The sequence below is a fragment of the Haemaphysalis longicornis genome, unplaced genomic scaffold (genome assembly GCF_048455015.1).
Source record: "Haemaphysalis longicornis isolate Haplotype H1 unplaced genomic scaffold, Haemaphysalis longicornis Haplotype H1 scaffold_12, whole genome shotgun sequence".
Lineage (NCBI taxonomy): Eukaryota > Metazoa > Arthropoda > Arachnida > Ixodida > Ixodidae > Haemaphysalis > Haemaphysalis longicornis.
In genome coordinates this window covers 50,651,902-50,723,424 of record NW_027526225.1, presented here as the reverse complement: position 1 = coordinate 50,723,424, position 71,523 = coordinate 50,651,902, and the positions used below count along the sequence as shown (strand labels likewise).

Genomic DNA, 71,523 nt, shown 5'->3' with positions numbered 1-71,523 from the left:
TGTGTGTGTGTGTGTGTGTGTGAATTGGCCTGAACGTTTCCCGTGGTTTTCTTTGTAAGAAATATATTAGCCCGCAATAAATGATAATTTCAGTATATATATAACACGAAAGGCGGGTATCTATTGCGCCCATAGCAATGGGAAATTAAGCTCAAGCTGGCACAATTAAAGGCTTGGAGATCAGCCTTTTTCTCAACACTAAAGCGGTGTTACCTCATTTTCCCCCAAAACGCAAGCCCGCAGTGATCTATACAAAAAAATAGCAGTGGCTTAGCTCGGCTATGCCAGGATATACGTAGCGTGAGCTAAGGTTCAGCTGGTTATTCTTAGCTTTCCAGGTTGTGTAGGATTAGCTTGATTATCATGCTTACTGTTACACACGGTATACGCATTATGTGGCACATTATCAAGCGGCTCCGGCGCAGCGTCACCAATCGCCACAGAGCTAAGCTGGTTCCACAGGCGCACGCTGGTGTTGCTACGACTCACGAGCCATGGGTTCAACACCCGCCCACCCCTCGCATGATCATCAAATGGACCGGGCCGCCACGTGCGGAATGGAGGTCGGCGAAGACGCTGGATGCGTGGGGTGTGGTTCCACAGGCGCACGCCGATGTTGCTGCGACGCACGAGCCATCGGCCCCACACCCGGCCACCCCTCGCATGATCATCCAGTGGACCGGGCCGCCACGTGCCGCGCTTGCGCAGCACGGCTCTCCAGGAGCCATGCGAGACTGTTCAACCTCGGGCTGTGTAGCTCACGCTACAAAAGTATTATTCGTGACAAAGACAAGTTTAGCCAGCTCGTCGGCAATGCTGACTGGTCGCGTCCCACGCTAATGGTCGACGCAGACGCCGCGTATAGAATTCATTTCTATTATACAGGACTCTAAAGACCTTTCTACAACGCAAGTAAATGACATAAGCAATTCGCAGGCCTACACAATCCCTGGCGTACATGTCTTACTGACATGTCTTACTGACATACACATACGTCTTACTGGCATGTAGGCGTAAAACAGACAACTTGTATAAAAAAGAACAGCGTCCTTTCAACATTCCTCTTAAAAATATATACGAAACCTACAGTCACAAGCTAACAAGCTATTTGTAACATCTTGATGGCAGCGCTCTTACACCCGGACACTAAGAAAAGATACGACAAACCACACCGCTGTGGTTTGTCATCTGTTTTCTTAGTGTGCGTGTGTAAGTGCGCTACTATCAAGATGTTCCAAATCCAATACCAACTAGCCCAGTTGTCCCTTCTTCTTAACAAGCTACTAAAGGATTTTAGGCACCGGTATTATGAGTCTAAGAATAACTGATTTAGTGGCTGGGTAGTAGTCCGGAGTCCAAAGGCCATATTTCGACCACTCTTGCTGCGTTTACGCGACTATATTAAGTAGAAAAAACAATATGCTGTCCTCCTCTTTGCATCCTTTTTATCAATTTCCTATGACGTTTCGTATGATGTCAGAACGAGATGGCTTGGCTTGACTGCGCTACTGCACAGCTCGCCGACCCCCCGACAGAATCAGTCGGTCCAGCGTTTAGTCGGCCGCGGCCGCCGGTGGGTCGCCGCAATCGTTCGCTCAGTTGAAACTAAGGCACGACACGTTTGAACCTGGAAAAATGTGGCTTTAGTTTGTTGGCTTGTAGTCTTTATCGAGCTCTAAGTCGAAGTCGCCCCACACAAGCGCACGTGCGACGCTTCGATGACTGGTACGCTAGTAGAAAAAATTACACCATCTTCCCGTGGGGAACCCTGATGAGGATGCGAAGCATCGTGGCGGTTCCGTGTGGTTCCATTGTGTTGCCGTTATGTTGAGTGATCTGGTTTTTACTAGCGGCAGAGGGAATTCCGCGTCCGGGTCCACACCGGTGGCAAAGGCACGCAAGTGCTGTTGTGTTACGGTGAGTAGGCGGTGGTTCCCGAGGCGCCGAAACTCGTCCATCATGTTCTTGTCGATGTTGTCTCTGTGGTAGAATCGGTAGTCTCCGTCAGCTTTGGTGAGGTAAAGGTTGTTGACATTGGTGCACCGGCTGAGAGCAATGTACACGCCCTCCTCTTCGCAGCTTTGTCTTCTCGTTCTTCTTCTTCTTCGGCGGTTCCCCTACGGGAAGATGACGACGGTGGTTGAACGCGAACCTATCTCGTGATGGATTCTTTGGTTGGCCAATCCCTTGGGGCATACTGCCACAATCAACATCAGAGGCGCTGCGGACGGGGCTGGTTGAGCTGCAAGGCGCGTGGCGCGTCCCGCCACAGTTTTCCCGCGGGAAATTCAGCATCCCCCTCTAAAGTTTTCAGTTCGTCGTTTCCGTTTGACGTTCAGCTTCGCGTGCCTTCGTTGTATCAGTACCTTCTTGACGTAGTTTGAATGAGTCAAGGACATAAAGCGCGTTCGTAGCACTTGCTCCTGTCCCGGATTTGTAGCGTAGTGGGAAGAGCACCGCGTACCTCCCGTTGCGGCCAGAGAGTCGTGGGATCGAAACCGGGCGCCGCCAACTATTTCTTTTTTTTTATAGTGTAGTATCGCGGAGCTGTGGGTGTAAGGAGGAGAGTTGCGCATGCGCAGTGAGCGTGTGGACGGCGCCGCCATCAACGACGCAGGACCAAGCGAGCCTAAGAAATGCTCCGCATTTAAAAATCGAAGGCCAACTGAAGGCTGGAAAAGTTAATTGTACTGAACTCCGCGCTGCCATAGAGTGGGTATATACGGCGAGTGTTTTGAGCGTGACACGAGTCGTTTCCGTAGTTTCTCGCATTCAATCTGCTTGTAAGTTACGGCACCGACGACAAACAAACTACCCGAGAAAAGCAGACGATGTCAACTTTCCTATCCAAGCTTTCTAAAGGTACTACATGATTCTTTTTTTACAAGATGAAACCATTCGCCTAAGGGGCTACGACACGCATATAGCCGAGAGCATGACCCAAACGGCCATTCTTATCCTGGAGAAGTTGGCCACACAGTCGCACCTTATCCAAAACAGGATCGAGCACACCCTTGTGGAAGTCATACCCGACAGGAAAATGTTGCAGAACCTGCTCATACTGAATATGTACAGTCCACCCACCGAAAACTTGGGAAACCTCGACAGACTTTTTCGGATGGTCTTGAAATTGACTGTGTGTCACGAGATGGTGGTGGTACGGTACTTTATTGCACACCACGTGGCATGGGGGTACAAAAGGTCGTTAAAAAAGGATAAAATGTCCACAACGTGGCTTAACAACACCGCCTTTCGCTGTGAAATGATCTCCAATACCCCACCCGAATGGGCAACAGCTGACCTCACTTTAATGAAGGACATTACCCACGCTGAATGGCAGAGACTGGACGAGAATCTCGGTAGTGACCACTACATTTTTCAACTAGAAATTGACCGTCCACGCACACCCGTAAAAAACAGGAAAGTCGAGAATTACAGACCTTAAAGCCTTCAGAGAAGAAAATGGCCAACAACCATTGGACATAGACATGGATCTCGAAGAACGGAAGACGAAACTGGTTGAAAAGGAGAACAAACTTTCAAAAGAGATCCAATCAACATCTCGAAATCCATAAGTGGGTCCTCACCTCCTACACATTTGGGAGCCTCGGCGAAGCCTTACACGGAGGTGGGCAAAACAAAAGTTCATACAGAAGCACACACTGCCCTCTTAACAAGGCAAGCAGAGGAGTACGCTAGCCAGCTGGGAAGGCAGAACTGGAACGAGTTATGTGACCGTTTACAAGATAACATAACTCAGTACCCAGGGTCACAGGCACAGTACCCAATGAACGTGGAATATCCTGAAGTGACTCATCCCCAACACTGGATCCAAAAATACGACTGGGCGAAAAATAGAGCGCCTCATCCACAATTTGCCGGGTACTGAAGTCTTGAAGAGCATGTCCTTAAAGGGGCCATGAAGAGAAAATACAACTCCGTTTAATTTGAAAGAACTAGGATTCAGTATCTCACTCAGCTCCATTACAGCCACAAAAGATGTTTTTTTAACGAAAAGCAAGTATTATTTAAAAACTTTCAAATTTTGCGCCTCAGTGACGTGTATGAGCAAGAATGACGTCATACGGACCAACAATAAAACATAATTTTTAGTGCGTTAACTGCACGTTAGCATTCAACTTGATGCGGTCAAATGAGACTAGAGGCCCCATTACAGACGTCCAGTCATGTGTCGTCGCGACAGGTGAGTTAGCGGCCGCCAATCGCACAAACAAGGTCCCGTGACGTCATAGAAAAGTTGCGGGAAATTGGCTAGCGGGGTCGCGACTGTTTCACACGTTTTCTTTACTATCTCTGTTATTTGTTCGAAGATTGCGATGATATTGGTATCATTGTTATCGGGACTAAGCAGTCTTTCTAATAAACACAACTTGTATTTAGTCTTCATGGCTCCTTTAAGGCGGCAGAAAAGAAATTCATTGGTTAGCAAGACCAAATTATACCCGTTTCCCAGGCTCATTACAGAGGTGTACCAAAGCTCGACACTGACACCCATTTACCAGGGCCGAGCTGGATGCGGTGCTCGCCAAGCTGACAAGGAACACTGCACCAGGAGCGGATTAGATAACCAACGGAGTACTCCGCAACATCACAGAAAAAAAAAAAACAGAGAGGATCTTCTTGAGAAAATGAACAAGGTATGAGAAAGTGGAAATATACCGGCGCCCTGGAAGCATGCCAACGTGAACATGATTCCAAAGCCCAACAAGCCTATCGGAATGTCTAACGGAAGGCCCATTTCATTGACCTCGTGCGGAGGGAAACTAATTGAACATATGGTTCTGTATCGGCTAACCCTTCACATGGAGGACAACAACAAAATAAGGATCCCCGGCTCCAGGTACAGTTACCGGCAATACTTGCGAGGTAAGTTTCTGAATGCTTGTTCTCGCTTTGTTAAATTCTGCGCAAGCTTGAGCGGTCACTTACGAAGAAATGCGTATTCCCTCCGCGACCGTCGCCCACCCTTTGTTTTGAGTAGGCATTCCGCAAGATATGCTGCTGCAAGATATACTGCTGCAGATCAAAGAAGAGGTCATTGAGAACCTCAGCACGCCACAAAAAAGTACAAAAAAGCGTCATCCTGGAGTTGAAAGTTAAAGGTGCGTTTGATATTCCACCACACGAGGCCATACTAAAGAACTTACAAGACTCTCAATGTGGGGTGAGGGCCTATAACTACGTTCGGGACCTCCTTTGGTCTCGGACGGCGACAGTGGGCCTCGGAAAGCTTCGGAGTGACAAATTCCAGGTCCCCGAAAAAGGCACCCCACAGGGCTCAGTGATCTCGATCTCGCCCTTACTTTTCAGTATCACGATGATCAAACTATTCGACAAGCTAAATACAATCCCTGGCCTTAGACATGCCAAAGCTAAATACAATCCCTGGCCTTAGACATGCCATCTATGTTCTGGACAACCAGAAGGTCAACGAACAGGATTCCCTGCAGGAAGTGGCAGATCCCACCGAGGCGTACCTGAAGCAGTGTGGACTTTCCGTCGCATCAGAAAAGTCGCAACGACTGGTACTCAGAAAGAGGACGAGAGGCAGACCCCCGCCGAAAGCACCAGACCCGGAGGTGAAGCTTCATGGCATCGCTATCCCAAAAGTCAACACACTGCAAGTATTAGGCCTCATTCGCTAAAAGTACGGAGCAGGAGCTGCGTTACTCCACAAACTCCAAAGCACCATCACCCAGGTAACCCACCGGGTCAAGAGGGTTGAGCGCAAAAAGCACGGACTCAAGGAAGAAGATGCAATCCTATTTATACAAGAGTTAACTATGGTACCCCATATTTAGGGATAAAGAGCGCTGTAAAAGAAAAACTCAACATTATCGTCAGTCAAACATACAAATTCGCACTAGGTATATCGAAGACTTCGACGGAGAAGCTATCTGCAACTCGGGACACACGGGAGAGGAACTTGTGAAGGCACACAGGTTAGCCAAATTGAACGCCTGAAACTCACAGAAACAGGTCGCGCCACTTTACGCCATCTCAAATATGAGGCGAACCTGGATTCCCAAATCCAAAAAAGGCGCGCGCGTCTCACTTTTACTGAGGGAGTACATCACTGTTGCCAATACACCGCACAACATGCACCTTCTTTATCTCAAAGGACGGAGAAATGGCAGGGTAAAGGCACTGAAAAAAGCCTATGATAGCGTAACCAAATACGTCGACGCCGCAAAATATTGTCATGGAGCCAAGGACGACGCAGTTGTCTTGAAGGAGAAACAAGTTTATTGGAGCGAACTTGTGCTCTCCTAACAACTGAAAAGAATAGAGAGGCGGTGAAGCAGCGGTCAACAAAGTGACGTGCGTAATCGAGTGTCGTCGAAGCGAATGCCGCAGCGTCTGCTCTGCAGGCTTTTATCTTTCGGCGCGAGTGTTTCTGGAACCATAAATTCACATCCAGAACATTGTAGATCCCAGAAGATTATTCTGGGCTAGTGACGTTAGGGCGAAACAGTGTGCTTATCTGAATGTGATAGCCCGTGCGGCATAAAAATAAAGAATGGAAGACGCGCTTTGCTTGGAACGCAGATAACACAGCCGGGCGTGGCCCGGCAGTAAAAACAAACAATAAATAAACAAACCCACACATGGTTCGCGGCAATATGCAAGAGCAAATCATGCAGCACACGCCATAACCATGACCAACAGCGAAGGAAAAGACCTAAGCTCGGCAACTATCACGACCGAAAACATTGACACCGCAGAAGAGGCAGCGATTGCTCTCGCTACTACAACTATCACGAAAAGTCCAGCTCGCATGATTATAATCACGGACTCCGAAGCAGCCTGCACAATTTTCAGAAGGGTCGCGTATCTCCACAGTGGCCCTTAAAGGCCAACTGCACTCAAATTTCACCTCAGCCATATTCACTTTGAACGTACAGTACGTGCCACCGAGCCAACTGGGACATGACTGGTAGCCCTGTGAAAAGCCTGGTTAATTAATTCGAAGCTTTTAAAATAGCTCCGTAGCAGACGACGCTGCACCTGCCAGCGGATCGCGCAAACGGGCATGAAGCGGAAGTGACACTGCGGCCAGCCCTACGCTTTTTCCTACGGCCAGCCAGGAGAACCGGTCGAGCTCCGCTGGGCGCGCTTCTTCTAGGTATGCGGCGAGGGCGAAGCACTGCGTGCAGGTTTGCTCCGGTCGGCCAGCAGCGTGCGACCGCTCGCTCGCCGGCTGTGTCGGCCATGGAGCGTCACTTCAGTCTGGACGTAATGCCGCGCTCTTCTCAATTTTCAGTTTCAAAATCTCCGATTTTTGATGGTCGTTTGCGCCGCGGACACCCGTATTTCAGCTGTAATATTTTGTATCTTGCAGTATTCTTAGGCAGACTACACGAAAATAACGTTTTCAAGAGGTTGAAATTTTGAGTGCAGTTTGCCCTTAATATACTCCTGAAGATAAAAGAACAAAATAGAAGATGCTGTACCGGACGTGTACATCGTGCGGACACCGGGGCACGTTGTAGGTACTGACTGCAGCGTGCACTGTTTTCAGTGTGAACCGCGTTGTCTACAGCGTGAACTGTACATTTAAGTGTGAGCTGTGCATTCCCAGTCTAAAATCACAACAGGAATACCGCAAAAACCTAACAAGAATTCCTGTCGTACGACAAAAACGTTTGTTGTGACAACAGAAGTCCTGTTGTTACGACAAACCCATCTGTTGTTACGACACACATTTCTGTCGTAACGACAAAGTCAATTTTCTCAACAACAAATATTCCTGTAGTTACAACAGAACTGCCATTTACGCTACTCTTCACAATGGGGAAATAACAATCAAAACACGTGCAACTACTGATGAAACATCAGGATCACGACAAGACACGAATTCAGCACGACGGATCATCAACATCTGGACAGATTTACGAAGCACGACATAACACCAGAATTCCGACACCACAATGCTACGACAAGACGACAGTACGACACGCGAAAATACGACAAAACTACAGAATTTTTTTCTGTCGTCTTTTTCGACTGGGTTTTAGTGCCACTGACTGACTTTTATGTGTTCATTTTGTGATTAGGACGCCAAGACTGCAACTGTGTTCATTGTGCGAGTTGTTACCTTCCCCTTTTCCCCTCATCCTTGCTCCCCCCACGGCCCCATGGCCTCTTGTCTAATAAAGTTTTTCACTCACTCACCGGGGCACGAGTTTCTGGAGGGTAATATGGCGGCTGATGCTGCCGCCCGAGGTTCTTCCCACCGGGCAACCACCACTACCCTCACCGCCGTCACAGAAGCTCAAGCCCCGTCACTGTTCCCACCTATCCCACGACGCACCTGCAGGGACAAATTGGAACATTACCGGTAGGACAGATGGAAAAATCCACCTCCTCACCACAGTTCACCAAAGAAGAAGACTCCAAACTAACTCTTTCCTGCACGCCTCACAGTTGCACATGATTCATCCCAGTCTGTACAGTTACGACTGCAAATTCTGAGGTCCCGGGGAACTCCCGGGGGTCCTGGCGCCCTGCTGTCCAGCGAGGTCCTAGATCACCAGCGCGGTCTGGTGATTCGGGCCAGACAAACAGCCGAGGGCCATGGCGTCCTGGACTAGGGACGCCACCCACCCTGGATGATCACCGCTACTACTACGAAGATCATCATCCAGCGCTCAATTTTCCTTTTACAGGAATCAATAAACGTTTATTCCGACTCCTCCTCCAGACCCCCGCAAAAAATTCCCGGGTGCGCTAATGATTCGATCTAAGAGTAAATACTAAGCGAAAAAGACCCGCCGCGGTGGCTCAGTGGCTAAGGCGTTGCGCTGCTGAGCACGAGGTCGCGGATTCGATTCCCGGCCGCGGCGGTCGCTTTTATGATGGAGGCGAAAAGCAAAAACGCCCGTGTGTGCGAGATTTCGGTGCACGATAAAGATACCCAGGGGGTCAAAATTAATCCGGAGCCCTCCACTACGGCGCGCCTCATCGCCTGCGTTGCGTCGGCGCCTACAATCAATCAACTAAACGAAAAAGCGAAAAAAAAAAATATTCACCTTCCCGGCTGTTCAGAAAGTAATTCAGGATTTTGCATGAACGTAAACAAGCGAAAGAAGTGTCGACTAATTTATTTTACAGCTGTCGACACTTGCAGAACGGCGAGCGCTGAAGCGGTGGTGTTTCCGTAGTACTACGTGGCCGCAGCCAGCCGCAGCTAACTTTTGTTTGGCCTAAAGAAGTTCTGAGAGTTTCCCCAGCTATCTTAATAAACAAATTAAAGTTGTTGCTGACCATTCGAACGATTTATCGCATTGATATTACCAAAAATTACTATTTGCGACACGTTCATGTGCCTACGAAATTCAATTTTAGCGGTCTTGTTGTGGTGGTTTGATTGCAGCCAACCAATTGGCTGTTTGTTGTGGACGTAACGATGACGTTTTCTAATTTAAATATTATTGAGACATTTAAAACTGACACGTTTTTGAATGTATTATAAGCCTTTTACTACTTATAAAAATCAACAAAACGGTTTCCCGTGGCACAAATAGAATGTTATTTTTAGCGAATTGTTTACACTGTAGATGCACATCCTTTTTCCGGTGCGCCATCTTCATCGAGGAGGAAGTGCAACAAGTCGGAGCCAAGCGCTACAGCGCCTTGGAATTACCCAGTATTAAAGGTAGGATTCCCGTTTTTTTTGGTATTGCAGTTAAGGCGTCCTACAACCGGTCGCTTGCACGTAATGTGGTCGTTTATTTCGCAGAATTCTGGCATAGTCCAAGCGCTAGAGCAGTCTCACATCCGCGCACTGGTGACGCGCCCAAACCCTCGGTGTATCATAGCTGAAGTGACGAGCGGGCTGGCCTAGACGTGCTACGGGATGGGCACATGCTATTTATTGTTTTGGCGTCGCATCCAGCACTTATCAGCGATCACAGCAAAACCACTTGTTGGAAGCGTTTCGTGTCTGCATGGGGTAACCACACCCACGCCGCCGCGAGCTAATCGCGCCCCAGAATCGGCAGTGGTGTTAGTTCGCCGTGGAAGCTGTTTAAGCGCTTTTTTCCTCCATTAGTGAGCCTCCGGGCGAGTTAACCGCAAGATCCGGAAATGCCAGTTGTGGCAGCCGCCGGCAGCCATGCTACCCCATCGCATGCGTTGTGAAAAGTTTCCGCAGCTGTCATTGTTCTGTCCGTGGTTGTCATAGTGGCGGCGAAAGTACGGAGTCATGTACAAAGCATCCTGTAACCCGGAGTACTCGGTTCCCGAGCCTTGCTTCACCGTCCTCTATAAAAATGGCGAAAATTACGTTTGTGCTTCATGTATAAACTTTTCAGAAGTGTTGCTTGACGCAGCGAAAGCATAAACTAATCCTTTTTCGCCCCTGTGGGCCGATCGCTTGAATGCGTGAAAATACACGAGGCTTGTTCGAATTCCCAGGCCTGATGTTCGTGAAAATGTCCGTTTGTCGTCGTAGGAGACGAACTGAAGTTGTCAGTTTTACGCGGAACGATTCTGGGATCCCACGCGCGACAGACCAGCCTGACGTCAGATTTTCGGCCGCGCCTCTCGGGGTTTGCGCGTATGACGCACTGTGGGACGAGCTAATCGTGCGAGATCCCAAAGGGACGCGTTCCGGCGGCCAAGAGAATTTTCCCTCTGGTGTACACTCGCCAATCCAGAGTGACAGTTGATGACATTCGCAATGGAGAACGAAGTACGCGGCTAACAGCGCCAGTCTGAATGCGACTTCTTAATACTAAGCTTGAAGTGTCTACAACTTTGGACCTCGTTTTGTGATACTAGCAGAAAGCCACGGAGATTTTGAAGCCTTGTCCACGAGATGTATACTGCAAGGTTTATGCCTATACCTTGTTGACATGCGAACATTATGTAGGTGTCAGAACCCCTTACCACAACAGTTTGTGTGAATCTGACGTATTCGAGTTGATGGGCACCACTACCAGTTACGGCAAAACATCAAGCACACTGCCTCGCGTCGTAGCCTTCAAATTGGTGCACGGGCCTCCTCTGTTCTCACAGCCTGTGTGGTTTAAGTTCGAAGCTCAATACTGACATTCACTTTTAAAGTGTAGCAACACTGTTACGTGTTTGGCAGGCACGAAGATGTTGTGGTGCCAAGAAATGCTTCGTGCCAGAGCCAACTCCACAGCAAAGCCGGTGGAATTGGGGCTCCGTATCTACCCCCTTGCTTCTCAAATAGCATTAACCAGGGCATGTGAGGGGAGTGCAGGTGGGCAAGGAGGCTGCACGATCCTCCCAGGACTCGCTAGCCCAGCAGCCAGGAAGGTTGTGGAATGGCGTGCATTCACATTCGTGTAGCAAAATGGTTCGGTTCACGAACGCCTATTTATTGCTGTAGCTGCCCTGTGCAATTTCGCAATTTCAATTTTTTTTTCTGCTTAACATGTACCTGCACACTTGTGCCAAATTTTGGAGGGGCCTGTGCCGAAAGCATCTCGCCCAACCTTATCGAAGTGTATGTAATACATGCTTTGCTACACTTGCCAGAGCATCCCGTTTGTAGTGTCAGCTGTCAAACTTTTTGGTTCGCCTTGTGACCTGTTTCATGCCACACCCATTGAAAAGGTGTGGTGAATTCATTGCCTTGAGGCCCCTTTCATTTTCTCTGTCTACAATAAGTTGTCGCCAGGAGCATGATAGGACTGCTTGGATTGGCTTGGCTCCACTTGTGTCAGCAGATTGCCTGCATAAAACTTGTTTACTTGTTGTGCCAGGACAAAACAGGCTTGCCATTCCAATTCTGGAATTACTGTAGGTCATCAAAAATTAGCCACCTTAAAATAATACGTCCGTACTTATATATGTTTGGGCTTAGTATTGAACTCTGTATTTTGGGCAGGGAGATGGATTTATTATAATCAATGGAAATTTTTGAATAAGCTCCCTGGGTGCAGCATTTATTGCACAGGCTGTCCATTGATGTTTGCTGCTTGTCTCTGGTTGGGTCTCGTTGAAATGCCTTCGTGGAGGTCACTGGAGGGTGTTGGGTTCTTACCATATATAATGCTCTAAAAACGTTTCAGGAATATTTTTTTCCCCATCACAATTGAACAATGGGAATTGTTTGCCCGCTCCGATTGTTAATGTTTGAGTGTTTGTGAAAAATGCCGCACTGAGTCACACTTTGTAACCCCTCCTGCACATGTATTGGTACTACCAGGGGTATTTTTAAATGGATGCCCTGTTTACCTGCATGGTATTAAATGTGTTTTTTCAAGGTCAGGAGTTTTAAAAGTGCGTGTTTGGGGGGGGGTGTTGGTCTGTAGTTGAGTGATTTTTCCGACCTTTGAATACCTTTACGTTGCAACACAGAGAATTTCTCAAACTGAATGATTCTCTCAACTTCAGCGTAAAACTAATGCACATGAAAGAGAAAGGAAACAAATGGAAGTAGAGTAGAAAAAGCTTTATTTTGCCTCAATTTTACTGAGTACCAAACTTTCTGCATCTTCATTTTTTTTTTTTTTTTTCCATTGAGGAGGCAGCCTATAACTGCATCATTTTTACGCACTAAGGTGTTGCGCTGCTGAGCCCAAGGACACAGATGACATCTCAGCCGCGCTGGCCGCTTTTCAGAAGGGGGTGAGAAGCGAGAACACCAGTGTTGATATTTCTGCGCTTGTTAAAGGTTACCAGGTGTTCTGAAGTAATCCAGAGCCCTCCACTATGGCGCACCTCGTAGACCAGGTGTTTCCAACAATCGTGAATCATGGGGGTGAGGGGGAGTGGTCGACCTATGATATTTGGGCCAGCTTATATGGAGCTCCGTTTGGGAGATGAGCTCTTGATGTTCTCCCTAAAATGGCAGGATATCTGGGCCGTGCTTAGCAGGCAGGGGCGCGAGCTCAGGGCACATGTGTGCGTTGTGACGCGCGATGTCCTTGTCTCGCAGATGTCGAACTTGCAGCAGCAGCGGAAGATAGTGGAACAGTTGCGTCGAGAGGCTGGCCTCAAGCGCATGGAAGTGTCCGCCGCTGTTGAGGACCTCAAGGTGAGAGGAATACCCATGGAGTGGCCACTGCTGCCGCTGCCGTCTTTTTTGGTAGTGGTCTTCCGAGAAGCCAAGGTGTAATGAATGTAATGCGGGCAAAGCTGTGCTGTTGAAGAAGAAGAGGAGGAGGAAAAAAAGAATGAGTTTTTTATGAACTTGAAGTTGAACTGTCATAAAATAATGTAATGTCGTAAATTATGGTAACATTATATATTGTGAACATTGTGAATAACAGAGCTGAATATCATATGTGTGAGAATACTGTTGTAAATGATATAGATACAAATCATGCTAATTGACATAAAGTAGTGATGTATTTGATTGCGTGTTGAGGTATGGCGCTCACAGTGGATATTTTTGCTCATGGTTGCATCTAAGCATGTCTTGATGCTTTTGCGAAACTTTGTACAGAGACGGCGTTTGGGTCAGTACCTTCTCACGATGGGACAGTACCTTCTCGTGTGCTCAACGCGTTGTTCTTTTTGTTTCCCACGAGACCCAGCAACGCGGAGCAGATAAGATGGCGCAAACTTCGCCAGTAAACCGCGTTGCGGCGATAATTTTAGTGCGGTTTTGATACAACGACTTGCTTCGGTGGCGAGCGAGTGACCCAAAACGGCGGCGCCAGCGTACACGTGTGTTTACCATGTACGGTGGACGCGTTAATCAAGGCACTTTAGGCTGCAGAGTGGTCGGTTCCTGTAATGTCATTGCAGACCATGAAAACACACGATTTAGTGGGAAAATCAAAATTTTAAGTTAAATTTATTAATTTTTCAGTGAATAAAACATCATTTGTATCCGGACAAGTGCTGGGGGCACTATAAAACAAGAAATTTTTCGAATAAAACAAACTTGTATTTTGTCTTCATGGCTCCTTTAAATACCTCCATTTGTTTGAAGTTAGCATAAAAACTGGTGCCATTGCTATCGAGACAGAACAGTCTTTCAAGACATATTTTGTCTTCATGTCCCCTTTAATGCATTTTCGTATGTCTATGCCCTTCTGCATAAACAAAACGCGATGAGTAAACAAAACGCGCATCATCTATTCATCTGTTGATGTTGTCACTTATTTGTCCTCTCCACGATTGACCCGAAAGCTGGCCCTTCTGGGATTTATTCTTGGTATCTCTGCAGTTTTCGTTGGCGGTGCGGCGGCCACTTTTTTGTACTTTTTCGCTCCTGACCCAAAAGTTCCCCCTGGACCCGTATTTTTCACTTGATATCACTGTACTTTGGGTGGGCGTTCTTTCGGAACTTTACTCTTTGGTACTCTCAATTGCTTCTAGGGTATTTAGTATTAAACATAAAACAAAAGTTCCTGAAAAATGCATTGCTTGGCTTGGTTTCCCTCGGTGGGAATTTTGTATATATTATACTGATTCAAATGCAGTGTAAGTAGAGACTGTGTGTGTTGGACTATGAAGCAGCTTTTTATTTTTTTTATGGCAGTAAGACCCGTCATTCCTACTGCACTCACTGTGGTTTGCATTTCATTTTTCTTGTGCACACCCCGCCCTTTTGGCTCTGGGTGGTTCACAGTTTGATGCTTTCAATAATGTCCGTCATGCGCCACATGTGCCAGCAGTGAATGCTGGGAGAGGTGGAAACTGTTGGCCAGTGTTTTTTTTTTTTTTTTTTTTTAGATTAGGCTGCATTTTTCTTTAGAAAAGCGTCACGGAATTCTTGATTTTGGCTTCACGTCTCGGTTTTTGAGACGCAAGAGATGTCCCAGGTTGGAGGGTTTTTTTGTTTCTTTCTTCCCCCCCCCCCCCCCCCCCCCCCTTCCCCCCGTTTTTTAGCACACTGTTCAAAAACAGTTAAGCTTATGTGGCTGATTGACACTCTTCTAGCCATGGTAAAAAAAAGACCCGGTGCTGTTGTACTGTATTTACACGATTGTGGGTTGACCTAGCGACGCTAGGTTGACCCATGTCTTCAAATTTGAAAATATGAAGTTGAAGGTTCACTTAATCGAAACTGAAACTTGTATCACCAGCAATTGCTAGTCAAACGAAAAATCGATGGCACAATGGCATACAGTTAAACCTCGATGTAACGAAGTCGGTAAAATTCGTAATTTACTTCGTTACATTGAAATTTCGCTACATTGAAATTCGCGGTTATAATGAAGTGTTCATCCCGTGAAGCGTTTCCTGAAAAAGAAAACGTGGCGCGCATACACGGCCGGCGCACTGTTTCTGTTTCTATCGGTGCTTAATCGTCTACGCGGGCATCAGCGTGATCCGCATGGAACGTTTTCTTCCCGCAAAAACGCGCCCCGCAAGCCACAGGCGCGCTGACGCAGCCGCGGAGACCACCCGCGCGATGCGGGTAGCTCCAGCGACCGATTCTAACCGCTCGCTGAAACGCAACTCGAGGGGCAAACTAGAGGGGTATGCGAGAAAAAAAAGCGGATAACGTGGGCGAAATTTTCACTGTAAAACGTCATACACGCCGCTTACGAGAGCGCCCATCAAATATCCTTCGCGGCGGCCTTATCGTCTAGCCAGCCAGCATCCCCGAGCGCTTCGAAGCTCCCGCCGTAGGGTGCGCGCCTCCCCATTGGCGAAACCATCGCGAAACTGCTCAGGCTCCTCCCACCGCTGCGCGCAGCGCGAGTCACTTCCCGCCGCCGGCACGCAATCGCGGACGCCGGTGTGAAAAAAAAAAAAAAACGCGCGTGCAAGGCTCATAAAGATTCACAAATGCTTGCTGGGACGACGAAACCCAACAAGCATGAGCGAACTCGAACGAAGTGCAAAGCGGCGGCTTGCGGCGGCGGCGGCAACGCCAGCGGCGAGTAGGCTTACCACCGCGGAGGATATTTGATGGGCGCTTTCGTAAGCGGCGCGTGTCACGTTTTACAATGAAAATTTCGCCCACGTTATCCGCTTTTTTTCTCGCACGCCCCTCTCATATGCCCCTCGAGTTGCGTTTCAGCGAGAGGTTAGAAGCGGTCGCTGGAGCTACCCGCATCGCGCGGGTGGTCTCCGCGGCTGCGTCAGCGCGCCTGTGGCTTGCGGGGCGCGTTTTGCGTTTTTGCAGGGAGAAAACGCTGCGTGCGGTTCACGCTGATGCCGATTAAGCAGTAGACGATTAAGCTCCGACAGAAACAGTGCGCCAGCCGTGTATGAACGCCACGCAGTTTGTAGGCAAGGGACTTAATCAAAGACTCCGTGGCTGGCTGCATCCGCGGCATTGGGCGACCCGTGTCGCCGTTCGCGTTTTATTGGGACCCCATTTCGGCGCTTGGGTCGCCCAAAATCTACTTCTACAACTTAAATATCGTGCCTCATTCTCCATGAAACTTCGTTACATTGAAATTCCGGCAAACGGGACTTCGTTACACAGAGGGTGAAAATACATGGTGTGCAACACTTGAAGTTACAAAAAATTCCGTGGTTCGTTACATCGAGGGTTTCGTTACATTGAAGTTCGTTACATCGAGGTTTAACTGTAGTTGCAACTGTGCGCTTGCTTTCCAACTCTACCGATTGCGAATGGGGGTTATTCCGGACACTCGTCTGCAATACTTTTTTAAGTGCAGAGCACTTTAGGGGCCCGCCTTCTCATCGTAGCTCGTCCGCTGGCACAGTATCACGCGGCATTACGCACCCAAGCAGAGGCTTCGAAAAGATACCCGCTTATCCCTTGATTCAGCCCTACGGCCAAGAGTTAACAACATACTTCAACAAGTGGTTTATATAGTCATAGCTATTCGAAACTCCTGAACCGCTGGCATTTGTCACACATGTCCCCATTATTTAGCGCAAAGAAAACTGGGTACATTTGAGACAAAATCTGTGCATACAACCGGCAGCCCCTGCATCCGTTTACGTGGGAATGCTCGTTTATTTGGTTCTTAGTGGCCGCAGAAGGCAAAAAAACGTCGCGTTCAAAACTGAGCAGTAAGGCTCCGGCACGTGTGAGATGAAAGCAAGCACAAAAAGTACAGAACTCCTGGGCCCGCTTGCACCAACACACGTTCTTATTGGCAGTCTTATTCACAGTCTAGTCTTATTCACGGACTTCAATAAGACCGCGAATAAGATTCGGACCTGTGCGCTTGCTCGAAAGCACTCGGGCCAGGCTACAGAGCGGCCTTATTGAAGACTATAGGGACCGGGCAGCTGAACGGGTGGCGCCACCACTCGGCGCTCCCCTCGTCAGTGGAATGAGCCGGTGCATTGGACTACACAGCCTCCCGTTGTTTTTGTCGTGTTTGCTTCGGTGCTTTGAATGTTTTGGTGGTGTTGTGAGTGTATATGTGCGGTGAAACAAAGTCTAGACAGATATGTTGGGTTCTTAGATGCAGTAATGACTACGTAAATTTTTCGGACGCTTCTACAGTTGGGTATCGGCTGCAATGGCATGAGCGCTTTTTGCAGCGATCTGCGCTTGGCTACACCCGTTCTGAGTACGAATAAAACTACTATTAGTAGTATTATTTTCTTCTTAAATGCACCAACAGCTACGCAAACTTATTGGATGCTTGTAAGGTCGAGAATGGGCTACATTGACACGAGCGCTTTTTGCAGCGCTCTGCGTCTGACTCCGCGCGATCTGAGTAGGAATAAAACTATTAGCAATATTATTATTCATTTCTACCACTTTAAATTATCCTCACTGGTTTCAATTACTACGCTTTCCACGCCATCGTTAGCGCTGGGATACCTGGATACGTGTGCTTTAAATAGAAAGGCACCTGCATACGAGATGGATTACCGTGTAACCGTAGAAATGTTGCGGTAGTTTACACTTTCTGTAACCGTGAGCTTTGTGCCTTCGGTTTTGGTGAGCGACACTGTGACAGCATGGGAGCCTGAAAGCCGAAGTGGAAATCCCACATTTGTGGTGGTCATTTTATCAAGAGCCAAAGTTATTCACCAACTCAACAGCTCAAGCTACAAACCATCCACCATCCCTCCTCCCCGTCCTGTTTTACCACCTGCGTAGAATAAAGGCTGGCACCGATAGTTAAAAAATGTGGCAGCGTTAACGTCAGCTGGTGTTTTTAATGCTTAAGTATTCTTTACAGAGTACCTAAAAAATCGTGTAATGCCTGGTGAAGACACCAAAAAAGCACGATTAGTTGCCTCAAATATGGGTGCATCAGCCCGAGTTCTCCAGCACAGACACATTTCCGACACGCTGGACAAATTTTAGATTTGGAGAGGGGGGCATGGAAGTTCAAAATTAAACAGCAAAATCATCTAGCCCTCCGTCTAATGATTATGATGGTTGAACGCAAAGCTTTCTTCCTGCGAAATCGAATGGGAAATGGTCAAAGTCAAAGACGCTGCGATCAAAAGACCAAACTGCATGCTGGTCAAATTCGACGCTCAACTAGTCAAAGTTTAAATGCAGAAGGCAACCAAGGAAACCCATACGATCGAGCTTTGCGATAAACCCTCATGGTCGTTAGGCGAAGGTGTGCATGATTTTTCAAGCGTAGGTGGCAGCTTGTAAACCGACCGCAGCATTCAGTTGTGGAACTGAGTACAGGTTTCGGGCACCCTCCTGTCTCACGTCCTTTAGCCACGCAGGAATTAGTTTTTGAAAAAAAACGAAAAAACCATTTACCAACTAGCCATGCAACCATTGCAATTCTTGTAAAGCAATGCTTCTCCACGACAAGCAAGCAATAACGTTCTACTATCATGCGGTATTTATTCTATCAACGATTCCGATGACTGTAGTAAGAGCATTTCTGTGTAATTAAACACGTTTCAGCCGTAGGTAATGAAGTTACGAAAGCGTCGTCCATCACAATTTCTGTTTTGAGGTAAATCTTAGAAGACACCCCCAACTGCGTCTTTCGCTTGTGCACGACGTTGACGCCGTTTCGTCATCAACTTCCCAAGGCCAGTGCCGCAGCATTCCTAGATCGGTTGCACACACCGGCTTTGTGGGAGCATTTAGCTGCAGTATACTCCTCGATACGCGAAACTGCATGCAGGCATGAAAAAATTGCATGAAGCAACGAACTTTCACTTCCAGCTTGACTTCCAGCTTGGCGCATTGAGCGTCGTCTGCTATTTGTAAATACTGAGTATGGGCGTAAATCACACACATGGCATGCCTCGTAAACGTCACATCCACGCTCAAGATTTACCGATCTGGAAAATGCACGTGGGGTTACGTACGCTTTGCAAGCCGCACCGCAGAAAAACGACAGAAAGCCATGCACAGTTACGCTGCGCTGACCGCCACCGGCATTCCAGTGACGAGCGGTTCGCCACGGGCGGCGCTGTTCGCTGAAGCGACGGTGGTGCCATACAACGGCCGCCCGGTCCCTATAGGGACAGCAAGTACGTAGATGAGCACGAGAGAGGCCCCTAGGGAAAAGCGGGGAATACGCTGCGAAACTGCTTGTTGCCGTTGCCGGCGTTGGGCAAGCGTTTATTTTGAACCATGATTGGATTTATTCAATAAATGCTGACCATCAGACGGTGTATTTGAGCCTTGTCACAAATACGTTACAATGATCTGCCATCCTTGGTAGACCAACTCACGCGGCTGGGCCTCGGTCGCCCGGCCGCGTAAACGAAGTCATAAACAAAGATCGTCTGCCCAAAGCGTGGGCCCGAGAAACCCACTGGGCTGACGCAAAAAGCAGCGACGTTGTCTCACGTTGTCGCAACACGAGTCATGCTTTTGATCTCACCGTGAATTAGAAAGTTGCGAATTGGCTCCGGGTTCATCATCATAGACTCTGATGAAATGAGCACTGCAGCGGCTCATTCCGCCTGAAACGGCGACACGATCGCAACAACCCGCTGCCTAGCCGGCAGCACGCTTAGCGAGGGCTGCAGGTGTAAGCAATCGCGCTGTAGAATATAGCCGAATGTTGATATTATGCATGCTGCTTTTACGTGCCGCCTCCAGATCCCAATTGCTCAAGCAGAATGCGCAATCAAAGTACAAACCCAAACAATCAAGCTTCGTAACTGCCACTTTCAAAGAGAAGGATAGAAACACGCGAAGTCAGCTTCTCATTGAAAATGCGATTTTATTTGACGCTCGCGGGCACAAGTACTACGGGCTGCTAGCGTTTTGCTGTGAGTGTAATTTTGTTGTCACATTGCGTTCTATTGTGAACGCCTATTTGTTGTTCCTGAGTTAATGGGCATGATTTTATAAAACAATACATTTGTTCCGTCCTTTCCGTGCCGCCTTTTCGTAGCTATTGTAGTGACAGCTGGCATAGCAGGCGATCACACATTCACACCGCGCGCTTGGCCACCCGATGTCTGCTCGGGACTAATATCGGGCTGCAGACTATCATTCCTGTCCATTTTTGTTTGACGTGAGGGAGGAAAAAAAGCCGCGCTATCCAGGAAAAACAAGCACACGTCTGTAGCGTACAGCGAAAGTTGAAAACGGTGGTTCGCTGCAGCCATCGGTGCCACATCAAAGTAGGTATGCCTTGCGGCTTCCGGCGCCGGCGTTGTCTCTCCCTTTCCACCCTCTCTCCTGGCGTCGATCTCCTCGGAACAGGCATTTATTTGTTCCAAGCAGACGGTCGAACGGCCGCCGCCCGTTATCGTTCGCCACTTCTATGGTTACTGCACTCGTTTTTCACGGTATGGAGGTCGATCTTTATGATGAAATGACCGACCACGTTAGCATAAGACTGTGAATAAGACTGCTTGGAGCAGGCTTATTCACAGTCTTATTGCGTTCTTATTTAGAGTCTTATTCACTGTCTTATAAGTTTCCAGAAAGCGTCTTATAGCCTAGGGAACATAAGACCCCGAATAAGACTGCCAATAAGATTAGACTGCGAATAAGACTGTCTCATTTGGCTTCGAGCAAGCAGGCCCTGGTCGTGCTGGCCCAGGCAGAAGGCGCGCTAGCATTGGGAAGACTGGAAATTTGAATTGCATTAGACAAGCCCTCTGTTCAGTTCATTAAGAGAGGAGTAAGACAGGGATGCGAAGAGCGTGAGGGATGGTAGCAATAAGGGGACAACGGCACCACAGCCTCCCTGGCGAATCACTGCTCTGCACTTCCGACAGCTTTCACGTTGAATGGAATGGATTCAATTTTTAAGTGCAGAACACTTTAGGCGCTCGCCTTGTTGCCGTAGCTCGCTCGCTGGACCTAAGTATAGCAACAGGGCGTTTCATCGCGGCGTACCCCAGAGGCTTTGAAAGCCAAGCGGTTTATGTAGTCATAAGCGTTCAAAACTCGTGAACTGCTGACACTTGTTGTTTAGTGTTGTTTAGCGCAAAGGAAACTAGAGGTACATTTGAGGCAAAATTTGCGTAATTTTCTGGCAGCGCCCGCGTTCGTTCTGTTAGGAACGCACGTTGGGTCGGTTCTTACAATAGTAAGTGAAAAAAGCGGCTGCACAAGAAAAAAAATAACGGGTTTCAAAATGAGGGAGAGAGGCTCCAGCCACGTAAGAAACAAATTACACGTTTGAAATGATGCAAAACAGCTGCTCTAGCATACAAAATTACAGCGAGCACAAAAAGAACAGAACTCCCACTGGCACAGTTTCAGGCAGGGGGCGCGCGAGCACTGCGAAGGCGGGAAATTTGAATTGCATGGAGAGAGGATAACGGCGGTACAGCCCATTAAGGCGAATCACTGCTCTGCACTTTTGACTGCTTTCACATTGAGTGGAATAACTTAAATTTCTTTTTTCTTCTTTCACTGGGTTCACACTGGACGACGACGTGCAGCAGCACTAGTGAAGACACTAGTGAGGATGAGCTGTACTTCAAGTGACTAATGGGTTCTGGAATGCGCACGGATGTTCTGTGTGCTTTTCTCTCTTTTTTTTTTTTTTTTTACAAACGTTGTGGAGAGGGGGTCAGCCTAAAATCGTGTAAATACGGTATGTCGCACCATTTTGGGGGTGGGTGCCGGTTGACCCAAGCCTTGGAAGAACTCGCCTTCGTTTCCGTGTTCGCAGAAGTACATCCAGGACCACGAGAGTGACGACTACCTGCTCGTAGGGTTCCACTCACAGAAGGCAAACCCGTTCCGAGAGAAGAGCTCCTGCAGCCTGCTCTAGGCCCCTGCCCCCATCTCCTCCTCCTCCGCCTATCGTTCCGAGCCCTCCATTCACCACCGCCCACCCGCACAATAAAATGGCACTTCTCACAGCGCGGCCTCCTCGTGGTTTTTACTCCTCTGACGCTGTCGAGCTGAGGGGGGCAGTGGCCATACGGAAAATGCAGGGAAGAGTGCAAGAGGGCCTTATGGATATCTGCAACATGGTTTTGGGGCTGAAAATGGACGAACACAACAAAGAGGACAGGACAGGCGCTGTGTGGCTCTCGCGATTGTGCAAAACAGATTTATTTATTTATTTAGACAATACTGCAGGCCCAGTGAAGGGCCCAAGCAGTAGGGACATAACTACAAACGATGTACTATGAACAACAGAAGTTCAAAGAACATGAAAAGCGCGAAGATTAAGGACATCATTCAAACAACGCATAAGAAAGAAATTTAACACATTAACAATACAGGTCAAAATGCAAGATGGTCAATTGAGTCAGTGCTATTTAAGAATGATGCAGGTAATTGATTCCATTCGGTTACAGTGCGCGGGAAAAAGGAGAATTTAAAAATGTTAGTTCTAGCATTGAAGGGCGTTGATACGCACTTGTGCGCACTGTTTTTCAAGGAAGAAAGATGAGAAACTATTCGCTACAGTGCTAGTTACTTTAACAGATTAAAGCATATAGTATTTCAAGCTTTATCAGAATGTGACGTATGCCTGGCTTGAGTAAACAAGCTTTGTTGGTGCATCACTATAAAGGAGTGCTGGTTCCTTTAGTAATTCTGAGAGGGCTCATTGCTGAACTTCCCCTCTGTGCCTTAATTCCATTCTTAATTTATTTAAGGAAACCCATTTCTGGACTTCAGGGTGGTGAAGATGTTCAAGGAATGCACCACTTCGCAAGGATTGCAAAGGGGGTTTTATAAAACAAGAATTTACGGAGAGGGTCTTCCATTGAGGCCATGCATGTACAAACGTACATGTTATGCAGAAATGGTTTTAATATTGCTGCCATGTGTACGACTGTTTGCGTGTGCGAATACAGGAAGGCAATGAATGCACACGAATCTTATGCGGGTTGGTACATGTGTAAAGTTCGGGATAAAATTTATGAGATGTGATTTAAATTAAGGAAATCAATTTTTTTGTGTGTTGTGTAAGAGCTGTTACGCACCACAAATGCAAATTGGAATGATTGTGGACACAGCGCTTTGATCCAATTGAAAGATTGTCTCATAATGACTCTTGCATCATCAGTTTAGTTGAAATTCAGATTAACAACTTTTATAATGAGAAAAATAAAAATGTTAAAAATGAAAGACTTAAGACTGCTGTCCCATGCCCAACTTTTGCCGCAAAAGCATAGCTTGCACTTTCGCATATGACGACCGAATCAACTAAATTTTGAAATAGTTTTGTGAGCTTGCTTCTGGAACTTAAGGTGTCTTAAATAAAAACTAGTGCATGCCAGAGATTTTTAATAGGTTTTATTAGGTTTGATCCGCGACTCCAAACCTACGGTCTCTTCACTACAGCATTGGGTTGGTTTACTGACTGCCTACTTTTGGTTGCTCTTGAGTACATCACAAGGCCCTTGCCACACTTTACTATGGCACAGTAAGTGTGCAATTTGAAATCCACAGCTTCAAATGTCAATTCCCCAGGGATGACTCTAACGTTTACTCAGCATTACTTTCAAGTAATGCACAGTTGTATTGTATTCACAGCCTCTTCAAGCGTTGGTGTGCAAGCGGGCAGAGAGCCTGAGTGACGTACCGTAATTCCTAGGCTTGAACCCCAGTGGAGGGGGGGATGAGGGTATGGAGAGATTATAGGGAAGGAATATTGGGCTGTCATGTCTTCGTGGCTTCAGTCATGGATGCCGTTTTAGAGGGGGTTTGTCAGGCTCGCCTCAAATTGCTTGACAGAGACGGCCGATTAGTGTATTGCAACCAGTTTTTGCGAGCAAAGATGGATCGCTACACCCTAACTGAAGATAGCGTTTAAATTGCCATCTGTTAAGTAAGGCAGCCCTACCCCTGCTGATGCTTGCAAAGTGCCAAATAAATTGCTGAGATTAACTTCTGGCCCTGCAGAAGGTGCATGTTAGTGTAAAATATATTGATGTATTTCACCATTTTTAATGGTATATGCTGCGTTTATGTAATTCTAATAACCTTTTCTTGCCTCCCAAAATGGTTATCATTTGGCAGAAACCCTGAAGGCTCAGTGGCCAAGGCGTTGTGCTGCTGAGCCCAAAGCCACGAGTTCGATTCAAGGCCGCAGTGAGAAATTTTCAGATGTAGGTGAAAAGCAAAAATGGCCTGTGTGTCGAGACTTCTGCGCTCGTCAAGGATTCCCAGGTGGTCAAAATTAACCTGGAGCCCTCCACTACGGTGTGCCTCATGGTCCGGGTGAAACCCGGAGGGTGTTGTTTCTCTTGTAGCTTCTGTCCACAGATGTGCCTTGCTGGTGGAACAGGGAGAGGTAGCCTAGTGCTGGTTCAACATCTTTGGACGGCAGCGTAAACACACAGGCACGAGAGAAAGAAGACAACAGGACGACACTGTCCGTTCGTCTTCTTTCCCTTGTGTCTGTGTGTTTACACTGCCGTTCAAAGACGTTTAACCAGCATCAACTTGCCCAAATGTCGATCCTTCTGCGTTAGCTTGGTGCGAGTGTAGGGAGGTTTGGTGAGTAAGAAAGAGCATTACTTTGTGCTTTCTATTTCCTGTCTGTGCCAGCCCTGTTATCTACGCAAGTCTGCTGTGGAGGCCTTGTTCTTGCAGCATTGGAGTTTGGTGATTGCACTACCATTGGTCACAGAGGTCTTACCGAACTCCTTTGAGGCAGTGGGGCTCTTCGGTCATCAGTCTTGTACTCACTGTGAACTCCCCCCAAAAACAATCAAGCATTTATTTCTCACATAGGGTGGGAATAATTGTCAAACTTTGTGCGGACTATCTGCGGGACAGTAAATCGAAGAACCCCAGTGTGTGAGCCTGTGATGTGGTGTCAGTTAGGTCAGATGGTTGCAAGGGTTGCAGGGTGTTTGACTTCTTTTCCGGAGTTTTGGCTGTGTGTGTTGGTGACTTGGGATGTATGCCCCTGCAAAAGCTGCTTGGGTTCAATCGACAGATCAGCTTGGTAACGATGTTGAAGTCGTACGAAGCCTTGCCTTATGCCAGTTTTTGTATGTACTGGGCAATGGGTTGGCATCGCAGGGGACGAGTGTTGGTCTTTAACAGGACATAATTGATGGAAGACTTCGGGAACAGGTCAACTTGACCAATCGGAGAATATTCCATTGTTGAAGCGGTTGTCCTTGGAAGGTCAATAAATCCACTTTTATTGTCGGAAGTTTTTCCTACAAATGGGACAAACAAAAAATGGAATTGGAGTTCCTTGCTCCAAGTGCACGGTTAAACTGCTCCAAGATGTCAGCTCCAAGGTGTCTGTGCATGGTTAAGCATGATAGCCTTGTTATAATTCATATGGTAGCCTGATACACTATCTGCTGCAAATGTTTAAGATCCTGTATCTGTTTCTTTCATTTTGAAGTTGCATGGAGGCAGGCTGAACGTGCTCCATCTGACTGCCACCTCTCAAGCAAGAGCGAGGTCAAGCACGTCTCAAACTGCCAAACTTGTTGTGTATGTGAGTGAAAAGATTTTGATAGGACAGAAAGAAGTAAAAGGGGGGGGGGGGGGGTGCGAGATCGACAAGCCATGTAGTTAATATTGGCAAGCTACCCCGAATATCGACAAGCGGCCCCTGCAAGGCGAGCTGCCATTGGTCGACATCCCTGTTCTGTGGCCGTCATTTGATGTGTGAACCACGCATACGCGCGGCAAATTTTGCGGGCGATTTTGTCTGCGCTCGTTTCGAAATACTTAAATGTCTGACTTTGTTCAAACGCACTAGCGCAAGCATTTTGGTTATGCCGGCCGGGTGCGTACAACCATTTAATCAATTAATCATTGAAGGACTCTGGTACACCGGTCCCTTCAGCGCTGACATCATCACAGCGAACGGAACCGAAATCAGAACCTTTTACAAACGTATTGGGAAATTTTGTAAAACACCGATGCTAGCCATTAGCCTTGAGTGATTTTATTAATTAAAAATAATAATTGTTAACGGAATTTTTTACATACAGAAATGTGCGCGATAATCTGTGGCATGTGGGTGTTTTCTACTATCTTCATCATGAAAAGTGGCGGTCTCTATGCATGGAGTTTTTGTTCTGTACTGCTACGAAGCGTGTTTGCTTTGATTGAGCGTGATCGCGACGCTTGAATTGCTGTGTGCGTCGTGGGCGCGCCGTCTTGTCGGGAGCGCTCGGTCGACGGCACAGCAGGCCTTTCGCCGCATCCCATCTGAACTCCTCCCGGCCACCCCGGAGACCCGCCATGAAAGTCAAAGTGAGAGCAGTCGTCGCTCGTACGACGCCCCGTGCAACGTCGTATCACCACCGATTAATTCGTCTTTCAGGTTGGAATAATCGGGGGCAGCGGTCTGGACAACCCCGACATTTTGGAAGGTCGCCAGGAACACACCGTGGATACGCCCTTTGGCCGGGTGAGGTGATTTCACTGCCAAACGTGTAACGGAACTTGGCGCGCTTGAACGAGCCAGCCTAGCATGCATGCGTACGTGGGATACTTTCGGAACGAATGTATGGGCTGGCGATCCAATGAACTGATACCCAGAATCCCCGGATTACATTGACCCGACGAGGGCGAGTTGAGTGGAAATAAACAGGTTTTAGCGGACGTGTTGGGTCGGAGAGCCGTCGTGGCGAGTCCAGTCGACCCGGAGGCAGGGGGTAGGTTGATCGGCGGGTCGCGAGGAACAGAATATCGTATTTGCGCGATTCTAACGCGCCCCCAATTGTGACGCGTGGGTAAGTTCGCGCTAGAAAATTCGAAAAAATAATAATTGGACACTGACTACTGCGCAGATGAAGACATGACACCACGTACAGTCTTTGTCAAAATTTTGTGGGCCACAGCGACTGTGGCCGGAGCAGGCGCGCGGCCGAGCAGGGGCGCTGCGCTTGCCGCTGTCAGCTGGTTGCGTGGCTAAAGAGAGCGAGGGGAACTTTTGTTCTTGCTTTTGTTGTGTGCCCGGAGCGACAAGTGCAGCACAATGCGCCTGCGCTGAAGCGAAGTGCGCCTGCTATGAGAAACTGGCGCCGCTCCACTTATCGCGCCAGCCATACCTACGAAAGGAAGCGCGAAAGTTTCCCTCCTTCTCTTTAGCCGCGTAACCAGCCGACAGCTTAAAGCGCAGCGCCCCTGCTCGGCCGCGCGCCTGCTCCGGCCACGGTCGCCGTGGCCCACAAAATTTTGACAAAGACTGTACCTGGAATGAGGAGATTTGGTTTTGCGTTTGCAACTTTGGAAGCCAAAAATGAATTGTGTTTCATAAGATTGCTTATCCAGGTGGAAATAAGTTATAGCGGGGAACACTGAAGCTGTTTGCGATTTCAAATGCCTTGGTCTTCATAATTCTAGGCGTGACGGGCTAATTGCAGCAGCACAAAAAATGTGCAACAGCTGACCAAGATATGCGGTATGCCATTGAGGAATTAGTGCACCGAGATTCACTCACGTGGTATTGATGGGTTGTTTTTATTGGATTTAGTTGGATTTTGGGGGGACTTGTGTCCGGTTGTTTTTATTGGATTTAGTTGGATTTGGGGGGGACTTGTGTCCGGTTGTTTTTATTGGATGTAGTTGGATTTTGGGGGGACTTCGTGTCCATTCTGTCGGCAATGCTGCTGGCCGCGTTAAAGTCCATTTTATTTCTATTTTGAGCCCGATTGTAACGCGCACACAACTATTAAGGCTACTTTTTAGCAAAAAAGGGTGTGTGTTAGAATTGTGAAAATACGATATCTCCTTTTCCTGCAACCTCTCCGCTCCCCTCACCTCGATTCTTTGGCCGGGGTTCATTTAAATGCAGGAGGGGTCGAGGTAACTGGACCCGCCAGTCGATTCAACCCTTTCTCGTCGAGTTGATGTATCCGAGGATAGAGGGAGGGCCTCGTCATTAAAGAGTTTTAGCCAACAACCTAATGTAAAAATGTTGGTTTTAGCACTACGTTTGCTCCGTGTTTTCTGTGGTTACTGTGTTGACCGGGACCCGCCTGCGCGCGCGGGAACGGTGAGAACACCTCCCACCGTAATGAATGCGCAGGCATGGCGACGGCCGAAACTAATCCACCCTACCGGAACCCAATTAGGTTCCCAGTCAACCCCGTAACCGCTGAAAACACGGAACATACGCAGTACTAATACTCTCTATTGTTGAGGCGTTATTTTGGAGGGGAAAACATAGAGGTGTTAGCTAGCAGGCCCCCTCAACTATCGCAAATATCTGTACATTTCCTCGCAAAGACGTGGTACTATCCTAAAGGAAGTGCTGGGGGAAGAGGCTGGGTGACAGGGTAGAAAAAATGTGAAAAAAAGCGCTGAGCAACAAAGTCGTGCAGGTTTGGGTTCTGCTCAACAGCGCCGTTAAACGAAGGCAGGCTAGGCTGTCTTTTAATTAGGTGAAGCGTGAATGACTTAATAAAAGGCTGCGAAAACGGCCGAAAAGTCACTACATCTGAATTGACCAGCAAGAAAAGGGATCGCACACCATAGAGTTGAACCAACGAAATGGCGGGAATTTTGACCTCGACCGAGCCAAACATGTGCCCAACGCTTGGGGCTCAACGGTGAAGCAGTAATTGGACACAGTGAATACAGGAGAATCGGATTGGCTGCCTTCATGCGTTATAAAGAAGATAAAAAGGGATACTTGTGCTGCTGGATGCGGGTTTGATTCCTGGCCGCGGTGGCCGCTATTCTGATGGAGGTGAAAAGCAAAAATGCCGGTGTGTTGAAGATTTCGGTGCACGTTAAAGATCCCCGGGTGGTCAAAGTTAATCCGGAGCCCTCATCACCTGTGTAACGCCAACGCGTTAAACCCTCCAATTTATCAAAAGAGATACGTGGGGAATGAATAAGAGGCTTGATTTTGTGGGTCGCCTAAGAACCAGTGCTCAGTACAGGAGAATTTACGCCACCTACATTGACCACGAAAAAAAAGGCCCTTTGCAGACTTCGGCAAAAAATGTTGCTAACACACTCAAGAGGGTTAAAATTATTACGCTTATGAATACTTGTGGTGGCAAGTGATGATGTAATATGTTTTTGAGTAGCAGCACTAGAACCAGATTTATCACTCTTTTCACTGCTGCCATCAGTAGTGGCAATGCAAGGACAATATGGCTTCTTGCTGACTATTGCAACACCACACCAAAGTATATGAGTTTCTGAACTATATACCTCCCCGCGTGTAAGCATTCTCAAGTGAACAGCTCCCTCAAACTGTGAGTGATCAATTTAGCATCTCAACTTGTGTTCTAAATGTGCTGGTTCTTCTCGTTACGCCAATGCGATGCCCTAATACCACATCTAACTAACAGGATCCACCTCACTTCTGTTCCTACACTAATACTTTGCTTGAAACATGCCCTTAGAAAATAGCAGCATGTATGAATAGTACTCTAACCAATGCTTGCGGTAGGATAATTTGTCAGGCCTACATACAGCTCTGTTACAGTCACTGTTCATCTAGCCATCATGTCTCGTGAATTTAGCTTCAAAATGCGATGCCAAAAAGCTTGTTAGGGTTCGTTAGGGTATGCTTTGAATGCAATGACTATTTCCTTTTTTAATACTAAACTACAGTAGTTTCATAGGAAATCTAAGCCCCAGTAAAAATAAGCCGTAACTCTTGAACATTGCGTGAGGCTCAATCTGGTAAGCGTCTTAGTCTCGGGTGGCGATGACTGGTGGCTGTGACTGACCTCTATTGCAGCCCTCCGACGTGCTTATAAGTGGGCGAATTGGTGGAGTTGACTGCGTTCTGCTGGCAAGGTGAGGGCAATTACTTTCAGATTTTTTTTTTTGCGTGTGTGGGCGCAGTAGCAACTCCTTAAAATGTCGCTTGAGCTCAGTTGCAAGTGAGTGGGATGGGATGAAGGCATTGGTGGAAGGTTTCAGAGGTACAGATTGATTTTTACAGAGTGTATGCTTTCTATCTCAAGTGAAAGAAGATGCTTAGAACACCGTGAGCTGAAACGGTTTTTCTGATACAGCCATGAAGCGCTTGAAAGCGGAATTTTTAATCTACCAGCCTTAATTAGTAAGCTGCCAAACAGAATACTGGCAACCGTGACAGTGAGCCTTGTGGCAACATGCATTTAATTGTACCGGAGATAAAAAGAACTTTTTAAAAACTTGTCCCCAGCTAAAAAAATCATAAAATGTAGTCTTTCCGATTTTTTGTGCAGTTATTGAATCGTGCATTGCAACATATGGAGCTCTTTGTATACATACGGTAGTGTCACATGGCGTCGTCGCCTTTTGGATTTCGGGAAGTTTAGTGCCAAATTAAAATTAATTCCCACCAATTTACTTGGAAATTCCTCGGTTAGAAATTCATAAAATGCCACCTTTCATGTGAAATTGAGGACATGCACTTCGCGAAAAGCGGTTCGCTGTCCCTATAAAGGCCAACTGCGCTGAAAATGTTGACATCTTGAGAAGCCTGTTTCTGTATAGTCTCCCTAAAAAGACTGGTAGACCTAAAATATGACAGCTGAAGTAGGTGCTTGCACGGCGGTGCGAACGACCAACGAAAATCAGCAGTTTTGAAGCTGAAAACGAGGAGAGCACGGCCATTATGGCGATGCTGAAGTGACGTTTTAGCAGGAAAGCCAGTGGGCCGAATGGCCGGAGTACACCTGCAAGCAATGGCTTTGCACACACCACATTCCTCGGAGAAACGCACCCAGCGGTGCTCAACTGGTCACCCGGCCGGCTGGCATGTCGCTACCGCTTCACGGCTGTTTGCATGATCCACCGGCAGGTGCACTGTCATCTGCAGTGGGGCTATTTTAAAAGTTTCTAACTGATTAACAATGCATTTCATGGGTCTACCAGCCTAGTCCCTGTTGGTTTGGTGGTATTTTCAAAATAAACTAGGCTGAGGTGAAATGTGCATGCAGTTGGCTTTTAAGGGTATCCATCATTGGTGCGCTCATCCTCAAATGTGTTTCCCCTTCATTCCCTCAAGCTCCTTTCATTGAACAGTGCTCTTGACCCATAGCCGTGCAGGGGTGATGCAGTGCATGTGATAACACGAATGTCAGGAGAGGTAGCCTGGCACCTGATAACAACAGTGGTTCCTGGTTATAAAAAGTGAGGAGTGATGTGCACAGTAACAAGTGGTGCTGAGTCTGCATCTGAAAAAAATGAGAACCATGTGGCAGCTAGCCCAAGTTGTGCGTGATCAGATTTTTTTGGGATGGACAACTTCCGAAAGAGACGTTGCCAGCCGCAGTCACTAAGGCTAGCCTGAGCACACAATCGTAGGTTTTTCTAGTGGAGGCAAAACGCTGGAGTGGCCCTGTGATCAAGATTTCTGTGAATGGTAAAAATTGCTGGAGGGGTTTGGGGGGGGTCAGCCCTCTCTCCACCGGTGACAGATGTCTCTGGCTTAAAAAGGGACAAACAACTGATTTTTGTCGCGTATATTTTCTTTACCTCAAATGAAAGGGCATCACTTAAAGCAGTTACCGTATTTTCCGGTGTATAAGTCGCGGTTTTTTTCTGAAATTTTTGTTGGTGCATCTTATCCACCGCTGCGACCTATGTATGGAACAAATCCGGTTCGCGGCGGCTGCGCCTCACCAGCGCACGTTGAGACACAGCTCTATGGTCTAAATGAATCCAAAGCCCACCGCTAGGGCGTTTCTCATAGCCCATTGTCGCTTCAGGACATTAAACCAAAGAATTCCCATAAACAATGATTATGGCCTGCAACAACCGCGTGCCACTTTCCGCCATGCGCAGTAACTACAGTTCAGAATAAATTTAAAGTAACATCAAACCGGGTTGCAAAAATAAAATGCAGCTTATAAATTATTACAGAGAGTTACACTGAAGGAGGTAAACGTGCTTCTAATTTTTAAAATGACAGCTTGCTGATAAGTTTCGATTTTCGAGCTGCTTCGATGCGCGTCACTTCCGTCCGCCATGACGCCTTTATTGCGCTGATTTATGACAGCGCGCAAGTGACGCGCGATGTTTTGAGAGGTGGCCAAATGGGTCTCCGACTCTTGGGACTCCATTTCTACAAAAACAGTTGTAGCCGGGTTGATAAAGGCCAAAGTAATTCCGTCCGCGAAGGGTGATGAGGTTGGCGAAGAAGACATCAGTGAGTCGGAGGATGACAGCGATGCGCCGGCGGAACATCCCCTTGAAGTTGCTCAATTGTTTATTTGTTAGCGAGTTGGAGGAAGACCTCGATGGTTTTGCCTAAATGCCATCTGTAAGTACATGCCATCTGTGTGCATCAATAAACCATTTTTGAGAAGCTCTGTCTAGACTTTGGACTGTATATGCAGGTGTCTAGCCATTCCTACCGGGGGATGTGTTCATAGGCGGCCGCCGCCGCAACCATGTACTTTCGCCGCAGTTTCTAACGATATGATTCGCTATGAGTTTACCTAATTAACAAGTGCGTGTTGTATACCGGTGCATCTTATACACCGGTGCGACTTATATACGTTTTTTTCGGAAAAACTGTCTTTTTGAGGGGGGTGCGACTTATACAAAGGTGCGACTTATACACCGGAAAATACGGTAATTCCCAAACAGTTTTGCTGATAGCACCCTAGAACTTTTGAAATCGGAATTTTTGTCTACCAGCCATTCGTGTCCTGCCAAAACGATTGCTGGCAACCGTGACAGTGAGGTGTGCAGCAACGTACTTTTAACTGCACGTGAGATTAAAAGACGTTCGTGCGTTTTTTTTAATCGCGTGTCGAGATCGACAGAATTGTTTGGAGATGTCCTGTAGTGTCACGTTTACACGCCACATGGCACCAGTTTTGAGACTTCAGAAATTTTAGGGCAAAATAGAAATTATTTCCGCCTGTTTATTTAAAAGTTACTCGCGGTTTCCCTAGTATATAAAACGCTGGCTTTCATTTGAGCTAGACGACGTGCACTGCACAAAAATTGGTTGTCTGTCCCTTTAACGTAGGCAAGCACTTATGATGTCATCTGGCCACCCTAGGAAGAACCCTTTCCCCTCCTGACTTGTTCTTGCCCCATGCCCCTTGGTAAAGCGCTGTAAGCGCCTAAGGCTCAGTTTTTTTTGTATCCCAGGTGCGGATTGGTTGCGTAAAACCCTATATTAGACGGTCTGAGATACTTCCCATGGTGTTGGCTGTGGGGCTGATGTGTGGTGCTCATGAGCTTGAGGATGCGGGTTTGATCTTGGCTACGGCAGCCGTTTTTCTGTGAATGAGGTGCAGGTTAGAAATGAAAAAACACTTGTGTGTTGACATTTTGGTGCTTGTAACGATCCTCAGGTGGTCTCAATTAATACGCACCCCTCGACTAAGGCGTGGCTCACAGTTCAGGTGTACCGTTGGCATGTAACACTTCTGAAATTGGAATTACGAAAGACAGTTGGAGGCACAATAGGTTAGGTTGCGTTAAGTTAGGTTGGGTTGGCTTGGCTTGGCTTAGCTTCAGTTGGGTTTAATTAAAGTTTGTGAGTGTGTGTGTGTGCAGGCATGGCCGCAAGCACACCGTGATGCCGACCAACGTGAACTACCGGGCCAACCTGTGGGCCCTGCGAGAAATGGGCTGCGCGTTGGTCATCGCCACCACTGCGTGCGGCTCCCTGCGTGACGACATCTCCCCGGGCCACATCGTCCTCCTGGACCAGTTCGTCGACAGGTACCCCAGCCGCCTGCCACTTGGTAGCCGAAAGAACTTGGCCACCTGTCTTCCTTGTTGCTACCAAGTTGTCTGCCTCGTTCAGTGGCACCTAATGCTGAGAATAGAACTAGCCCTTGTGAAGGGAGGATGGGGTGCGCACGCTTGCTTACGCTGGCAAACTGGCTAACTGAACAGATTGCGGAAACGACGGAGAGTCCCGGTTGCATCAGTCTCACTTGGGCGTACACGTCGCAAACCACTGGCTTCATTTGTTTCGACAGCTTTTGCTTCTCAAGCTCCTTAAAATCCTATGATGTGGAGAATGAAGTGGCGAGCTACTGGAGGGAAAGGAAGGTGTCATCGACAAGGACGGCATGTTTTTTTTTTTTTTTTTTCAGAAGAGAACCTATGCGACGCCAGATGAAACGAACGCAACCGAAAGAAACCCTAAAATCTACAAATAATACTCTCTGTTTCACACTTCTTTCGTAGTAATTTAGTGCCACTATCAATCCAAGGATAAAAAATAGGAACTCCGTATAATTGCTTAGGTTACGGCCACCCTATCATTCTTTGTTGAACTACTTCCAGCAGCGCAGCTAAACGGCGCGGTTCGGCTCAGCAGCCTTGACTGCATTGCCACAGAAAGTTGTCCCCGAGTATAGTGCTTTATGTATACAAAAAAAAAGGCAAGAGAAAACGCTATGATTACAAGTTTGAAACAAGGCAGCGAAGCATCGGAACAAGAACTTGTAGACACTGTCATGAAGACATGCGAGTTTACCAAGCATGTCTCAGAGGGGCCTTGAAGACAAAATGCAGCCCTGTTCAGTTTGAAAGAACCAGCCTTTGCTAGCTAACCGAGCTCCATTCCAACCACGAAAGATGTATTTCTAACCGAAAAACGCCAGAGATATTGGCAAACATTCAATTTTCGCAGTACAGTGACACAACTGAGGCCAGCCCTAAAATCACCGTTACCAGTGTGTTAACTGCATGTTGGCATTCAAGTGATACAATCAAACGGAACTAGAGGCACCACTACAGTTGCCCAGTCATGCTTCTAGGCAGTGGCTAACATCAGCAGCCACAAATCTTCACAATAGATGACGTCGTAGAGATGTCATAGACATCATAGAGACGTCTATGTGACGTCATAGAGCTGTCGCAGGGTAGTTGCCACTGCTTGACCCGTTCTTTTTTTTTTTTAAGCAAAGCTTTACTACTTTCGTCCAATGGTTTCACAGAGGGTGCGCAAGTTAACCTTCTGACTAGAGACACACCCTTGGCGGCACACCCCTCGAAGCGTGATTCGCCGGGCCCGCTGTCGGCACTGCGCAAAGGCTTCATTTTAAGTCGTTCTGCTCACATCGCGGCCGCTCCCGTTGTGGCGGCGACGGAGTGGCCGCTTGGCTGATCGACAGCCGACCAAACCCGCGGCCTCCTATGCATGCGCCGCTGGGGCGTCGCAGGCTACGTGACTCATCTTGCACCACGTTCATCCGTAAAAGAGAAACGTCGCATTCGCCGAGAATGAAAGCGGGGCTGGGCTTCCTTCTGTGCGTGCTGCACGAGACCGAACGGCTTTGAGCCATTGGCAATGCAGCTACATCAAAGGTTGACCAAGCGAAACCAAGACTCAGCCAGATTAAGCCAAGCTTTTGCTTTGCATATCCAAGGTTAGCTGAGCTAAACAGCATCCATTTGTTTTTTTTTTCATAGTTAGCTTAGTTGTTCCAAGTTTTCAATAAAATTGGTGTCGTTATCGGGGCAGAGCAGTACTTTCATTTAACCAAACTTGTATTTTGTCTTCATGATTCCTTTAAAGGGACCCTGCAACACTCTTCGTGCAGTGCAAGTAAACCTGCGCGACGTTTAGATTAGACTTCCAGGAACACCCGAGCCAAATATTACACGTGCACGTGAAGCGGTAAGCGCGCAAATCGCCGTGAAAGACGCGGAAAAACCAACAGCTCTCTCTTCAATTCTCCTCATTATGCACCCCTGGCATGGCCTCTGCGACGTCAATCGGGCAATGGCTGTCCTGGCAATCCTATTGGCTGTCGCTGGTCAACTTCGCAGCTAAATTCTGGCATTTTCTGTGATGATCAGCCGTCGTCGGCTCTGTGTATGAACCTCTTCTATGTCTGAACCTGACCGCATGCTTTTGGTGTTTCTTTTGTTTTGAGTGCGCACGGAGTTTGAGTGACGAACTAAATATTCCACTTTCAACGAGCCCAGCTAGTTTTGCTGGAAGTCGCGTAAATCATCTGCAGCGCTGTTTCTGTCGCGTTGTGCTTCATCGTGTGCAACCTTTCACGCAGAACGACCAAGCGGCCATCGACCTTCTATGACGGCAGCAGCGATGCCTGCAAGGGTGTGTGCCACATTCCAGCCGCTGCGCCCTTCCATCCACTACTTCGCAAGGTGGGCTTTCCAGCATTATCGTGCTGCGCTGAGGGAGAGCCATTTTCCTAGGGTAATTTAGGGACTCGGTGTCAGTAATTTAGGGACTCGGTGTCGGTAATTTAGAGACTTTTTGGAGGCTTTGGCGCCCGTTAAAGTTGCTGTGAAGGCAAAATTACAAAGGCTGCTCTGTCCCGATAACAGTGACTCCAATCAATTTTGCCACAAGCTTCAAACAAATAATCGATCATAAAAAGAACCAGCAAGAAAGGAGGACGCAGGACGCGAGAAGAAGGAACACGAACACGCCGCTGGGCTCACAACAGATTTATTTTGGAAAAGAAAAACAAGACATTTACTATGTGCCATTTCCGTGGACGCACACACTTTGGCCAACATGAAGAAACGCAGTTGCGTAGATAAAAACTGATATTTTTTATCGGTTAAGATCACCAAGGGATCGCTGACACAAGTCTTCTTTTTTTCTGTAAGAATGCCTCGAGCAGCTCGCGCTCACGTCTTGATTTTCCGACACCTAAACTGCTGGCAAGGTGAAATTTGGGAATACAATCCTGGCAATTTTTTACGTGTAAAGCTAAATTGCTACCCGTACCCGGGCTCAAAGTTGTCCGGTGCTGCCTCAGCCAATCATTAAGGCATGCACCCGTTTGTCCGATATATATTTTTCCGCAGGACAATGGGATTCAGTGGATTAACACCCACCGCACATAACTTTCGGTGGCTGAAAGTAATCCGTACCTTCCGACTGTGGTGCTTACTCACAGCCTGGGTGTCTCCTTGGTGTATAAAACCCTCTAATTGTGAATTTGTGCTTATTATGTTGTTGCACAGCTTTCACAGGGCCAAGTCTGAAAAAAAAAAAAAAATGAGTGGATTCTTTTTTAGTGCAGTAAGCCCCTCCGCCAAAGTTCTTCTGGACACCGAAGACGTAGCCGCTGTGGGTGCAGTGCCCAAACTTGCCTACACAAACTGCCTTGCTTGCTTTTTGCCACACTGTTTGGACAGTGCCAGGTTTTTCTTCTTGTGACGCGTATAATGTGTTTGGACTAAAAAAAATTACTGAAAGAATCTCGAACTGTTACTTTTTCATGCTGAAAACCTGCCCTGTTGAGTATTCGAATGTAAGGCGAGGTTTTTTTTTCCTAAAATCCGTAGTCCCAAAGTGATACCCGACCTTATATTCAAACCTCAGGATACCATGCCTCCGACCCGGCCAGCGCCCTACTGAGATCGACGAATACATGTCCAACACGAACCGAGGACCTGCCCGCTTCAACCGTTCACCGTCGCCCTACCGGTACCAGTCGCCAAACCGCCATAACCGCTGACTTCTCACGTGGAAGGTCCCCCAGCCCACGCGGGGGAAACTAACAGCAGCAACTTCTGGAGGTGAAGTTGCAGAACGGCGAAAAAACGAAAACCCTCCAATGACGCATGGCCGCACCAAACACCGTACCTGCAGCCCAACGACTCGATCTAACCCGGACGTGACTCCCGAACCCGACGACGACACGACGCGACGCGTACCCGAAACAACAGAGCCTGCCGCTGAGAAGATGACGAGAATGACGACGCGTGGTGCCCGACCGTCAACACTCACAAGCCGAGATACAACGCCCCGACGCACCAGAAACTCGAGGAAAGCGGCGTCCGACGTCCAGTTGTCCATCGACGGCTTTGACGTAGTCGCCCTCATCGACACGGGAGCCGATTTGATAGGTGCTTTCGTAAGCGGCGCGTGCCACGTTTTACAATGAAAATTTCGCCCACGTTATCCGCTTTTCTCCTCGCATGCCCATCTCATTTGCCCCTCGAGTTGCGTTTCAGTGAGCGGTCGCTGGAGCTACCCGCATCGCGCGGGTGGTCTCTGCGGCTGCTTCAGCGCGTGCGGGGCGCGTTTTGCGTTTTTGCGGGGAGAAACGCTCGATGCGGTTCACGCTGATTCCCACTCAGACTGTTAAGCTCCGACAGAAACAGAAACAGTGCGCCAGCCGTGTATGCACGCCACGCAGTTTGTAGGCAAGGGGCTTGCTCACAGACTCCGTGGCTGGCTGCATCCGCGGCATTGGGCGACCCGTGTCGCCGTTCACGTTTTATTGAGACCCCATTTCGCTCCCAAAATCTACTTCTACAACTTAAATTTCGTGCCTAGTTCTCCATGAAACTTCGTTACATTGAAATTTCTGCAAACGGGACTTCGTTAGACAGAGGGTGAAAATACATGGTGTGCATACACTTGAAGTTAGAAAAAATTCCTTGGTTCGTTACATCGAGGGTTTCGTTACATTGAAGTTCGTTACATCGAGGTTTAACTGTACTCCTGCTGACCAATTAAAAATACGGCTAATTAAACAGCTACTGAAACACAAAATGCAAAATCTGCTTCCCTTATTGGGTGTTTTAAACATTCAGCTTCACAGTGCAAAATAAATGATCTTTATAGCTGCACTACATTCTGGGATGTACTTTTCGAGAATTTCCAATCACTGAAATGCCACTCGTGGTGAAGAAGTGGGAAATTATTGAAAAATTGTTATTTTTGTGTTTTAACTGAGACTCTGACTTTTATAAGTACCTGGTACTGTTCCCAGTATGGAAGTTTCCAAGGGAAAACTCTGCAAATCAAGAGAAAAGTGATAGCTAAAAAAGTGCTTTTTTGGGTAATTTTTCAGTCCCGAAGACCCATGTGTCCCCGAGCTTTTAAAGGCCAACTGCACTCAGATTTCACATCGACCAAATTTGTTTTTAATGTGTAGTAAGTACCACCAAATCAGCTTGGACACGAGTGGTAGCCCCGTGAAATGCCTAATTAATCAGTCAGAAGCGTTTAAAACAGCTCCGCCTCAGACCACGCTGCACCTGACAGCGGATAGCGTAAACAGCCATGACGCGCCTGTGACGGTCCGGCTGACGGGGGCTTCTTCCTCTGGCCAGCCACGCAGCTGGAGAACCGGTCGAGCTCTACTGCCCCGTGCGCGTGTAGAGCTTGCGCGCAGGATTGCTCCTGAGCTGGTGACCGTCCGGCCGCTCGCTGAACGGCTGCAACGTCACTTAATGGCCGCGCTCTCCTTGATTTCAGTTTCAAAATCGCCGATTTTTGCTAACGGCTTTCGGCGTCCATGCGTGTATTTCAGCTGTTGTATTTTCCATCTTGCTTTCTTTTTCAGCAGACTACACGGAAATAGTGTTTTCAAGAGGTCGAAATTTTGAGTGCCGTTGGCCTTTAATTAACAGGAGACCCTTTATTCTTCATGGGTTTTCTGAGGCAGGGGGTAACAGCAGTGTTCGTGTTGTCTCCCCCAGGTCTTGGCGGACGCCACGCGAGAGCTTCAGATCCCGTTCCACGAGACGGGCACTGTTGTGACGATTGAGGGACCGCGCTTCTCCTCGCGCGCCGAGAGTCGCCTCTTTCGCTCCTGGAACTGCCACGTCATCAACATGACCACGGTTCCCGAGGTGGGTCTCTGTCCTGACTGTCTGTCCTGACGGTCAGTACCTCTGGCTAAAGGGATGCGGAGACCAAATTCAAGCTTGGTTCTTAAAAAAGACTGCCTCGTTTCGATAACTTTTATGGCAAACGTGGAACAAATAATGGAGGTGTTAAGGAAAATGTGTGATCGAGTGCTGACCTCCAGCAACTTTCCGGCGTCTTCACTATGACATCACAGAATCTTGCTTGTCCAATTGGCGGTCACCGAATTGGCGGTCACCGACCTAAGCCACTGCCAAGAAACTTCAGTGGGCAATTCACTGGGGAAGAGATATCACTGGTGCTTGAAGCCTATAGCCACAAACTGTGTGCTACCATGGTTACTCCATCTGTGCGAGTTGTGAAACTTCCCATAGGCCACCACTGGTATTTATTTATTTATTTATTTATTGTACCCTCAGGGTGAAAATACATTGTAGAGCGGAGGGGCAATAAAAATCAAGAAACTATACAGGCACAAAAATAGTTCAAAAAGAACATTAGTGAAGAACATCAAGTTTGTATGGGCTATGTTTACTGGGTTACAACTGAGTGCACAGTTAAAACATAAACAAAACAAAACAAAAAGCCTTGGCAGCAAAATAGAAGCAACGTAAACACTTCCAAATAACGAGAAAACAAACCAGTGGTTAGACTTTCCACCAAACAGCGGGTAAAAGAAAAAAGAAAAGAAAAATGTACAGAGGCCCAGTTTGCGGCAGGCCCCTTGCACTGGAGATAAACAGGGGGATAAACGGGGCAAGTTGACTAGCCTGCCACCTGCCGGCAGAAAGTTGAAGTGGTACTCTTGCAGCTGCTGCTGTAAGTCATAAAGAGAAAATCGAGGATTCGTAAGTAAACGGTACCTAATTCAGTGGTCAGCAACCTGTGGCCCATGAGCTGCATGCCACAGGTTGCAGCTCGCAGGCAACCTTACTTCTTATCTGAAGGCTGACATGGCATTTTTGACCTCAAATAAGGCAAGATGGGAACAAAACAAGATCGCTTTCAGTTGGCATTCCTGATTGGCTTCAGGCAGCGTGGCCCTCCTCATCAAAAGGCTGCGACCCCTGACCTAATTTACGGTTTTTTTAATTTGAAAAGCCAGCTTTATTTTCTTCAGCTGTGTTACTAAGTATAAATGTCTAGCCGAGTCCAGTTTTTGCTGTCCCTAGCTAGATGCCCTGTGCTAGTGCACTTTTCCTCAGCGTCAGGTCTTGAAGCAGCATGAACTGGGGTACTACGTTGGAGAACTCTGGTAGCCATAGACCCGTAATATTGGCCTGAGGTTGTCCCTGGCTGTGTCCAAGACTCGTTCAGCTTCGTGGGCTGCTTGCTGTAAAATGGGGAACCCCTTTTCTGGCAGCAGTTAGGGCACTAGTGCACCAGTAGCTGATGCAAATCAGCTAAATCTGTTGGGTGTTGCTTTGAAGCTGTTGCTTTGAAGCTGTTGAAGTCGATGAGATAATTTATTCACCTATTTGTTTGTGTAGGAGTGCTGTTGGCCTTTAGGCTGTTACTGGAGCGAGGAGCAGCAAGAATGTCAAGTATAAGTAGCCTCTGTCAAAATTTTCTAGGCCTTGGCAAAAGTGCATAAGCTCCAGAAAAGCAACAGAAAGCGCCTTTCTTACTGCCATAAAATATTTTGGTCACAGTTAAATGTTAAGGTTATTCTTTTAGTAATTCTTTTTGGGACAGAAACTTTTGGCATGGCCTAGAAAATTTTGACAAAGTCTGTACGTATGATTCATACGGCAGTACAGACAGCAGGGCATGAGGTTTGAGAAGTTACGTAAGTACGCAAGGTAGACATCGACAGTGTTTGAATGGAAATATATTTCAGCAGAAATATACATAGCAAATAAAAAAGAAGATAACTGCGAACCAAGGTGATAACTATTTTAAAAGGTTCCTCGAGCTCTTCCTCAAATTTTTCGACTAAATTGCAGTGAAGCGGTGAAGATAGTGACGAGTTCTTCTGGCAAATTGTTTCTTGAGAACACGAATTTGCATATGCACTGGCCCACCGTTAAAATACTTTGTAAATTTATTTAAGCCTCTCAAGTTTCATCCTTGGTGTGGTGTGAAAGAGGCCATTTTGACACAATTCAAGTTTTGTTCATTAAAAGTGCTACCTTGTCATGACAACAAGGACACCAGTTTCATCGCAAACTACAAACTAACAGTCTAGATATTGAAGAAAACAGATGAACTAGTGCCGACTCACCGGCCACATTCTAGCAAAGTCTCTCTGACGTGCACTTGGTGTGCGCCGACCTAAACTGCCACCAGGAAACATGGCTGCGTGATTGTAGCAGGGTCCCTAGTTCCATTTGATAACCGTATCACATTAATGGTAGCGTGCAGTTAACACTCTGTTAACTATGTCTGTGGTGTTCCCTTTATTGCTTCACTTGTGGTGTCGTGTAGCGTGAAATTCGGAGGTTCTACCGTATTTCTCGCATTTTTTTTTCTGCTAAAAATGTCTTTTGTGGCTAGCGTGGAGCTGAGCGAGTTCTTAAAGGCCAGTTATTTAAGAACTGATCAACGTTGTACTTTGCCTTCACGGCCCTTTTTGAGTTTTTTGAGTCCACATTTAGTTAATTTGTTGACAATGAAAATAACTTGATACTGGCCCATTTCCAACGTTCGGCTAAGGGGGGCAGTTCAAGCCAATGTAACATCTCTGTTGCTGATTTTGTGTAAGAGTATTTTAAGAGAACAAGTCTAGCGGCTTGCCTCTGTACTCTTTCAAGCATATAGTGTTATCACCAATTCACTTTTGCATTATTATTTTTTAAAGGAGTAGTGACACGAAATTTCAAAGCTGAGATAACTATGTAAAATGCTTCCTTTTTATCAGGGGATATCTCCCAGCAAGTTTCAACAGTAGCCGTCCAGTATAACGTATTTTAAATCCATTTTAATCTCTGCCCGCACGAGAAAGCCCAGAGCGGGCCAGCGTGACGTCATCTGCTACTTGCCCCAAATTGCCGACGTCGGGGCTCCCGTGATGTAACCGACGCGCTGGCTGTGATTGGCGTGCGCTGCTACATCGTGTGCACATGTCATGGTTTTGGGACTGATGTCATGCTGCCCGGGCGCATGGGGACGGCGAAGACCTCGGCCGGTCTGGGTGAGCGCGTGCGCTCACTCACGCACGCAGAATGGTGACGTCAGGTGCTACCTCCTGTCATGGCGGCCGCTCAGCGTTCGTTTTGTCGAAATGGAAACTGACACGAATAAAGAACGCCGTAATTGAGCGTTTACGCTGCGATCGACCGTCTTATGTGTCATTCTATAATTGGCGGGCTGATAGGCACCCATAGCAGCGAAAAAAAATGTAACACGAAAATTTCGTGTCAGTACTCCTTTTAATACTTTTCAAGCTTAGAGTGTGTACTTATTTGATTTTCTGGTTTGAACCTTCTTTTGTTCGTCTTTTCTTTTTTTCTATTTTATTTGTTTCTTTCTTTTTTTTTCATTACACTAGTACATTACGTGGGCTTGCGTAACCCCCTGCCTACGTAATACCCTCTCGCAGGGGTATTGTGGATATATCATTATATAAAGAAATCAATGAATAAATAAATGAATAAAGAAATAAATATTTCGGAGGAATCTCGTACAGTATCATAACCGTGCTATTGAACTGTCCTGTGCAGGTGGTTCTAGCCAAAGAAGCTGGCCTGCTGTATGCTTCCATGGCGCTCGTAACAGACTACGACTGTTGGCGTGGTGACGTGCACTGTGTGAGTGCAGCCGAGTTCTCTTTGGGCTATGCTTTTATGACAGGTTACCAACACTGCTAACAACTGATGCTACTAACACGGGCAGTGCCCGTATGGTTTGTATCACTCATACTACGGGTCGTGGGAATCGGGAAAAATCCACACTACCACCGATGCCGTGTTGTAACTGCTGCAGGATCTTTTTCAAGACTTGTGCATGAGCTTTTGCCTGAGCGTAGTTTAGTTCAAATTTACCAAAACGGAACTGCTATTCAACACTTTTGTGAATTGAATTCTGCTTTTCATGAGTCGTGCTACATTGAGCAGTGCCACTGTTTCCGCCTTGTATCTTGCGGAAACAGCCAAACGACGCTGTAAAAATGCACGTATAATGTGGACCCGCATGTAATACACGAAGATGTTTGGGGAGGAGGACCGGAGTGATGCCACTGTTTCCGCCTTGTATCTTGCGGAAACAGCCAAACGACGCTGTAAAAATGCACGTATAATGTGGACCCGCATGTAATACACGAAGATGTTTGGGGAGGAGGACAGAAGTGATGAAAGAAATGCATTATGTAAGGCTGCAACCCCTGTTCTGACACAAGAATCTCATTTCAGTGTGCAATGAAGGCATCCAGAGCAAGCAATTGTCGCAGCCGTTTTCTTCACCTCTTCACAACCCCCTGCTTCAGTGAGGGAGGGGACGTGCTCATTGCGTGCAAGGCTTGTCTATGGCTGGTGCTGTTGTGACCTCTGATCAGGTGCCCAGAGGCCACCGATACTACGCTAGCTTACGAGCTCTGCCCTCTCTGAAGAGCATGTTTATGCACTGCTCTAAACTGAGGAGGAGCTCAGGGAGGAGTTTGTGCTGCGCAGAATCTAGGGGCAAACGGCTGCCTTCCTTGTAGTTTAATCAAGGTGCAAGCCTTAAGCGCCAGTCTGCACAAAAAACTGTTATGGTAGTTGCTGTCCAGTTTAGAAGATGGCCACCACTGTAAGGAGTACTTAAAAGACACTTTTGTGTTCATATGGGAGTTTAAGCCGGGTGTCCACCGTTACGACCGCACTGCCCCCAGACGTCGCCAGTGGTGGAAGAAAAGTGGGACCAGTGTTTCCTGCATGGCACGTGTACGTGACAGTACAAGTAGGACAGATACACCCGAGCCGCGCAGAACTCTAGTTCAGGGGAACCTCTCGTGTGGATTGTTACAACTCTGCTGGTTGAAGTATTTTACGTCGAAAGACGAAGAAACGAATGTGCAGAATAACGGCGCAAATACAAGGTAGCATTAAAAGAGTCTTTTATAAACATCACCGGGCCTTCGCCTTCCAGGCAAGTAAGCAGGCCTAAACTCGGCCCTAAACTGCATGGCAGCCGCTTAAAGTTTATGTTCTCTGGCAGTACTGTTGAAATTGCAACAATGAATGTTAAATAGGGGGGGGGAAGGGGAACTACACAAAACTTGCATCAGGAGGGGGGGGAATTGTGTGTGTATGAATTTGCGTGTGAAAATATTAGGGGGAATGACAATGAATAATGACTGTGCCTTGAATGTGGAAAGTTCGCTGATCAGCTGCTATAAGTTGTTTATGTGGGTTGCCCAAAATAATCTCAAAGTTTCGACTTCCTTTTGTGTACAGGTTAGCCCGAGCACTGAGTGAGGCAACTTGTGTACAAAACGTGATTGAATGGATTTTTCATCTTTAAAGTGGCCACGCAGACAAAGCGCAAGTTTGGTTCATTCGATAGATTACCTCGTTAGAATCATGCTGACACGACGTAAAATTCATTCAGACAAGCTATATACTTAAAAAAAAAAAAGGAAGATCCATGCGTCCCACTAGCTCATTCTCAGCAACAGAACCCATGATGTGATATGTGCGATTGCCTGAGGCCGGCAAAAGCAAACACAAATTAGCCAGGGCTTATAAGCCTGCCAATCGAGCTGTTTGCGCTTAAATTTAAGGCACATTCTTTTTATAGCAGTAAGAATTGTGAGGTGGACAATTAAAGTTACGGATGAACACGTGAACACTGAAGCAGTTAGTGCTGCACTTTGATAGCTGCCACTGCCTAACTCAGGCGTCAGATGTGCTGCACTTTTCTGACACAACACCGAACAACTGACAGAAGCAGCACAGCCACTTACATGACCATGGATGCATCCCCATTTCCCCTTCAGACGGCTTCGTTGCCGTCTTTGCGGACAGTCCGTCATGTTAAGCACCATTCCAATTCTAACGGATTGAACAGTCACCAAAGGCTGCTTCAAGGAGACGGCATCAAAGTCAGCAACGATGCAGGCTACCTTCCTGTCTTAACTAATTAGTGATGCCAGCACCACCTTTTTGTGTTCTAATGTTGAAACAAAAGCACTTGTTCTTTTACTGAAATATTTATTATAATTTACTAGTGATGGAGATGACTTTGTTTAATTTTTAAATTACGTAATGTTTGTAATAATACCAGTAATAGTTATTATGAAACCTGTGGCTTGCGTTTCTCAACATGTCTGCTACGAGGCTGCCGTCTGCATTGGTGTTGCATTTGGGATTGCGGCGTCGTTCCAATTTTATTCCTTTAGACGTCTAGTTGGACTGCTTCGTAAGCTGTCTACCAAGCTGTCCGCCAATTGGAACGCAGCCCATGTTTGTCAAGTCATAGCTTACATTTTAAGAAACGATTAGCAAGAATGCTAATAAAAATATGATAGGTATAGAAGTCCGACCAGAAGCAAAGTACAAACACTGGCACTTCAGCGGTATTGCAGCGCCATCTATGAAAGTGGGCGATAAACAAGATAACGAAAAGGCCGTCTGTGAGATGGTAGCAGCCTTGGTCAGAAGACTATCTTTAGTTTTAAGGCCCTCCTCTGGACATACCATTGTCGACGGCACGAAGACGCAAGATTTAGCGGGAGAATTTCTCAGTGAATAAAGCATTGTTTGCTGCCGAACAGGTGCTGAGGGCACTATAAAACAGTAAATCTTATGAATAAAGCAACTTTGTATTTTGTCTGCATGGCCCTTTTAAAAGTGGGCGTACCAAGTAAAATGACTTTTATACCTGGACCAAATTTAATCAAATTGATGGCAGTTATGTACCATCTTAACAACAAAACTGAAATCGGTTTAAGAACATCTTCTGTACTTTTTAAGTTTCAAGACAAATTACCTAAAGTTGCTGTAGACAAAATCAAATAGTTAGGCAAGAACTCAGCAAGATTTTTATGTCAGGAATCCCTATTTTGTGCGAGGAAGGAATTAGATTATTGCTTTATATCCTTCAAGTATAAAAAATGCGAAAAATCTCGCCACTTTTTAAAAGCGGAAATAGTTTTAGGTCAAAATGAAAGTGAAACTTCTTTATTTCTTTCTGGATACCTAAAGGAAATAAACCATAAGTCTAATAGCTTCCTTGCACAGGATAGACACTCCTGATAATACTGGCATAAAAATGTTGTTGATTCTTGCCTAATTAGGTACTATATATCTAGGGGCAACTATGTGAAGTCTTGCAAAGGAAAAGGTATAGAAGATAGTTTTAAACTGATTTCAGATTTGTTATTGTGTGAGTTAACTACATAAACGCTCCTAATTTGATTAGATTTGATTCATAAATAACAAAAGTAGTTTTACTTGCCACATTCATGCGGACAAAATGTCTGTTTTATTCGAAAGATTCATGTTTTCTAGTGCCCCCAGCACTTATCTGGAAGCAAACGATGCTTTATTCACTGAAAAATTCATCAATTTAAGTTAAAATTTTGATTCTCCCGCGAAATCGTGCGTTTTCATGACATCTGCAGTGACATCACAAGAGCAGGTCTTAAAGCTAAACTTGGTGTGCTGCGGAGCCTTGTTTACCGTTAGTCAACCTAGGTGGCGCCACTATACCGTAACAAGCCGTTTTCTGCCTTTGGTTTGTTTTTGACTCTTTAAACCTGGCTTGTTTTTGTTGAGGGAGAAAATAATCATTTCGTGAAACATTGTATTTTTTCGACAAATATGGTCACGTAAATCACGGTCGTTTGCACCAATCGGCCAGTGTCGTCTGAGACAACTCCAAAGCGCCGCAATGCTGTGCCGCTAAAAAAAGCATAGTGTGTGCAATACCAACAGCAGTACGCATCAGTACTTTCGAAACCTCAATTGTTTCGCCCCATCACTCTACCTGCTACAAAATGAATATGCATTACACTTAAGCGCAAATAGCTCATCCGGCAAGCTTATAATAAGCCCTGCCTAATTTGTGTTTGCTTTTGCCGGCAGCCCATCACAGAGTTTCTCCACATGTGACATCGTAGGTTCTGTTGCGGGAAATGAACTAGTGGGTCGCATGGCCATTCTCTTTTTTCCTAATGATATAGCTTGTCTGAGTGAAGTGCGCGTTATAAGTGGTGTCAGCATGATTCTAACGAGGCACTCTTTCGAATAAACCAAACTTGTGTTTTGTCTGCATGGCCCCTTTAATTAAGAAAAGAAAACCAAAAGCCAAATTTTTTTTTTAATCCTGTCCTTTTGTTGGTGAGAGCGTTCTCGCTATTTTTCTTTGAACGTTCAACTCGCTGTAATTGAACGGTCTCTTTAGTCACTCTCCATCTGAAAAAATTCACGATCCCAAATTTTGCCGTAAAAGACTGTCCAGTGCAATAGCGTTTAACACTTTCGTGACCACGGAAAAATCGTTTTTTTTTTTTTTGGTGTTCCAGGAAATATTTTTTTCTTGCCACAGATGATGAGTGGTGCTGAAGTGTGTTATGAAATGATAGAGAAAGAATAAGGCTTTCTAACAGTCACAATTTCAAACAAAAGATTTATTAGGAATTTTATTAAAAAGTAACGAAGCAAAAAAAGTGACAAAAAGAAAAACGAAATGATGAAAACATCAATGCCACATTGCACAGGGTGTACACAAAAAAAACTTGAATAATACCAATTGAACATAAGGGCCTTATAATCTAATACTGCAAAAATGAGCTCTGTAAGTACAGAAGTTCTTTACATATATACTAGTTACAGTTACTAGTAACTAGTTACTAGTAAGTAGTTACTAGTAACTACTTACCCAAGGGCGCACGCCTGGTGATGGTCCGGGGTGATATGACGCACTTTCACTGACCATGGGAAAGTGAGAAATTGAAGTCTTCTTCCGTGTCTGTGCTGCTACCATCATGCACAGATTCAAGCTCAGTTACATTGGAATCCGTCGAAATTCGCCGTTCGCGCGAAGCATCGGCGAGCGGCAGCAGCGTTGTTATAACTGAAACTACGTGAGCTCGTCTGCCCGTTGGCGAAGGGCATTTAAAAATCCCCCACGCAACGGAAAAACGAAACTCGAAAGCAAAGCTGATAAAATACTTGTTCCTTTACCATTTGAATGGCGTTAGCGACCCAGAAGCGCTTGGAGAGCGCCAAAATTTGAATTTGTATTCATCGATAGCATACTTTCAATGGGAATAGGCGCGGTCACGAAAGTGTTAAAAGTGGCCATGAAGACAAGGTGCAACTTTGCTTAATTTGAAAGTACCGTATTTTCGCGCGTATAACCCACACCAAAAAATGCGGAAATTTCAGTGGCAAAGTAGGGGTGCGAATAATACGCGGGGTTTTTCCGTTAGTGCAGCATGGCGATGCGCGTTGTGCCGGGAAGATGACCTTGTGTACAACAGTGAGGACTGTGGCTCAAGTGATAGCTCTAGCGAGAGCAGCGATACTCAGTGAATTGTGACTTTCGCCTTGCTTTCAGTGTATTCTACTTGCTTTTTCTGTCTACATCGTATATGCATGAGCAGTGCCTTTAATGCACCCTTTTCCTGTATCAAATGTGCGGCCTATACGCGAGGATTTCTTTTTTTCTTTTCCGGCGGGCTGAAAGTGGGGGTGGGGATTATATGCAGGGGCGGGTTATACGTGCGAAAATACGGTACTAGCCTTAGGTAACTCACTGAGCTCTGTTCTAGGCGCGAAAGAAAACTCTCTAACCGAATAGAAAACGAAAGGAGTATTTAAAAACCTTCAAGCTTTGTGCTGCAGTGACCTGTTATGTGCCAGGAGTGACGCAATATCAAAGATGTGGCTATCGGTGTGTTCACTGCACGTTGGCATTCGAGGGATGCAATCAAACGGAACTAGAGGCCCCGCTACACTCACCTAGTCATGTCTCTCTGCGGTGGCTTCATGTGGCGGCCACAAGTCACACAAACAAGATTCCGGGCCATCATAGGAAAATGTCAGTAAAGTGGCAGGGAGTGCCTCTTCTTCTTCATCTGTTCTCCGTAATGTCTAAATTATTTCTTCAAAGTGTCAGATGAAATCAGCATCGTTTTTGTCAGAATAAAGCAGTCTTTCTAGTGAATCAAACTTGTATTTTGTCATCACGTTGTACGCAGGTCGATGTGGAGGTGGTTATGGAAACCATGCGGAAGAACAGCGACCTGGCCATACGCATTCTGCGCAAAGCCCTGCCCAAAATAGGCGCCATGGATTGGAGCGCCGACGTCAAGGCTGCACAGGTAGGTGCCGTGGCCTGTCTCCAGTTGCGCACTTTCGTGGCTGCAGTGTGGGAAAGGAGCGTTTAGTATCGTTGAAAGGGCCATAAAAACAAAATGCAAATTTGGGCTCCATCACGATAACAACGGCGCCTGTTTTACTGCAAACCTCAGAAAAATAGTGGAGGTGCAGTAGGATCTCGATGATACATATCTCGCAGGACCGTGGGAAATATTTGTATCATCCGAAATTCCTATGAACCAACACAGACCAAAAAATTGAGCACAAAAGAAAGTTTTTCATTATTTCTTTCTTATTTTCGCGTGAAGAAATCCGTGATCCTTTCTGCGTTTTTTAAACCTCCATGTTGCCGAGCAGTCCTTTCTGGAGCGCGTAAAAATTCGTACTTGTCTCCTCACTCACAGTGCCCAAGCTCACTATACGCTGCAACAGTCGGGGCATGAACCGCATCGCGCGTTTTTGCATGCGGTTCATGCGCAATGGCGTTGCGTGTGCAATTTTTTTGCGCCCGCCTTGACGATTCAGTGTCAGGGTGTCTAGCGACCGGGAAAACCGGGAAAACCGGGAAAAGTCAGGGAATTTTGAGCCACCGGGAAAAGTCAGGAAATTGTCAGGGAATTTTTTAATCAGGTAGTACCAGTCAGGGAAAACCACTTTGGGGCCAGCCCACACAGTTTTAGAATAGGGGAAACCAGTGTTGGAGGCCCCCAAGAAGTTACCGAACACAACACGTTCGCGCGCGACGAAAGCGTAAACCGCATGAAATGCTTTTTGGTTTTTCTGCAAGGGAAAACGCGGCGCGTACGCCCGAGGCGCGCTGATGCCGCCGCGCAAACCACCCGCACGGTGCGTGCCGAGCGGTAGGCGTTGGCAACATGGCGGCAGCACCGGCCGCGGAGTCGTTCGGTAGCTCCAACGGCCGCTTCTAACCGCTCTTTAAAATGCTACTCAAGGCACAAACGCACTTGCTTGTGCAGGAAAGGAGCCACCGCAGGCACGAAATCGTCGACGCGGCCGTGAAAATACCGCGCACGAATCGCGTGCAGAAACTCGCCGTGCGGTTCACGCAGCTGGCTTAGGTTGCTGGGTGCATTTGCGGCAGAGGGACGTCTAGGTGGTGCCCAAATCGCACGCAAAACGGGCTTTTTTTTAGCGAATTTTAAAAGGCAGTGCTTTTTGGGAGCTAATCTTGAAAGAACTTCCTTATGACATCAGGAGCCAGAATTACATAATCAAAAAGGAACATGGTTTAGCGCGAACCCAGTGAACCGCATGGGGTGTTTTCTGCTCGCGAAAACGCGCCGCGACCGTCACAGGCGCGCTGACGCTGCCGCGGAACTAGAGTTCCTTTATATATAGCTATATATATAGCTTATATATATAGCTATATAGAGGAACTCTGCGCGGAACTGCCCGCACGCTGCGCGGGGTGCTGCCGGCGGCGGCAACATGGCGGTGGCTTCGACCGCGAAGTGGTGACGGGAGTTCGAGCGACCGCTTCTAAGCACTCTCTATAATGCCGCACAAGGCACGCACGAAGTTGCTTGTGAGGTAAAAGAGCTTATAATGTGGGAGAAAATGGTACAATAAAACATCATCCGCGCCGCTACTGAAAGGGCCCATGCAATACCTGCCGGCGTGGTAAGCCTTAACATCTCTGGCGGAGCCAGCCGGCTGCCTCGAGAGCTTCGAAACTGCCGCCATGAGGCGCGCGGCTCCCCATTGGCGCAAGTCGTCAGGCTCCTCCCACTGCCGCGCGCGACGCGCGTCATTTTCTGAGCGAGGCAGAAGCTGCCGCGCGCGCGAATCGTCGACGCGGGCGTCAAAAAATCGCACGCACAACGCACCATGCTGTTCACGTCGCATGTCAAGCCAGGACAATCAAGAAAAAAGGCAAAAGGTGCTTGCTGAAGCGCAACTTGAAGCTTCTATCCCGCAAGATGAAATAAACTATCTAAAGCCGTAACTGAAGGCAAGCAAACCTCAAACAACAAACTGCAATTAATCAAAGTGGATTTTGAGAATTAGGGCACTTGCAACAAATGTGTTTTTCCGTATGATAGAATGTATTTTCTCTACGCTTTTTATATGCTTCACGGACCGTTTCCACAAAATGGCGCGTGTTGTATTGGTCAGGGAATTTCAACTAAAATGGTCATGGAAAACCTGGAAAAGTCAGGGAAATTGAATTGGGCAATTTGCTAGACACCCTGAGTGTGCGTGGCAGCTTCTTCCTTGGTCAGAATGACGCGCATGGCAGTGGGAGGAGCCTGACGACTTGCACCAATGGGGAGGCGGGCACCTCGTGGCGACAGTTTTGAAGTGCTTGAGACAGTTGGCTGGCTCCACCGGAAATGGTTAGGCTTACTACTCTGGCAGATATTTCATGGGCGCTTTCACTAGCGGCGCGGATGACGTTTTATAGTACCGCTTTCGCCCACATTTTCAGCTCCTTTACCGCACAAGCAAATTCGTATGTGCCTTGAGTGGAATTTTAAAGAGCAGTTAGAAGTGGTCACTTGAGCACCCCGCACCAACTCATGGCCGAAGCCGCCGCCATGTTGCTGCTGCCGGCTGCGCCTTGCGCATCGTGCGGGCGGTTCCGCGGTGGCATCAGTGCACTTGTGGCATGCGAGGCGTCTTTTCAAGAGCAGCAAACAACAGCCGGGCTGTTCCTGGAGAATGAGTGACAAAAAGCGGGGAGAGAATCCATAACGTCGCCGTCAGTTGCTCGCTTGGCAGTCAGGCGCCTCGCTGGCTTGTTTCTTATCATCCGCCGGGCCACGCAGGTCCATTCTTAACAGCCGAAATTTTTCCCATTGCAAACTATGCAATTTCGCTGGGACTTCACAGAAATTTGTATAATTTCTTTATGACTCCACAGAAATGGCGATTTCTCTATGACGCCACAGAATCTCGTGTGTGCGATTGGCGGCTGCCGACTTAAGGCCAACTGCACTCGAAATTTCAACCTCGTGAAAACATTATTTGTATACAGTTAAACCTCGATGTAACGAACCGCGGAATTTTTTGTAACATCAAGTGTATGCACACCATGTATTTTCACACTCTGTGTAACGAAGTCCTGTTTGCCGGAATTTCAATGTAACGAAGTTTCATGGAGATTCAGGCACGAAATTTCAGTTGTAGAAGTAGATTTTGGAAGAAGCAAGTGCCAAAACGGGGTCTCAACAAAATGCGAACGGCGACACAGGCCACGGATGCAGTGAGCCACGGATTGTGTGAGCGAGCCCCTTGCCTACAAACTGTGTGACGCGCATACACGGCTGGCACACTGTTTCTGTCGGAGCTTAATCATGTATGCGGGCATCAGCATGTACCGCATGGAGTGTTTTCTCACTGCAAAAACGCAAGCCACAGGCGCGCTGACGCAGCCGCAGAGACCATCCGCGCGATGTGGGTAGCTCCTGCGACCGCTTCTAATCGCTCGCTGAAACGCAACTCGAGGGGCAAATGAGAGGGGCATGCAAGAAAAAAATGCGGATAATGCAGGTGAAATTTTCACTGTAAAATGTATTATGTGCCGCTTACGGAAGCGTTCATGAAATATCCTCTGCAGTGGTAAGCCTAATCGTCTCTAGTGGCGCCGCCGCTTTGCCCTTCGTTTGAGTTTGCTCATGCTTATGGGTTCCATCGTTTCAGCAAGCATTTGTGAATTAAGTGGCTGTATTTGAGCCTTACGCACGCGTTTTTTTTTTTTTTTTGCGCCCGCATCCACGATTACGCACCGGCGGTGGCTTCTGCCTTGGGCAGAAGGCGACTGGCACTGCGCGCAGCAGTGGGAGGAGCCTGACCAGTTTCGCCAATGGGGAGGCGCGCACCCTATGGCGGGAGCTTCAAAGCGCTCGGGGATGCCGGCTGGTCCCACCAGAGATGATTAGGCTTACCACCGCAGAGCACGAAAGCGGCGCGTATGCCGTTTTACAGTGAAAATTTCGCCCACGTTATCCGCTTTTTTTCTCGCTTGCCGCTCTCTTTTCCCCTCGAGTTGCGTTTCAGCGAGCGGTTAGAAGCGGTCGCTGGAGCTACCCGCATTATGCGGGTGGTCTCCGCAGCTGCGTCAGTGCGCCTGTGGTTTGCGGGGCGTGTTTTTGCAGGGAGAAAACGCTCCACGCGGTTCACGCTGATGCCTGCGTAGACGATTAAGCTCTGACAGAAACAGAAACAGTGCGCCAGGTGTGTATGGGCGCCACGTTTTCATTCGCAGGGAACGCTTCATGTGATGAACACCTCATTGTAACCGCGAATTTCAATCTAGCGAAAGTTCAGAGTAACGAAGTAAATTACGAATTTTACGGACTTCGTTGTATCGAGGTTTAACGGTATATTCTGCCTACAAAGACTGCAAGGTACAAGACATGACAGCTGAAATACGCGTATCCGCAGAGCAAACTGCCATCAAAAATAGGGTATTTTGGAAGGGAAATTGAGGAGGGCGCCACCGTTATGGCCGGGCTGAAGCGACGTTCCAGCTGGAACAGCCCGCGAGCAAGTGGCGGAATGTGGCCGGCCGGTCTAGCAGAAGTGTGCCCAGCGGAGTTTGACCGGTTCTTGTGGCTGGCCGTATAGGAAAAAGTGCAGGGCCGGCCGCGATGTCACTTCCACTTAATGTCTGTTTGCGAGATCCGCCGGCAGGTGCAGTGTCGCCTGCGACGGAGCTATTTTAAACGTTTCAAACTAATTTAACAATGCATTTCACGGGGCTACCAGTCACACGGGGCTTGGCGGTACCAAGTAAATTTGTCCAAGGTGCGATTTGAGTGCAGTTGGCCTTTTAAGTCACAGCCAAGAAACATCACTGGGCGATTGCAGTGTGGCCAAAAGTTCCGATTGATTGTTTCGCTTCAACCCACTAATAACTGTTTCTGGTGGTGGCTCGTGTTACTTCCCTCCTGCCCATATTACGTCATTTTAGCGGGAAATTTGAAAGTTCTTCAATATTCCTTGCATTTTTACGGTTAAAAAACATCTTTCATGGCCGGAGTGTATCTGAGTGGGTAACCTAAAGTCTAGAATACTCTCTACATAAGCTGGTATACCCTACTGTAGACACGAAGGGCATTGGCTCTCTGGAATCTCATGCGCTGCGGGGTCGTGTCCCATCTCTCACCGTATTGGACACCATTTATGATTGTTGACTGCACGGTGAAAGGCAAATTTGGCCGCTTCACACTAAGTAAGCCTTTATTTATTGATTAATGGGGACTCCAGGGCAAGTTGGTATTGCATGGCTGACGAGTAAAGGCAAAAAATTAGTACACAAAGGACGAAGGAGAACAGCGGAGGTGAAAGCTACTTCCAACTGACATTTATTCTTAAAAACTAAAAAAAAACGCGCGCACATCAGCACGAAATTACAATATACAGCGCATAAAACCATCTCTCGTTTGATCGCACCTTGTGCTCATACGTGCTGATAACAACAGGCAGCCACCGATGACTGTGTGACGTGTGGCACACAAAAACGCAACAAAAACCGCAAAAACAAAACAAAAAAAGAAGGAAACACTTTTACACCCTCCCAGAAAAAAACAAACCATGGTGCGACTGATTCGTCCTTTGTGTAATTTTTTGCGCTTTACTGGTCAGCTTTATGTATTGACGCCAGCGCTAGCCACCACAGCACCACTGTCGATGAAAGCCCGCAAAGCGCAAACGACGCAAACACAATGAAAGAGAAATGCACGTGGACTACTCGCCTGTTGATTGGCTGTCGGAGCAGGTGCAGCGGGTGGGTGGGAATCATCTTGTGCAGAATGGGTATTGATGTAAACGGGTTCGATGTAAACAGGGTGGATATACAGTTGAACCTCATTATAACAAACACTGATATAGTGAATTACTGCCTATAGTGAACTAAGTATGAACTTTGTTCGGTCACGCTTCAGTTCAGTGACACTTATTTCTTTTTGTAACGAAACTGAAACCCCATTAACAGCGCACAATATTGGGTGTAAAAAAAAATATTTGGTTCACGTGAGGCTCAAAACTTCAAATCCTTCTTAATATAAATAAGAACGCAGCCCTGCTTTGCCAAATGAACTTGGTTCTGTTGTAATTTCATGTTCTCACGTTTCAGTCCATTTAGATTGAAATACCGCAAGGATTGCCTCGTTTGCAGTGAGTTTAAAGCCTAAAATAAAGTTTTCTTTTTTATCTAGAAATTTTGCACGATCCAGATTGCCTGTTTGTTAAGCTGATTTTCACCTCTACTGTTACAACAAATATCAGATATAGTAATGAACCAACTTACTGCCCCGACACCACTTCATTATAAAGAGCTTCAACTGCAGTCCGGTTTGACTGTATTTTTTTTTTGTTAGCCAGCTGAATGGAACTTCGAAGGACTTGAATTTTATCTTAGCAGACGAACACGGTGCATCTGTTTCCCTCTTGTTGGGTGCCCATGTATTGAGAGCAGACAGGAATTCCACAACCTTTGCAACTTCGTTGTGAGCCGCCATATTGCACAAAGTAAATGAAACTTGTCGTGATGACTGAGTCATCCTAGTGACTGTAATTGTCTCATCCTGTTTGATAAAACAAAGGTTTTAGCCATTTTCTGTTGCTGTACTCCTGCCCTGAATGCTTATGTACTCCTGTATATGCCCAGAAAGGCCCCGACAGAAATTTTGTACGTTTACGACTACACTGGGAACTAACTGTGACAAGTATTGATTGATTGATTGTGGGGTTTAACGCGCCAACGCAACGCAGGCGATGAGGCGTGCTGTAGTGGAGGGCTCTGGATTAATTTTGACCACCTGGGGATCTTTATCGTGCGCCGAAATCTCGTACACACGGGCGTTTTTGCTTTTTGCCTCCATCAGAAAAGCGGCCGCCGCGGCCGGGAATCGAACCCGCGACCTCGTGCTCAGCAGCACAACGCCTTAGCCACTGAGCCACCGCGGCGGGTAACTGTGACAAGTAAATGAAACTCGTCGGAATGAAGGCCAATTGTCGTATAATATTTTTTGTAAAAGTTTCTACAAAACTGGAGTTCCGGCCGTTTTCAGTAACCACACTTCTCCCGTATACATGCTGTAGAGGCCCTTGGATTCAGACCACATGGGAATTCTGTAACTACGTCAGGTAAATTAAACGGAGCCTAAAAGTCGTCTTAGTGGCCAGTCGTAATACCGTCTAGTCCACTTATAACAATATCCAAGTGCCAAGGAAATCCCATCGTTATAACCGATGATTGTTATAAGCGGGTTGCGAGATAAAGAGACGGAACGGAGTTCAAAACCTTTTATTCGCATTCCAGCAAGGTCGTACTACTACTAATTTGCGGAAAAGAAGCCACAGTGAGTCACCTTTGTTTGCCGCGTGCGAAGCTAGCGCAAATATTTTCCAACAGGCTCTATAGATGCTTCACCTAGCTGAGGTAAATGCCCTTGGCGGAAACAAAGTCCCCGAGGGACTGTGTCATGCGGTGGGCCTCCTACGAAGACACTACCTGAGTAGGCTGCGCAACCGCGTCGTTAGAGTCATCACTGTTCCACTTTTGGTGCACAATATAACCGGATTCAATCGTTATATCCGATATTGTGGCACTGGAGCATTGTAATAAGCGGTTTATTTTACCATACAACGAATACAAACGTTTACGGTGCCATAGCTGTTCATCGTTATATCCGATATATTGTTATAAACGGTACCGTTATAAGTGGACTCGACTGTATACAGTAAACCCTTGTTAACTCGAACTCGCGTATGTTGTAATATCAGGGTAGTCGAACATTTTTCTTGCCGTGCATTCACCTCCTACAGGTGCAATGTGTTTGCCCCCCTTTATCTCGAAACATTTTTTGTGGGGACTACGGATGCGGTAAAACCTCGGTACAGCTTGGTTGGCTTTCCTGTGTTCGCCTTATTAGCAACGTCGCATACGTTACAAGAGACATGTTTCCTGGAGTGGTTTCACTGCATCTCGAAATGTTGACAAGAGAGGACACAAGGTTTGCCAAAGTCCGTTACAGGCAGCTGATAAGGTCTCCGTGCAAACGCTCAGCTCCCACTACGCACTGAATGCGGTCGCAAACGTCTTGGTTGAAATTTGCGTCGCAGCGGTGGTTTCCTATCCAGGGTGCCAAGCAAGCAGCATGTCAAGCAACAGTGTAGAATGCGGTGGTGGCGACCAACAATTGATGTGATGCATTGAGCAGCTCGAGAACGCTTTTCTGGGACAAAATGCAAACGCAAGACAGGCAGGCATCACGGAGTTATTATATTTTTTTGGGCAATATAATAAAAATCCGCCTTTCGTGCGAATTATTTTGCCTTTATTACGAAAGCTCCCCTGTGCAGTGCAGCTTTTGTTACCAGTATACATTTTTGGCATTTCGCCTAACTGGAAACTTCACTTATCTTGAAATTTTTAGTGAATTTTACGACTTCGAGTTTACGAGGTATTACTGTAACTGCTTTTGGGGAATTTTTGATACAAGAGTTACAGCCGTTATTTGCTGAGCATTCACATTAAAGTTGGCTTGGCTGCAAGACATTTTTGCTTGCGCACAGGGAAAATGTACAGAACCGTGGTCATATGAAGCTACACTTTAAAAATATGTGCTCAGCAGATGTTACTGCATACATTTGTTTTTCATTCATCTACCCCTGCCTTACCATTTCTTTCTGAAAAAAAAAAAAAAAAAACTCGCTTAGAAAAAAAGTTCGTTTATCTTCACCAATTCCATTTCCGAATTCACCATTTGGGATGTCACAAATCGTAGTATAGAAAATGTATGAGGTGGCGATACCGGTTTTCTTGTTTTTGGCAGTTTCTGTGTTAATAAGTGCCTACTGCTGTTGTGTGTGATATATTTGTATTCACGGCACTCTAATCTGCCACTGGCGTACTTGTTTCGGCACTGTCCCTTTAAAAAGGGGCGTGAAGGCAAAATACAATCTTGTTCAGCCTGAAAGAACTAACCTTTGGTAACTCGGTCGGCTTCATTCAAACCAGGAGAGACATTTTGTTAACCTGAAAGGCTTGAGAAATATTGGAAAGTTCTCAGATCTCACCTACAACTTGTGCCAGTGCTAGTAGGTGGAGTTGCAAGGATATTGCACCTTGACATTCACAGCGTCTTCCTTGCTGTGTCATTGCAGGACCAGGCTGCTCGGGCTGTCATGAAGTGACGGAGGCACAGAGGGGTGTTGTGCCTGGCACATTTTTCTTTCTTTCCATGTTACGGGGCAGCACATTTTTTTTCTTTTCGTGTTACGGGGCAATGAAGCGTACCGACAAAAAGACATGGCTGTTATTCTCTACAGTTGTACCAATAAAAGGCATGGAATGTGTTTGGGGGAAGTGGTTTGCCTAGAGAGACGTTCGCTTGTCCTTACCACATACAATGTCATACTGTCATATCAAATCAACCGGGTATGCCGGATATGCAGGAAAACAAAGCCTTAAATTCAAGAGGACAATATTTCATTGCCAAACGAATGACGCGGCTAAAATGTTCTCACTAAAGTTCACGGGATGTTGTCCTTGCGTCTAGATGTCTGACATTATTACTCATCGCTGCCTTTCTGATTGTGGCCACAGAGGGGCTTACGGCGGTCATGTCAGGTAAGGCTGTGTTCAGCAGCAGAACTGCTCGGCAGCAAAAAATCCCCTGGTGTGTGGAAATGCAAAAGCACGAGCATACGTTCCCAGTTGGTGTATTACCGTATTTATTCGGATATAAGGTGAGGGTGCAGTTTGGAGAGTACAAAAAATCACCATATATATAAACTGAGCTTCAAATATAAGGCGGGGTATGACTTAGAGACACAGATTTTGATTGATTGATTGATTGATTGATTCAAGCCTTTATTGGAGGTAAGGGGAGGCCCGGAGGCCGTGCATGGGGGAATGGAAAGTGAAGGGAAGGGGTAGCAAAAGGTCTTCGTCGCACAATTGAATGTCCCTTCTTTGATTTTGGAAAAAAAACCCTGCCTTATATTCGAATAAATAAGGAAGCTCTATGATCAGGACACATGAGCAGCAGTTGAAAAGTCTCTGAGAATGTTATGAAGAGCTAGAAGGGGTTTTTTAGAAGTTCTTGAGAATCTCATTTAAAGAATCAATAACCTATGTTGCCATGTATTGCACCTTTATAGGTAATCTGTTTTAAGCAAAACCTGAAACTGACATGAAATTTTTGTTACGCTTTTTCGCTACCTACCAGCCGTATGATCATAGAATGGCACATTAGGTGGTCGAACACAGCGTAAATTATTAATTGCAGCCTCGTTTATCTGTGTCAGTTTCGATTTTGAGGAAACGAACACCAAGGCGGCCGCCATGACAGGATGGCACTCTTGATGCCACTGTTGCCGCACCACAGCCGGTCGGGATGCTTGCTAGAGCACGTGAGCGAGCACGTTCAGACCGGCTGTATGATGTCGCCACCAACTGCCAACGTCACGGGATCCCTGATGTCTGCAGTTTGAGGCGGGATGCCAACGTGTCATGCTGATGCCCATGTCGGGCATGACAAGTTGATGGCACGCTTTCCCGTGTGTGCAAAGAACAAAGTTAATTCAAGTAATGCTATACCGAATTGTTGTGGTCTAGTAGAAGAGGAAAGTTATTAATTTGGTGGAGGGACAAAGTAAAAATATTTGGAGGTAAGAAACGGATTCGGGCAGCGCAAAGCAGGAAGGTGGAGGACAATGAGGGAGGCGTTCGTCCTGCAGTGGACCCAAGGCTGTTGATGGTGATGATGAAAAGGTCCTCAAATTGGATCTTTAGAACACCTTTGAAGAAATAAGAGAAGCCACTCTCCAAGCACAAAAAAGGGGCTGGGGAAAACATCGCGATGGGCTATCGTACGAAAGATAGGCACACTTCCCGAAAAGAAACGACTGGACTCCAGGGTGGAAGTGCTGCACCATTTGCTCTACACTGCTGACTCCTCCTATCCGCTTTTCTTGTTCCATCCTGCTCCAAAAGGCAGAACTGTGCGTAAACTGTTCCAAAGCGGCGCCGCAAGATGTGTGGCTCGCCTCTCGGAGCAGTTGTGCCGTAATTCCAAGTTGTCGCTAAAGGAAGCTTGGTCTCAGGCGCAGCAGTGGGAAGACTCCGAGAAAGAAAAAAGAAACTCCCACCTCCCCAAGAAATCCGCCTGGTCTGGGTTCCAGGACACAGGGGTATCCACCTTAATGAAACCGCTGATTATCTGGCGGGTGTGGCATTGCATGGACCGCTGGTTGATGCTGTGCTCCCCATAGCCCAAGTTGTTGCATCCCGGTTTCGCAGGTATAGCTCGTTGGACAGCCTGCACCCAGACAGTATCTCTGGATGCCCCGAAATTGAGCACCTCCGGTATGCGTGGAAGAGCGATGTTGTGCAGTCGCGATTGTGCGAGGTCACATTGACCAGCTTTCGCTGCCGAGTGCCCAATTTGAATTTCTACCTTCACCGTGCACGCATAGCGCCTTCGGCCCAATGTGAGTTTTGTCAAGAGGAGGAGACAATCGAACATTTCCTGCTGTCTTGCCGGCGGTTCTCCTCTATCCGAAATCAATTCCTGGAGGTTACCCTCCTGCGCCTGGGTCTTTCCTTGTCTGTATCGAATTTACTGTCATTTGGGGCATCGGGTTTAGGTTTCTGCCACGGGGATGTTTGTCGCGCCCTTCACGCTTTTATTTCACAATCCGGTCGCCTACCCTGTTAAAAGACACTTCGTACTTTCTTTCTCTGGTACGTGTAGTATCTGTTTTTACTTCAGTATGTTATAGTTTTTTTTTTCCCTCAAAATTGCCAACATCACTTCCCTCACAGTCCACAGCTCTATTTTACCCTTAGTTTGAATTCTTGACCAGTTTCCCCAATCTGACTTGGCCAATCCCCCAGAGTGGGTACGCGCCACTGATTTTTGGTTCCAACCAACCAACCAACCTCGTGGGAACCCCTGTGTAGATGCGACGCATAGGTGGAGCGGCGAAGGGACCGCGTTTTATAGCGCGCATAACGTTGAGGGGACTGCGTAAGCCGGTCCCAGTCGATGATGACGTTGGCGTACTTGTAAAGCGGCGTGGACTCTAGGTGTTTGAGCCAAGCAAGGATGTTGTTTCGCCGGAGAACAGCACACCCGTTTTATGCGCAGCGCGCCCGAAGGAGAGCAAACCGCGGAAGAGGGAGTACTGCACATTCGCCGGCCCCAGCGCGTCTGTCGCGGCTATGACGCAACACAATCCACTTTAATCCAATTCAATCGAATCCAATCCAATGCCCCTCGCGAGAGAGTGTTCGCTATCGGAGAGGAGAGGGAGTGAGCGGCGGAGAGCGCAGCTGGTGCGGCGAGGAGAATGGGGGAGGGGTGGACAACGCCGACGACAACGACGACGACGCCGGAGGGACAAGGCGAGTGAATCAGATGCTCTGCATCTAAAACGGCAAAAGGAACTGTTGTATTTTCGCCAGTCGAACTATTGGCGGTGAGCGCGACCACAGGCGGCGCTGCAGAGCGCGCCTCCGTGACGTCGGCTTAGGGATTCTCGCATTTGTCGTCTGCTTCACTTGGGCTCGCTCTCTCTGTTGTTTCTTCGCGCGTAGTTGACTTATTGTGCTTGTCCGCAGCAGATCTCGCGTATGCGCAACTTTTTTTCGTAACAAAAGACTTAAAATAGCATAAACTAGCTCAAGGGGTGATTTTACGTATAGTTTTTGATACCGCTCTGGAAAACAACATTGCCGGCGTCACCCATGCATTGCTGCGAAGCTGGTCCTGTGCGGAGCGCGAAGAGTCGGAGCTATAGGCGTCAGCTTCTGTATTCAGCAGTCTTTCGAACAAAGGTAACAGCCTGGGGCTGACAACCGACAACAGCAAAAATGGAAGACCAAAACAAATTACAGGCCTTCGGGGCTGTCGGCTTTGGCAGAAGGCATTACGATTCCAGCTAATCCTATGTAAGGTAAAACAGATTTGGCAACCTTGCCTAACGCTCGAAACTATTGTATCAAGTCACGTTACGTTGTCACGGCACCGACATACACTATGGGGCACAAATAATATAGGTTGATTTCCAAATAACCTACTGTGTGTATAGGCGCGTGCTGGTTTTATACCAGGCTTCTAACCAGTATGGCGGCTTATTGAGCAAAACAAGTTACCTGTATGGCAAACATACGGTAAGACTATGTTTGTTCAGATTTCGAGAGATATTTTGGTACAATTGCCCCAGCCATATCATCCCTATATTCAGATAGGCGTTATAGTAAAACTGCACTGAAGAGGAGGAGGACGAGGAGGAGGAGAAAACTTTAACAGTAAAACTGAGCTTGTTAGTGGGCAGGCTCCTCAGTCCAAGACGAGAGAGTAAGAGTAATCTTCTTCAATTCATCGAACGTCATCCCGAATAGGCCAGGATTTGTTCTTTCCGACTGAAGGGGTTGGAAAACAATAAAGAGCTGTTTGGACATATCCATCGGTTTGGAATTGTGTTATACTGAAAATCGGCATGTATACTATTTATTGCGCTCTTTAGCAAGTATATCAAGCCTTCAACACCGTAATCATGTCATAACTGTTCGGGTTGAGATTGAGTTCGTTACGATAACGATGGTTCGATAGAAATTCGGTGCCCAAAAGCCGCCTTCGAGTACAGTGGACAACGTTGTCTGCACCGTTTCGCGGTGGCGTATATAGCACAAACCTTCTCATTCCATTTGCACGTGAATAAACAACTCACGCTGTGGGTATGTACTTTGTACGCAGCCATAAGGGAAGCCCATTTCTGATGAAGGTACTGTATACCTTACAGCCCGAAGAAAATATACACACGAACTTTGTGAGCCTCGCAAACATCCCCAAACCTCCTGGGACGTTTGGGCGGTGCAGAAAAATTAATTCGTTGGGCACAGAAAAAAAACATTCATCTAACACAAGTCAACAACCACGAAAGAAATAGAAGACACCCGTTTTATTTCCTGCTGTGCGACCCGCTGCTTGGTGCGTAGTATTTGACTGTTGAGTCTTCATAAGAGTATCTGAGAAATATTTTAGGGAAGCCTGCACATTTTGAATACTTATCGAGGAGCTCTGAGCACTGAAACTCGCAAATACGGTATATAGGACGAGGTACACACGATCATCTGAGCGATTCTCTCTGAAAGTCGTCCTGTCTCTTGTGTGTTGTAAACTTGTGCGGGATAAAGCTTGAAACTATTCAGAGCTGTCAGAAACTGACCGAAAACACGCTTTTTAAAGTACCGAAGCATCAAAGCGGGCGATTTCTGGCACAGGCACTGCTGCCAGTCACAAGCGGACGACGCGGCGCGGGTGTAGCAGCGGCGGCAGCGGCGCGAATGTAGCAGACGACAGCGGAGCGAGTCCCTAAGCCGACGTCAGAGCCAGGGGGCGCCACTCAAACATCTCACCGCCAATACGCAGCCAAAGCGCCGCTACTTGTTCTTCCTGCGGATGTTTGCCGCATCCTCGCTCAGAATGTCCAGCCCGTGCGTCTCTCTGCAATCATTGCCGAAAGAAAGGACATTTTGCTGAGGTATGTCGTTCCCGCAAAGCAAAAGCGGCCAAGCTCGCCACTATTCTCTTGCATACGGTCGTCGCACTCGAGCACGCTAAGTACGTGGATGTCACGGTAGATAATTATACGGCCTCTTTCAAGGTGGACTCCAGTGCTGAAGTCTCGGCAGTGCCAGCTGATTTCCCTGCAGTACCCCTTCAGCTCGACAAAGTGGACAACTTGTTGACTGGTCCAGGAGGGCAACCGCTTGATGTAGTGGGATCGTACGTCGCCCAGCTATTGTGGCAATGGAAAGGATGTGAACAGCGACTCTATAAGGTGCAGTCACTCACAACTCCACTACTGGGTTTCCCCGCGCTGCAGGCACTGGAGGTCGTTAAATTTCTTAGAGACGTAGCGACCCGGGTCGCTACGAAGCATCATGCGGAACTGTTTAAGGGCCTCGGCACGCTGAAAGAAGAGTACCAAATCAGACTGAAACCTGACGCCGTACCATTTTCACTCAGTGCATCTAGACGTGTCCCCATCCCACTGCAAGGGGTGGTTCGACAAGAACTCGACAGAATGGAGGCCGAAGGGGTCATTCGCCGGATAGATAAGCCAACACCTTGGTAAGCGGGACTCGTAGCAGTTCCAAAAGCCTCGGGTGGTTACCGACTTTGTGTTGACCTGACTCGTCTGAATGAGTTTGTGCTTCGAGAACGCCACATATTGCCAACCGTCGAGCAAGTTCTTGGTCTGATAGGCGACGCAAAAGTTTTTTCTAAGCTGGATGCTATAGCAGGGTTTCACCAGGTCAAGCTTGCTCCAGAGTCTCAAGAGTTGACAACATTTGTAACGCCTTTTGGTCGATACTGTTTTTGTCGCCTGCCGTTCGGTATCTCATCAGCCCCTGAATATTTTCAGAAGCAGGTGGCAAGGATCCTCGAGGGTCAAGAAGGTATTGCAAATATGATTGACGACATCCTTGTCTTCGGTCGCGACAAGAAAGAACACGATGCTCGTTTGGAGCAAGTCCTCTGTCGTCTCTCCAAAGCCGGAATAACTCTAAATCGAGACAAGTGCTGCTTTGGTGTGTCCGAAGTGCCTTTCATAGGTGTGGTTGTCTCAGCCGATGGCATCAGACCCGATCCAGAAAAGTTGGAGGCTATCAAGACTCTTGAAGCGCCCAAGGACATCGCCGACTTCTCGGGATGGTGAACCACCTAGCTAGGTTCCTCCCTAACATCTCCGAGATTACGGCACCCCTGCGTGCTCTTCTGAGCAAGAAAACGACTTTGTCCTGGCACCACGAACAAGAGTCAGCCATCAGCAAGATCAAGCAGCTGCTGGTATCGGATAGGTGCATGGCTAAATATCCCACCCCAATTTCGGCGGATGCCAGCTCTTTCCGACTCGGAGCAGTCTTACTTCAAACGCAGCCTTCAGGAGAACGTCGTCCAGTGGCTTTTGCTTATCGCTCCATGACGGTCACGGAACAGAGGTATAGTCAGACAGAGAAGGTAGCTCTGGCGGCGACATGGGCAATGCGCAGGTTCGATGAGTTCGTACGTGGCATAAACTTTGCCGTGGAAACGGATCATCAACCACTAGTCACTCTGTTTAGCAAAATGGAACTGGATATGCTCCCTCCTCGTGTTCAAAGACTGCGCCTCAAGCTCATGCACTGCCAGTTCACCATGCAGTATGTCCCAGGCAAACTTCTAGCAACTGCTGATGCTCTCTCAAGAATACCACCGAAGGTTTCTTCTCCCCTTGACTCGGTGGAGTTGTTCGCAACAGAAGTTGTTAGCAACGCATCCTCAACTTTGCCATTGAATCCGGATGACGTGAAGAGAGCCCAGAGCACAGATGGCGAGTGCACATCCCTTATTTCTTTGGCTCAACGGGACTGGCCTCATAAGAAGAAGCTGCCCTTACATTTGACGAAGTATGCTGCGGTAGCTAACGAAATCACAGTCTGTGACGGGCTTCTGCTCAAAGGTCCCTGCATCGTAGTTCCTACTTCCTTGAGACCAGCAGGCGCATCTGTTGCATGAAGGACATCAAGGTATAAACAGGTGCAAAGCGAAAGCCAGAGATTCGGTGTGGTGGCCGGGGATTGCAAAAGACATCGAGTCCATGGTAGCTCGATGCGAACAGTGTGCACGCATTCGGATTAATCCAGCGGAGGCTGGAGCCACTTATTTCCACACCCTTACCGAGCCGCCCATGGGAGGTTCTGGGCATGGATCTCTTCCATAGCAAATGACAAACGTTTTTGCTCCTCGTCGATTATTACTCCCTCTACCCTGAGGTTATTACCTTACGGCCGTCCACAGCTTCTGCAGTCGTCGAGGTGCTCAAGAGCATATTTGCTCGACATGGTATCTCAGAAGTTGTGAGATCGGATAATGGGCCATCCTTTTCTTCCCATGAGCTCAAGAGGTTTGCCGACTCCTATGGGTTCACCGTTGTGACCAGCAGTCCGCACTTTCCTCAGTCAAACAGAGAGGCTGAAAGGATGGTCCGCACAGTGAATGAACTGCTTGTCAAATCGAGTGACCCACATCTAGCTTTACTCAGCTACAGAGATACCCCGGGCGTGAATGGCTTCATCCCAGCTCAAGCTCCTAATGGGGAGGCAACTCAGAACTCGCTTACCGAAGATGAAACAGTTGCTGCAACCATCCTGGCCTGCTAGAGACACAGTGGCCACAAGTGATGCGTCTTACAAGATGAAAAGTGAGTGCAATTTCAACCAGCACCATCAAGCTAGACCACTGCCTCTGCTGGAGGCGGGAGAACGAGTGTGGGTTCGACCTGAAGGAGTTCGAGCTACAGTGTTAAGTGAGGGCCAACGACCTCGCTGTTATGTTGTAGAGACTGATCAAGGTGCAGTCCTGCAGCGTAATCGGCGACACCTGTCGGGGTTCTCACAGCTGAATCAAACAGACCCTGGAATTCCTATGGACACAACGCGGAGTGCCTCTCCTGCAAATCCAACGGTGGAGATACCGAACGCAGCACCGAACGTATACCAACAGACGTCGGCAGTGACCATCGAGACGATGGTGTTATGAGAACGCGTAGTGGTCGCGGTGTAGTTCCACCAGCCCGTCTGAACTTGTAAAGCTACACAAGTTCTTGAAGGAAGGAGGTGTTGTGGTGTCACCTGGTTTCAGCCAGCTGTCTGGTGGCGCCGCCCGTAACGAGGGACACAGGGGGACGTTCCTGAATTAAGTACTTATTGGTGTGACGCTGACGGCTGCGGTGGTGTGTGCTCTGGCCCCGACGAAAACAGCGTCGGGGTCAACAAAAACACAACAACTGTGAGGTGAAGTTCAATGCCTGCCGCCTTGAGCACGGGTATTCTAGTATTCTACACCGATTCCACATAGGCTGCTCGAGAGCTCCGGCGCGTCAACAGTACATTGGGAATTACATGCGAGGTGCACCAGATAGTTCAATCATTCCCGTGCCCTGTTCGCGTCCTCTGGACTCGCCGGAGCACGACCACGCACGCCCTCGCCGACTCGGCCGCTCACCCGCAGCAAGTAATGTACCCACTCCCACTTCTGCAGTCCTCACTGGAAGACACCCTACTCATCAAGAAAGATATTCTTCGGCGCTCCACGCGTGCCCTTCTCCCTCCGCGTGGGCTGACCTTCTTGGCGGCTTAACCCGCCGTGAAGAGGTCGTGCTTCAAAGAATCCGCCTGGGCGTCGCACTGATGCCTGCTGTGCGAGCAACGTGGACTTCAAGTCTTGCAGATTGCTCCTCGACCTGCCCCTACAGCCCTGCCCCTAGTGCTGAGGCGACATTGAAACACTTGCTAGGGACGTGTCCAGAGCTTCAATCAACCCGAGCTCGACACATGGGGCCCACAGGACATCGCCCAGGCCGACCTCCCGATATTCATCGGTGGACGCACGGCCCACTTTACAAGAAACTGTTGAAATTTATTTCCGAAACTGGACTCTATAGTTTTGCGTAGTGCGCCCGCCTCAAATTGTGTTTTTCTTTTTCTTTTGTTTGCTTGCCTTCTGTGCCGTACCCCTGTTGTGTTTTGTCCATTGTTTTCATCTTACCTACGCCCTGTGGCAAAATGGCGCAAAAAAGGATCCCCGATGGTGATTCCGGAACATCACGACGACGCACGCGGCTCGAAGTCGCCCACGTGGTTCGCTTGAAACCTTACTTCGCAAGGTAATGATTTTTTTGCTGTTTGTTCGGACTGTCTTTTATTTTAGCATCGGGTCGATGCACTGTTAAAGGGGGGGGGGAAGCCGCGAACCATGAATTTGGTTTGTTTATTTATGTGTTTTTTTTTTGTCGGCCAGCTGTGCCGGGCTGTGTTATCTGTGTTATCTGTGGGCGAAGTGTAGCGCGCGTCCCATTCTTCATGCCGCACGCGTTATCTCCTTTGACAGGGAGAGTGTATCGATCTAACGTCACCAGCCTAGAATAATCTTCTCTAATCTACAGTGTCATGGAGGCAGTTCGACGGTTCGAGAAACTCTCGCTTTGAGATATAAATGCCCATAGAGCAGACGTCGCGGTATTCGATTTGCCGACACTCGCCTACGCATGTCACTTTCGTGACTACTGCTTCGCCGCCTGTGTATTCGTTGAGTTTCTAAAGGAGCACAAGTTCGCTCCAATAAACATGTTTTACCTTCAAGCCTACTGCGTCATCTTTGACTTCGTGAGAATATTTCATGTATAAATTACGTGTTCTTCCGCACTATAAATGCAGTTTTGAGGCACTCCCGTCATTCGTGTTCTTCTTCCCGGTATTTCGTCGGTTTAGCCCTCATTCTAGCACGAACATTTCGTTTATTCCACAGAGTAGCACATACCCGCTGTTGCGTATTAGTTAGCAGAGTGTATAGAGGAACATCAATTAAATTTACTGACTGACTTACTGCATGTATGCTGCATTCAAAGGATTTTTCTTGGGGGGGGGGGGGCACAGCCGGACCGTCTGAGAATATTTGCTATTTTGGGAGCTAAATGTCCTTCCCATCCAATTTTAGGGGATTAAATTTTGTTAAGCATGATATTAGGACGACACTTACTGTTTTATTTGTGAATGCGGAAAAATATTTCACCGCTATTTTTTGTTACAATACTAATCTTACAATATTAAAATTTCCTCCAAAATTTTTTACACTCCGTTGGTTTCGCTTTTTGTCAACGTTACACTGGTCTCTTTCGAAGCGAGAGGGGAGACGAGCAGATCAGTTAACATTCAGAAGCGGCGCCTGTTTTCGTTCTTCTTTTTAATGTTGAAGCTACCGAAGAAGAAGAGGACAAGAACGTCCTTAGTCATGGAGAACGAAGGGCGCGTTAAGTACGATGAAACGCTACCCGTGTACTGGGACCCTCGGTACCAGAAGCACTTTTACAGTGGGTTGTTGACACCCCCAACAGGACCTGCACACCTGGAACCTTTCAACGGGACCCCTACTGTGGACGTCTGCCCGATAGAGCCGGCCGATGTGGATCCCATTCTTGTGCCCAGAGACCAGCATGGAAAGAGGGGCCGGCCCAGCTCAGGAGCGCGTGTACGCTGGACCTCGCTGCTCAACCAGAAGATGGACGATGCCGCTATGATCAGCCAGACGAGTGACGATTCCGCTATAATCAACCAGGCGAGCGACGGTTCGCCAAGTTATCCGGACATTCCTTGCAGCACATCGTGCCTAACCACTCTGGCGGTAGTTCTTGGCCTTCTCACTGCGTTGGTGGTCTTGATGCTCTACATTTCCCTGAGCGAAGATGCGCTTTTAGGAAATCTGGTGCCTGAACAGACAGAAACACCGGATTCATTCTCAAATTCGTTCTACGTGGCACCGTCGGTACCACGTAACGACAGCGCTGGAAGTGACGTGGAGAACAATCTTTAATGACGTGCTCTTGAATCTAAATTCACTCCTGCAATGGTACTCCACTTTGCTTTGTTGCTCGCCATTAAGGCAAGCGGCTATAATCACGAAGATACCGTAGACCACCAAATGAAGAGCATAAAACATACGATTATCATTTTATCTGGGTCTTTTCTGGAACCCCACCCCTTCAAGCACAAACGAGATGTCTTCGCGAATATGGGGAGAGCAAGTTTCTCGTGTATTTCAGCCGAAGGCTGCTTGGTTGTGGGCGCGTAGGCAGAGGCTAAAAGATACCACGCTTGATGTGGCGAGAGAGAGAGAGAGAGAGAGAATAAACTTTAATTAATCCAGAAAAATGCTTGAGAGAGACGTCCTCATTCCAGGATGCCTTGAGCTCGGGCCGCGTCGACAGCCCTTTCGATCAGGCGCAGCTGATCTTCGAGGCCGGAGCTGGCCAAGGCTCTCTCCCAAAGCTCTGTGGAAAGGTGGATGTTAGGGGCGTTGCGTAGGCCGCCATGGCTCTGGGCTCGCCAGGCCCGTGCAAACTCTGGGTACAAGCTAGCTACGAAACCGTGATGCGCGCTTCTCTGAATTCTTCTAGTTGTTGCCTGCGTGCCTTGCCTCCTCACAATTGGCTGTTATAACAAGGACAGGTGTGTTGAACCTACGCGGTAGGAAGAGGCAGCGGAAAGAAAAGAGCCGCCTGGAAAAGTTTGTCAAAGAAGTTCTTGCCTTTTCTCTTATCATGCCCGGGACACATTTGAAAGCAAAGTATCTATTTTGGAAGTGGCTACTCACTCCGCTAAATGTGCGTTTTTTGCGGGAGTTGATGTTATTGCTTTTTCCATGGAACACTGCATGTTTTCACAGACGTGAATAGCTGTTAAGAAAGAGCTCTCGCAAGTGTTCATTGTGTCAGCGCTCTTGTTTAAAATAGGGCAGACGGAGTGTGTCTGGTGTATGGTTCTGTAAACCCTGTAGCGTCATCGTGGAGGATTGAAGCGGAGTCTGGGAATGCTTTGCGTGTGAACGAAAAGCGTCAATCTGTATTCACCAGACAATGTGCTGAATGTTCTTTTAGAACAGCTTTTAGGTATTTTAAAGTGATTTTAGCGGGCAAGCCTCAGCTTTAAGGTCGTCCGT

The 71,523-nt window shown here is 47.4% G+C and overlaps 2 protein-coding genes across 2 annotated transcripts; both read left to right on the top strand.

Moving 5' to 3' along the window:
* The first annotated feature begins 9,544 nt into the window (after positions 1-9,544).
* On the top strand, positions 9,545-22,161 carry LOC144162629 (guanine nucleotide-binding protein subunit gamma-1-like). Its single transcript, XM_077693244.1, has 3 exons — positions 9,545-9,679; positions 12,938-13,036; positions 21,969-22,161. Exons 2-3 carry the CDS (start codon positions 12,938-12,940, stop codon positions 22,068-22,070), a joined length of 201 nt encoding a protein of 66 aa, XP_077549370.1. The 5' UTR covers positions 9,545-9,679; the 3' UTR covers positions 22,071-22,161.
* A 4,124-nt stretch (positions 22,162-26,285) lies between these two features.
* On the top strand, positions 26,286-59,329 carry Mtap (Methylthioadenosine phosphorylase). Its single transcript, XM_077693242.1, has 9 exons — positions 26,286-26,488; positions 26,559-26,645; positions 29,940-29,998; positions 33,710-33,877; positions 36,184-36,286; positions 39,590-39,742; positions 43,421-43,507; positions 49,882-50,004; positions 59,138-59,329. Exons 1-9 carry the CDS (start codon positions 26,477-26,479, stop codon positions 59,165-59,167), a joined length of 822 nt encoding a protein of 273 aa, XP_077549368.1. The 5' UTR covers positions 26,286-26,476; the 3' UTR covers positions 59,168-59,329.
* The last annotated feature ends 12,194 nt before the right edge of the window (positions 59,330-71,523 follow it).

Coding starts and splice junctions, on each gene's coding strand:
- LOC144162629 (XM_077693244.1), top strand. CDS start 12,938: ATGTCGAACTTGCAGCAGCAGCGGAAGATAGTGGAACAGTTGCGTCGA. Junction 13,037..21,968: donor CCGCTGTTGAGGACCTCAAG/GTGAGAGGAATA, acceptor CCGTGTTCGCAG/AAGTACATCCAGGACCACGA.
- Mtap (XM_077693242.1), top strand. Junction 26,646..29,939: donor TGGATACGCCCTTTGGCCGG/GTGAGGTGATTT, acceptor CCTCTATTGCAG/CCCTCCGACGTGCTTATAAG. Junction 36,287..39,589: donor TCCATCCACTACTTCGCAAG/GTGGGCTTTCCA, acceptor TGTCTCCCCCAG/GTCTTGGCGGACGCCACGCG.